This window comes from Poeciliopsis prolifica, unplaced genomic scaffold, assembly GCF_027474105.1.
Source record: "Poeciliopsis prolifica strain line A6 unplaced genomic scaffold, Auburn_PproV2 SCAFFOLD008, whole genome shotgun sequence".
Lineage (NCBI taxonomy): Eukaryota > Metazoa > Chordata > Actinopteri > Cyprinodontiformes > Poeciliidae > Poeciliopsis > Poeciliopsis prolifica.
In genome coordinates this window covers 13,529,774-13,585,878 of record NW_026562383.1, presented here as the reverse complement: position 1 = coordinate 13,585,878, position 56,105 = coordinate 13,529,774, and the positions used below count along the sequence as shown (strand labels likewise).

General features: G+C 37.3%; 2 protein-coding genes across 3 annotated transcripts; one reads left to right on the top strand and one right to left on the bottom strand.

The window, feature by feature from the left end:
• Positions 1-1,920: 1,920 nt before the first annotated feature.
• On the bottom strand, positions 1,921-44,896 carry LOC129362167 (phosphatase and actin regulator 1-like). 2 transcript variants are annotated; one of them, XM_055033557.1, is made up of 12 exons: positions 44,661-44,896; positions 24,724-24,888; positions 18,045-18,125; positions 16,963-17,166; positions 16,236-16,575; positions 14,125-14,324; positions 13,677-13,833; positions 9,617-9,672; positions 8,619-8,680; positions 6,670-6,814; positions 4,988-5,060; positions 1,921-3,875 (listed from the first exon to the last, which is right to left on the bottom strand). In XM_055033557.1, exons 1-12 carry the CDS (start codon positions 44,887-44,889, stop codon positions 3,860-3,862), a joined length of 1,728 nt encoding a protein of 575 aa, XP_054889532.1. In that variant the 5' UTR covers positions 44,890-44,896; the 3' UTR covers positions 1,921-3,859. The 2 variants fall into 2 exon arrangements, with proteins under 2 accessions (XP_054889532.1, XP_054889531.1); XM_055033556.1 differs by lacking the exon at positions 44,661-44,896 and adding an exon at positions 27,838-28,425.
• A 651-nt stretch (positions 44,897-45,547) lies between these two features.
• On the top strand, positions 45,548-52,350 carry LOC129362293 (NAD-dependent protein deacylase sirtuin-5, mitochondrial-like). The gene is made up of 9 exons (XM_055033745.1): positions 45,548-45,653; positions 47,059-47,160; positions 47,340-47,473; positions 47,567-47,792; positions 49,017-49,104; positions 49,202-49,255; positions 50,407-50,530; positions 50,698-50,813; positions 50,981-52,350. The coding sequence occupies exons 2-9, from the start codon at positions 47,064-47,066 to the stop codon at positions 51,051-51,053; spliced, it is 912 nt and encodes a 303-aa protein (XP_054889720.1). The 5' UTR covers positions 45,548-45,653; positions 47,059-47,063; the 3' UTR covers positions 51,054-52,350.
• Positions 52,351-56,105: the final 3,755 nt, after the last annotated feature.

Here is a 56,105-nt window from a genome sequence, read left to right as displayed (position 1 = left end):
GCCTGTTTATTTAATTGTATTGCAAATAATTAACATTCGAATCCGTGGCTAAAATAAACTTGGTAGTGTTGTCGAGTTACTTGCGACTAGTGGTGGCGAGTGAAAGTACTTCGGCACCATCTCATCAGGACGCCATTTCACAAGGCCGCGGTTCAGATACTCTCATCTTGTTGTATCTGTTGCCATCTAGTGGGAAATATTTTGATTTTTTCCTCTAAATTCAGAAAAAAGCTATTAAGGCCTGAAGTACAATTTCAAAGATTGTTTTTTTTTGTTTTGTTTTTTGGTGAGTGTTGGTTGTATTGGTGCTTTTGTTTAACTTAAGAAACATAATTAAAACACCACTTTTAATACCGTTTTTTGTGCCACCATATAAGATTAAAAAGTTCAGAGTAGATAAAATCTGCTCTCACATTTTTAAATCCGCTTTTAAAAATATCCAGAGATTATTACATTTGTGTACTTTTATTGTCTCTTTGTACAATTTAACTATTGAATTTATTGTATGAGTTAAAATTTTCAGGCTGGGGAAATGAAACGATCTTCCATTTGGAACACATAATTTTGACCTGTTGTAATTTGCTAGGATTAAAGATTTATAGTTCACATCATACTTTACTATCCCGCAGAGTGTACGAGACCATTAACTTGGCAAACTAGATCTTGCATTTGCAACTTTTAAAGTAATACAGCATAAAAAAAGAATTAAAAAAATAAGCAAAAAGAATAAGTGCTGAAATACTGGCTTAGGGATCAGTTTATAATATAAATTAACTATGCACTATTTTCACATAAAATCTAAATGCTGTGCTTTGACGTTTTAGCTCAGTGGTTGCAACAAGCAAAACATGGAACACGTGGTAAAAATAATTTTGCAAGTCATTATGTACAGCAAATAATTTAACCCTCCCATTTATATCAGTGAACTAGGGGTTAAGACTACAAGAAAAATATATTAAAGCCTTGTTTCAAATCATTGACACCTGAATTGTCCCTGACCACATCTTCAGAATGCCTCAGGTATAAATCGGTAATTCTTTGAAATGCAAGCAGTGCCTAATGCCAGTGCTAATACCCTCCTTAGATGGTAATATTTAATCAATGTTTATTGATAATAAATATCCCATGTTATCTTTTCAATGTTATTTTAGTCAAAGCCCATTCTACTCTATGCTGCTGTGTCAAGTGCTCACATTTGTCAAAATCAGACATGCCATAACAAAGACACCCTTCAGATTTGAAAGATTCCTCACTTAATTTTTCAAGTTGAATCGGTAAGCATCTTTACTCCTTTACTGATGCAAATATCAGCTCTAGGTCATTAGATGTATGCCACTCATCAATTTTAGCATTAATGGAGGATGCAATTAGTTTGCAAGTTGCTTTTTGGAAATTAGCAATAGTATGCATAGAATGTATTACACAATTCAAAAGCACTTCATTAGTCCCAAAGGGAAAATAATGATAAAAAAGTACATTCAATCCCTGAAAGTAAGGCTTTTAAATATCTTAAAATGACAAGTCAAACTATTTAAATGCATTCAGAAATAGAATTTTATTGGCATGAAGTGTTCCTTACATGGTATTCTGCATTTCAGGAATTAAAAAACAAAACAAACAAACAAACAAAAAAAAGACTACTTTAAGTCACACCGCCAACTTGTTAAAGGAAACCGATTATTGCTGATATCATGTTCCTTGATTCCAGCAAAATGCCAAATCTCATGCTTGATCCACTGGCTCGGGTCAGGATATAACTTCAAAATAGTTGATGTTCATTTCTATAATGTTCAATTTTTCTGAACCTGCAAATATATATATATATATATATATATATATATATATATATATATATATATATATATATATATATATATATATATATATATATATATATATATATATTAAAAAAAAAGGGGACCTACTACAGTTCTGCAGAAAGTGAATTTAACATAAAACATCGCATGTGTGTGTAAGAACAGATGGCCTAATCAAATCAGAATTATTTTCCACTAAGTGGTATTGATAAGAGTGATGACTGGAACAACAATCCCTTTTCTGGCATACAAAACACATGCAGAACAAAGAAATGAAATGTTTTTTCATCCCCAGATATCATCAGTTCACCTAACACTGCGTAGGTTTTTAAAATAATACAGAACCCATGTTCCTTTACAGAGATGAGCCACAATAGGAACAGAGTCTAATCTAAGCTGCTGCTGAAAATTTCATTTGCAACTTTTAAAGTAATACAGCATAAAAAAGAATAATAAAAAAATAAGCAAAAAGAATAAGTGTTGAAATACTGGCTTAGGGATCAGTTTTAATAAAAACAAACAAAAAAAAAAGCTTACAAATCTGAAAACAATAACATAAAATAAGCTGAACTCTTAACAGTACAAAGTACATAAGCAGTAAAAGGTCTTCAAAATGGTCACTCAGAACAGGATTAAAGTTAGAGCCCGTTAAATACAGTGTGCATCGCAAGCCATAACACTTTCATTGCACCTTGTCCGAACGTGTTGGTAAAGCTATCCAGGCAGATTTTGCGTGGTCCTTTAAGGAAAAATTGCTCTGCAAAAACTCTGAAAGAAACATCCATATAAAACTAATCGTTAGACCCTGAAGACAGAAACGTGTCTGCACAGAAAAACGAAAAAGAAAAAAAAACATACAAATGTTGGGGGGAGAATTCATCTGAACCTCCTCTCTACAAAGGGTATTGCTTTGTTAAAAGCTTCAGGGACATGAGTACAAAATTAAAGTGTATATTACAGTGCACATTTTGAGCCAAGAGTAAACATACATAATCAAACAATACACATAAAAATAATAATAAAAAAAGAAAAATGTGGCAAGCAGTCACTTAATACTCTCTCCAAAGCGGTGGAATGCCTACAGCAATTTAAAGTAGGTGTTCATGGTTGAAGTGGTTCTATCTAAAACATAAAAATAAAAAAAAAACAAGATTGTTGTACACTAAAAATCAGAAAATTTCTGTGAGCTGCAAATTTAACTGTAAAATGCATAAGACATTGATAGAAGTTGTCTAAACAGGATTTTTTTATTCCTTAAATTTAACCTTCCTTCTCAAGTATCAACAAAATATACATCTGGAGAGAGTCTGGCAATCGTCCAGACTCTCAAATTCACAGTTAGCAATTAGATGTCAGCATTGCTGGTTACAGTTAGAATTGCACATATGGAGGAGCAGAATTAGGACTACATTTGACTCACCCAACTCCAGAGGGCGCTGTAGTCTGGGAAAAGCAGAAAGAAAGAAAAAATTGCACATGATTCTAATGCTGGAGGCTTTTCCTCCTTTATGTTTCTCTCTTAAAATCCCACCAGGAACAGTAAAGATGGAGTCTCTTCTCACTTAATCAGCTTGGAACAATTAACTCTCCATCCTCACTCAAGATTGTCCACAAGAGCTAAAAAGAGTTTGTAGTGACAGCCTAATGGAGAGGAGGGGATTAAAAACATGTCCACTGAGACAAGTCCACTGGTGTTGTTGATGAACCCAAGTAGGTTTGCCGCAAGTATCAATCAACTGCAAACGAGGACTCTTCGGCTGTCCAGTCTCCACACCACTGAGCGCCAGCCTGAGAGCTCAGCAGAGAGGTTTAAGAGACAGTTGAATGAGCCCCTTTTAGGGGCGATGTGCATTATCTAAAGTTGTTTTGTGCTACTATAAGGGACTGAACAGTGGCTGTCAGCATCTCGGTGTGCAGCGCTGACTCAGATGTGTAAATCCTGAAAAGGCATTTCAGAATACATGGCCTTATTGAAGAGACGGGCACCGTTTTACTGTCCAGCACTTAAGGTTCTCCAGATTGCTCGAGACAGTTGTGGTCTACTATGGTCTGTGAAACCTGTAACAACAAATAAAAAAAATGTTTTAGCTATTTTATTAAGACGATGCTTAAATTCATTACCTAAAACTACAAACATCACAAAGTAGAAAAAATTGAATAAAAGATATAACCCCAGTTAAAGTGGACAGAGAGCATCAGTTAACAGTAAGTCTTGACACAGCTTATCGGCTTTAGGACTGGACTTTAACTGGGCCCCTTTGTAACACTTTATCCTTTGATCTAATCCATTCTATTGTCGCTCTAGTCTTTTGTTAGAGGCAGCAAAAGACCACAGCCATATATATTTTCATCCAAGACTGTCCTGCATTTATCTTCAATCATCTCTCAGTCATCTTTGTTTGGCTGTTCTGTCTCAGCTGAAATAATAATAATAATAATAATAAAGCATCTCTGTAGATAGGTTCAGACCCGGTTGGTCAACATTTTTCACATTTGCTGCATCTCCTACATGGATTGTGGTCATTTAATTCCTTCTTACCACTCTTCTAGAAAGGGCAGATGTGTGAATTTCAAACAAATTCTCCCATCTGAGGTGTAGATCTGTAAGAGTAACCCTTAGCTGTTTCTCTGATTAATTAATTAACGTTTTGGCAGACAGCTATATCTTGGTGGGTTTGCAGTAGTGACCCAATCTTTCTCTTTTCAGACAATGGGACAAGCATGGTTGTGTGAAACTTCAAAAGCTTATTAGATGGTTTTGTAACCAAATCCAGCATCAAACAGCTCCTTTCACAAAATACTATGCTGAGATTACATTACACACAAGTGGAGTATTTTCCAACTGGATGACTACAGAAAGAAACTGGGTGCACAAGATCTTGCTTAGGGTTTTCAAGTTCAACCACAAAGGGCTGAAAACAAATGCACACCACAATTTTCTGATTTTCATTTGTGAAGAACTTTGACTGTTGTAAAAACTTTTCCTTGCACTTCACAATCAAGCACTACTTTGTGTTGATCCCACACTTTAAAATGTAAAGTTTATGGCTTAAATGTAACAAAGTGTGAAAAGATTGAAGGAAACAATGACTTCTGAAAGATACTGTAACAGGGATGAGGAGTACAATAATGTAAGGAAAGTCAGATGCAAACTCAATTCCACTAATTACCTGGTTAAATGACGACTTGACTCATGGACTTCCATCTCGTTGCTCTTAAAATCATTGAGTTCTTTCCTGATTGCTGCCTGTAGACATGAAATAAGATTCAGAAAAGTAGCAATAGCTTTCCAACCCTACAGTCTGTAAGCCATGTACTCCAACACTTTTTTGTGCACTTCATGCATTATTTATACTTCATTCCAGGCCATGAACAATTCCACTGAGTTCTCTTTCCGTACCATAAGACCACATGTTTTCTCTCTGCAGATAATCATGAGCCCTAATATGATAAACAGTCCTCTTCTGGTCCAATTATGCCTCTGTGAATAAATTTAGGAAATTCAACATCCCTAAAAAACACAAAGAAATGTAGACCGTGGCTAAGATAAATTGGCCTCAGTGTTATATAATAAGTATAGGTTTGTTAAACAGTAAATTATAGATTACTAATTAGAAGTTTAACAGTTTGATCAACTTGTACTTTGTCAATTACATTTATATAATCAGAATTGTTAATGGTGCCAATACATGTGGGTTTTTATAATCAATTACTGTCAAATCTATTTTTTGTTCAATTTCAGGTGCAAAATGATGGTCTGACACAAAAGTAGACATTTATTTAAGGGGTATTGCATGTGGAGATGGAATCATATCCGTAAACTCAATTTATAATTCAGATCACTGTAAACTGTAAATGCCTGTGTGTGCAGGTTTATAAAATACAGTTTACGATTTGATCTTTTTTTGATGACTCCGAGTTCAGCTTTTAAACATAAAATTTATGCTAAGGAATTGTGGTTCTTTGACAATGGCATAAAACATCAAAGCTGGGTTTCAGCAGTAGTAGCTCAGTAGTGGTTTCAGTATGCCTGTTAATTAACAAGTCACATCAACCCTCACCCTCTGCTAATGATCCATCCTCTGAGAAGTTTTGAACCCAGCTCACATACTGAGCACGTATTACTGCGTCAGAAGTCCATGACCGCTGAATTACTGCCTTTATGAGATACGTCTTCAGCAGTGGAAAAGTTCAGGACATAAATCGGTTTGCCAGGGGGACTTTAAATCCAATTTAAAATGTTATGTGTGACGGCAATCCAGCAAGGTGATGTTATTGCTTTACTATTTAGCATGACTCAGGGGGACATCTAGAGCCTCGCGGAGCAAGTTCTGAGGACAGCAGAACAAAAATTCTCTACCCAGTGAAAGAAAAAGGAGAGGAAAACGTCAGCAGAACAGCACCATGGTTAGGGGTCCCGAGGCGTGGTTTATCCAATTATTCTCTTATGTAAAGGACTTAGTTGCGTAATAAAAATGCTGATTCCCTATGATGTTCTCAAGAGTTCCTCAGGTGTGACCTGGGGTGCTCTGAGTCACGAGTCAGCAAACTGAAAGAAGGTAGAAGATGCGCTCAGCACAAGTCTGGCTCTCATTAAAAGTCAGCTGCGTAGATCGGTGGACAGTCAGCAGCCGCACCGCTTCAGGATGTTTACTCGCTTTCAGAAACAAAACAGCTGAAGTGGAACATGACACTACAAGACAGGAGAAACGTTGAATCTAGCTGAGTCATGGTCCGCCTGTGTAAGGGGCTAGCTACACAATGAGGTAGCACAATTTCAATTTGGACAATGAAATTTAGGTAAAAATATTAAAAGATTACATCAGTTTAATTAAAATAGTCAAAGTAATACTTGCCTTATCAGCTGCTGTGAGTCGGGTCCAGGGTTTGTCGGCTCGCCGGTCGTAGTCCTGGGCATCTGAGACCTCTACATAGTCACTGAATCTGATAAGAATTTTGGCTTGTCTCAGCTCTTCTACAGTGGGTCTCTGGCTTAACTGGAACAGGAGGAAAAAAAAAAAAAAAGTTATGAAACAGAAAAACGTAAATCTATTAGAAGCTCCGGGATTAGACGGACCTCAGGACTTTTTATATAATCAAGCTCACAAAAGGAAGACTTGCAAATTATATGCGGACATATAGGAGTACAGCTCTGGATAACATAGTTCTACAAATCATGCTATTCTGGACAAGAGCTTCATATTTTAGATCCTGTGCATCATCTTTAAAAACATCGATTTGAAAAAATTTCTAATCACCTTAAACGAAAGTTCAGAAATATAATTCAGTTAATAAAAGAATAGAATTCAGCTAAAGTAGACTATGCTTCATTATAAACCAACCAATTAGAAAAATTGCATTATAAACATTGCAATATTCTGCAGCATGATAATCAACGTCTTTTACCTGAGAAACAATGACCATTTATGGTCTGTTATTGTACTCAAATGAATGTAAAAATATATCTTGCTATTCAAAAGTCTGCAAATAATAACACAGTTCACTGATATTCATGCTGAGGTTTATCCAAGTCAACTTAAACTTTCAAAATTAGCATCCTAAGAATTCATCCCCAAGACTCCCAGAAGTTTTAATGCAGCAGAACAGCTGAAGGAACCAATGTTTTTAGAAATCAGGTTTCTAGTGTAATGCCCTTCACAATGAGGAATAAATTGTTATTTTCACTTTTTTATTATTATTTGCAGAACTACATGACAACTAAGATAACAAGAAGAGCTATAGCTCAAAGGGAAATTTAAGCCTTAAGTTTGTCAACTAAAGAACCTGTGTACTTTTATGACCGTGACAAATTATCAATAATATTTAGTACCTGAACTCCGACTGGTCCATTCTAACAGATATGTGTAATAATTTGATCTAAACCATTTCAGTTTACTTTTGACTGCTTGTTTTCAGTTGTTGTTCCGCTGGCGGCTGAACACCTGCCCCAGTCTCATGTCCTTTTGCAGTTCTTAAAGCGTTCTCTTTCAAGACTGGCCTGTGTTTACCTCCTACCATGTTCCAATTAGTCTTGACCAGCTTCCCTGTCTCTGCTGGGGAAAAATGTCCCCAAATCCTTAAGGGGAGCCATCATCATGTCTTATTGCAGAGAGAGTTTTTCACCAATGTACTTCTGACTAACATTAGCCAAGAAGACTAATGTTAGTCAACTTCAAAGGACACTATATTTTTTTCACTCTTACTGCTTCACTTTACATTCACTTAATTGGTTCTGAAGGAGCAAAGCATTCACACCACCATTTAGGAGGGTTTTTCTTCCCAACTCCTGTTTGCAACGAAGAATTCAGAGTTATTTGTCACTATATAGTACTAAATTAACCTTAAAAGTAGAATAATGCTCCAGTTTAATATTACATTGAAACCCAAACATTTAGATTATCTTAAAAAATACTAATTGATTAATATTTCTTTAACTTGGTTTTATTTAATTCACACAGCTCAGCTCAGCAACATTAGAGATTCTACTCCAGTGTAGTGTATCTGCTGGTGAGCAGAAAGTGTTATTGCATGAACAACATTGAGGGGAACAACACCTCCCTATGGGGTCAAAATATTTGGAAGCCAACTGAAGGAGCAAGGGCAGCAAGGACATGAGGCTCTCCTGTGAAAAAGCTAAAAAAAGAAAACAACAAAAAAACACACATACACAATGCCAGCCCTGTAAAAGACAAGATTTTTTTCACTGTTCTAGTGTTTATTTACCCTGACCTTTCATATGCTTCCTTCAGTGGTTTGAACAGCAAGTGTGAGTTTGCACCTTCAGAGCTATTTTGGACTCACCTTTCTCGACAGCCTTCGTTTTATTTCCCTCTTTTCCTCCATCTCCTCCTGCTCATTGCGAGCTGCAGAGATTGAGAAGAGTAGCTGGTTTACTTTACAGCAGGCAGATACAAAAAGGAGGCTCTTTGTGGGATTTTAATGAAACTGTTGAAGGGATAAAAACACTATTTACAGAAAGTGGCTCGTTAGAATGACACTTGACTGGAAAGCACTTCTCAATGCTTTAAATAGTTCAGTTATTGACTGTATTTGACTTGGGTTTGGGGAGACAATTATTGCTTTGTTCCTTTCAAGTCCTTGTTGTGTTTTGCAGGGCCCTTGGTTTTAATTTAGCGAGTGGTCCACGTTCTGTGTTGAACTGTGGATTTTCACCACATCACATGCACAAAAACATCAAACTCAGGAGGCAGCCACAGAAAACAACTGTCAACAATAATCCTCCTGGTGCTGTTTGCAAAAGCTCCGCCAGTCAAACATGTACTGCTGCTCAACATGTATGCACTGCTGTCGCTGCTTCTGTATTCTCGATGGCTCCTTACTAAAACAGAGAAAAAAGCTGTTTGTTTAACCTTGGCGTTGGTGTGTGTGCAGAAGCGATGGATTTATCACTCATTTGTGCTTTCCTTCAGTGCTCTGCCTATTATGCAGGAGCCTCTGGGAAAGCAGGAACTGCTGGTAAGCTTGTCTTTGATGTGAGAGCAGCAAAGTCCCAGGCAACAGAGCTGCTTCTCTCTGATACGGTGTACGCCTGAACTAAGACACAGGTCTCTGTAGACATGGTTTCTCAGGGAGTCCTGCTGCATGTCTGCTTCACGAGAAAACGAATGACCAAGGAGGAACAGAGCAGCAAATGTATGTCAATCGCATAACCATGTCAAACTGCTGAACTGTATGAAAAACAGGGTTCGCAGATGGCCAAAGTAAATGTTGATGTCATTTTATTTTTTTTTGTGATACTACAACATTTCTTACAGTTTGGGGAAAATTCGAACACTTACGTTTGAGGATGTTCCTTTGTTCGAGTTCCTCTGCTGTTGGTCTCTGGCTCAAGCGCCTGACAAGAAACACATGCACTGTCAGAACAAAAGCTCAGGCAAAAAAAAAAGAAAAACTGTGCACAAAATGGCAAAAGCTTTCACCCACTTTGCAATGGTGATGTAATGATTATGTTTTGAAAATATTCAGGTGATTTTGGATTTATATATAAAAAAACACTGGTAAAAGCAACCCAATGCCTTTAAAACTGATATTCAACTGTTCTGAAAAAGCTTTTTTCCCCCCACATTTTGTAACCACAAGCTTCAATGGATTTCATAAGGATGTTTTAATATTCCTACAAAAAACATCATATATTTTTGAAGCAGAATAAAATCAGTTTTGAAAATCTGTTAAAATATAAATCTGAAGACTGAGACGTGCATTTGTATTCAGCTCCCGTTCTTTTAATAAATAAAGTCCTGTGCAACCAGTTGTCTAAAGGTGCCACTATGGTAATAGATGTGAGTATTTTCATATCAGCATAACTACAGATGTTCTTCGTAGACTTTGTAGATACTTATGAAGACCAGTGAACACAGTAGACAAAGAGAAAGTTACCATATGGCCCATGGTAACTGAAAGAAAATTGACAACTCAGGTGGGAGAGTCTGTCAGCACACTAACTTTTAGTTGTGCCCATCTACAAATCAGACCCTGAAAGAAGAGGGACAGAAACAAACCTTTTCTTGAAACAAAGCCAGATGTAATATTGTTTCATTTACCACGAGGCATGTAGGAGTCAGAATAGACCCATGGAGATAAAAAGTAAACCTTTAGCATGCATATGTCATGTATGGCTACCACTTAACAACAGTCTGGTGTAAATAAACAGTGGTGGCAGCATTATGCCTTTCTTCAGCAGGGACAGAGAAAATGAAAAGAGCTCATAGGAAAACAAAATGAAATTCTGAAATAAAAGCTTCAGTTTGATGTTACAGTTTAACCTTCTCGCACTATAATAACCCAAATATAAAGTCAGATCAAATTGTATCCATTTGCTAAAATGGCCTAGTCAAAAACCATACTAAAATCCAACTGAGAATCTGTGACAAGACTTTCAAACGTTTGCTTATAGATGCGTTCCATCCTGTCTGACTGAATAAACCACTATGAAAACAGAAGGACATATGTAACTGCATGCACTAGTTTGTTTTACTTGACAATTACTTTGTACTTTGTGTTTGCCCATCACATACAAGAAAATGAGTAAAAAAATTCATACAGTTTTGTGGTTGGAATCTGACAATATGTGAAAGTGCAGTTCAAGATCTTTGTTCTCTTTTGGTCTCAAACAAGCAGCGAATGAAGAAAAAAAATACAGATGACAGACTAGTTTGAAACTGCAAACATTTTGATTTTCAGCCATTCTCAGTGTAAGGCAAAAGCAACAGAATGCAAAACTAAGTTTAGTAGGGGGGGAAAAAGCCTCCCATAAACAGTGACAGAGCAGAACAGCCAGGGCTACTTTCCGCAGACACAATGTCTGCTAATCCTCAGATAACAGATCTTGACAACTGAGCAGTTCAGGTTCTCGAAATGCACATGTCTAGCACATGAGCAGATGAGCTACAACAGTGGAAGAGCACATCCAGTTCCATTGCTGTCAGCTAAGATCATTCAGCCGAGGCTGTACCGCACCCAAGCTCACCAAAACAGTGAAATAAAAAAAGCAGCTGAAGTCTGAAAATATGCACTTTAGTCTGCATATGATAAAGTTTTATTTTTGCTGAGGCTGCAGACGATGTAGTTAAATTTGGTGCCGACAGCACAAATCCATCGACCCCATGGAAGGTGCTGCTCATGGTGAAATGGTACAGGGTGTCTGGGGGGCAGTTTCTTGGCGGATGCCTACCAACCAATTATTGATTTCATGCAAAAAATAAAAATAAAAAATGCTGATCATCATTCTCCTTTGGCAGTTTCTAATGGGTACAGAGTTGTTGCTTAACCAACCACATACCTATTAGTAACAATGAAGCATGGTGTAGGTGACTAATGGGTACATTATTGTTGTTTTCCATTTTTCAGTTGATTTAGGTGACTACTCAAAAGGTAAATGTAATGGAATAACATCCTATTTCAAAGGGAAAACATGATTTCTGCCTGGTTTCATAAACAAATGCATATCTCAGCTGTCATCGGATCGAACTTCAGTTAAACACTGCTGTAATCAGGTGCTAAACCTCAAGCCCAAATCCAACACATTTTAGGTATAATTAAGGCCAAGAAGTGCACTACTTAGTATGAGTACGGCAAGTGCAGCTCAGAAAAACTTGACTCCCTCTTTTCTCTTCCCTGTATTTATTCTCCAGTTTTTTGACAGCAAGTCCCTGGAAAGTTAAGTAGTTGACATTCACAGAGCAAGTTCTTCTACAACTGACAATGAGATTTAGAATGAAACACCTCGACTTGGTCCCAAACTGAATAAAATACAAATAACTTCAGAACCTCTCTTAGTTTTTACTTTTCAAATGCTTTCAACACAGCGGTGGCTCATTCGACACTATTAAAAGATTAAATGCGAAACCTAACAGCAGTTTGACAGGGACATGCCTAAACCTATTGAACTGGTGTCCAACAGAATGTCTGATAATGCAGCAATGCAACGTAGTAATTAAAATCATCAAGAGCCATATCATACGCTTGCTTTGATCCAGCACAGGGCAAATATAAACGCCTTTATTAAAGCTAATAGAAAGGCTATCAGAAATTCAAATATTTGAGGAGAAAAAGTCATGTAAAAAAAGATACAAGGATAATCATGTTCATACATAACTTTCAGAGCAATAAACTCTAGACAACCTCCTTTCGGTACAGCTTGTCTTTGCACCCCATTTTGCCTTAAGAGCTGCCTTATCTGAGGTCTATTCAATACAATATTACAAATATTCCTCAGAGAATTTGGTCCATGTGAAGGAGTTTAAATCCCCAGGCAAGACACTTCACACGCCTTTCCTGCTGATGGTGGTCAGATGGCCCAATGGCACCGGTGCATGGCAGCCCCAGTGGTACAGCGTGGTAGCTCACCACCATCAGGGTGTGAATGTGTGCATGAACGGGTGACTGATTGCAGGAACTGTGAAACGCCATACAAGGCAATAAGGGCCATTTACTATTTGCTGCTGAATTTCTTTGGATTTTGGCATGATGCCTAGCTTTTGAGAATCATCTGGTGTACTTCACTTTGTCAGGCAGGTCCTATTTAAGTGATGTATTGGTTGAGAACAGATGGGGCAGTAATCTTGCCTGGGTGACAAAGGTGTTATAAACCACATTTAAGCTATGTTTTAACAAGGGGTAGAGAGTTTTTTTTTTTTTTTCACAGAAGACCTTATAAATTGTTTCTTCTTTAATGATAAACACCATAATTTAAAAACTGTGCTTTGTGTTTACTTATGTTGTCTTTGACCAATATATAAATTAAACATGCAAAAAAATAGAAAATAATGAAGAGAACAAACACATTTTCACACCATTGTATGAGCTCAGCAAATAAATACTCATTTGTGTGGTTTAAAGAATCAGCTCCAGCATCATGTGAGATTGTAAAATTGCTGGTATGAGAAAAAAAAAAAAAAAAAAGATTTTCATGGCACTGTTGTGAAATACTGGAGTGGAGCTAGTTTGGCACAAGCATCACCGTGGTGATTCAGTGAGCGAGGGAGGAAGTCAGGCAGGAGGAAGAAAGAGGAGAGAGATAGTGAGCACACGCTGGAGAGAAGACAAGAGAAAGAGACAAAAAGGGAGGGAGGATGCATCACTGAAATTAGGTCAGCTCCATTTTCAGAGACTTCTTAACGAGATAAAGCATGTCTCCTTATCAAATGTTTAGAAGACAAGATGAAAAAAACAAAAGGATAAAATAGTTTGAAAAAAAACAGAGAGCGATCCATTTTGGATCCCGCTGCAGTTCTGTCAGCACAGTCTAACCCAAAACACTTGCTTTAGTGGAAATGAGCCATTGCCCATCAGTTGAATTCATATTAAAAGTTATAGCAGGTATAAAGTAATTGTATTCACCTTGTGAGTTTGGTGCCTATTTGCTGCCTTGATTCCAGCCTCTCCTCATCTGTCTGCATGGGCAAGATGTTTTTCTCCTCCAACTCTCTTTTTGATGGACGATTGCTCAGCTTGATGGCCAGAGAATCTTTTCGTAGCACTTTCTTAGCCAGAGTACCTTTAAAAATAAAAAGGCCATATTAACGATTTACACTTCTTGCATTTTGAGCCCGAACGTGAAAGTTTACGGTATACACAGCACATTCAGTAGTAAATGTCTTTCTCCTGAAAGACCCCATAGTAGCTCTTACTTTAGAAGGGAGGGTGCCACAAATTTGAATTTCAAAACATATATAATTATTCTGATTAGAACATCTTACCACCACTGACTCGTTACAACGACCTTAACTGTCCCTTGTAATCGTTCGAGCTTAAAAACTCGATCGATATAAGCTATGGCCTCGCTCACTTGTGAATATGGAGTCGTCGTCTTCGTCATCTTCCTCATCGTCATCTACATCATCCTCTTCATCCTTGTACATACTGGGCAGGTCTTCATAGTCAGACTCGTTGGGCATATTCTCCTTGTCGTCCTCGTACTCGATTATCACTGATGGCACTTCTCTCCTGTCCAAGGGAGCACACTGAACACTGCCCAGTAAAGCAGAGCTAAGGATGAAAAGGGAAATTTTGTTAAGAATTTTATTTTTGTCAGACTTTAACCATCTAGTCTTATTAAAGAAAAGCATTTTTGATATAGTGATAAGTTAAACAAGCAAAAGATGAAATTTCTTTGGTAAACCTTATATTTGATTTTATTGATTCAATTTATTAAACCTATGTGTTGGTAAAAAAAAAAAAGCCTCAGCAAAAGAAAATATAAAAACACATTGAAATACAGCATGCTGCTTGTTAAGCTTTCATCCCATCACTACACGACTATAAATATTCAGCAGACATTTTCTGCAGTGATCAGAAAGGCCGTCCAATCAAACTGAAAGATGTACGGACATTGCGAAGTCAAATAAATGCAGGTAAATTGACGAATGACAATGAAAAAACACTGACCGATGAAAGAAAGGCATAATGGCTCAACAGACAAATTGACAGACTACGAGTAACAAATAGAAGGACAAACAAACAAAACGATGGATCATCAGACAGTTGGAGAGACAAATGACCAAAGCAGAGGACAATGGATCAATGGACGGACAAACAAATGGACAGAGGAACAAACATCACGAGAGGTGAAAGGACAAATAAATGGATTGATGGCCAGAGAGAAGGACAAACAGATAGAAAGATGGCCAGGCACAAACAGGGAAATACAGAAATGGATGGAAGGAAGAACACAAACAGAAAGACAGAAGGATAATGTGAGCTTGAACAGACAGACAAAGAAATAGGCCTATGAATAAAACGACAAATGGACAAAGAAATAGACAGATGGAAAAATTCAACAATAAACAGGAGGCCAAGTGTGGGAATACTAACTCGTTCTATGCTCCGATTCTTTTTCTATACCAATTCAGGTCTGGGAAACACTTTGCTCAAATCCCATACTTTTCCAGACTACGAATACTGAGGTTCATGAGCCTAATCATAACCTAATCAAAAACGTAACACAAAACTATAAAATCCAGTCCAAAGTGATTCTGCCACAATAAGGGGAAAACTTGTCTAAGGTAATTCAAAAGAAATCCTGAAGAATAAACTTCCGTTTCCTGCGGCATCACAGGTTAACCAGCTGCATATTTGATAGAATGATTAATAAACAGTCTGGTTGAAGCTCCTTATGATGAGCCACTGTTATGCAACCACTCCAAGCTTTCAGACTAATTGTGAGCTCTGTCAGGAGCATTACTTCCTTATCCCTGCCCAAACAGCTCTGGTGGAAAAAAAAAAAGAGAGATCCTAATGCAAGAGGTTACATAATGTCCAATCTACTACCGTGTCACTCTTCTCCAAACATGAAGAAGCTCGGCTCTCGTCAAGAGCAGCTGGTCATGTTATGTCAGGCCAAACTGCTGGAGGGACGCCTACTCCATGCGATTGTGCCCACACATACACACATTTCACTGACAAAAAACCAGGGCAGGCTGCCCTGAGAGGCAGTGTGCTGATTTAGACCTGTACAACAGAGCAACAGAGCTGCCAGAATGCGACCTCAATGAAAACAGAAGATACTTTTTAAAATAAGTTAACACTGAACTTGGTGCCAACAAGTGTATAGAAAAATTCTAAACTGGATAACAGTCTTTTTTTCTGTAGTTAATAAATGTTGTGGGGTATATATATATATATATATATATATATATATATATATATATATATATATATATATATATATATATATATATATGCATTTATTTTTTTACAGTTGATTAATGCTAGTTAGAGAACTACAAACTTACTGGCATTTTGTTTTCAATTAACTTTCAGTCAGCACACACGTTCAGCAAAGTTCAGTCCAATCCAACTAAGATACTGCGAATGAGGTTATACAGCAAGCTAGACCAAATTCAACTCCTAATCCATCCTTTCCTCCCCCCAGACAGATTTAACAGGACAGAAGCTGACCTTTCAAACCGCTGCATGGATAGTGCCAGGGTTTTATTGAGCTCCTCTATGATGCGGCTAGGGGCGTGCAGGCCTCCGTATTGGAGCTGGAGCGGGTGGCCGTGGCTCTGGTGGAGCCCGGGCAGCCCGGCGAGCTGGGAGGGCAGAAGCGTGCCGTGGTGAGACGGCAAACCCTGGGGAGGCGCGCACTTTGGTGGAAGCGTGCTGAGGGGGTTTAGGGAAGGTGACGGCGAGGAGTCCAGCCCGCCTGGAGGCACGCAGATCATCACTTTCTTAGGAGGCAAGGGTGGGGAGTGCTTTGCCCCTGGCATGCAGGGCAACTTCATTGGCTGGCACGAATCTTGAGTAAAACAAAAATAATAGGGAGAAAAAGGAAGACATAAAATTTAATATGTGGTTGCATCAAATCTGTTAAAAACTGCCAAAAAAGAGGGATAAACAAAGGTTGTAAATGGTCACACATGGCTACCAACGTCAATGCAGAGGGAGTGGGAATTAGGCCAGAAAAAATGCCTCTTCCTGCACCAACAGATTGGTAATGACAGTGAGAGCCCAGCTGAGTTAAATGCAGGGGACTTTAATGAGACTACTATAATCCTATGAGCATGTGTAGCGCAGGCACAGCATTGGGAACGAGCAGTCACTGGTCATCAAGTGTTTGGCAGGCTCAGATGACGAGGCAAGCTTATAATTAAGGCAGCAAATCCCAAGGAAACATACGACTGACCTGTGCTATGGTTTGGGATCCTAGAGAAAGGCTTTGGAGGCAGGGCAGGAGGCTGCTTGTGGTAAAGTGGGGGCTTGGCTGGGGTCTCCTGATGGTCATTTGGAAAAGATACAGATTTCTTGGTGGGCAGGACCATAGATGTCTTCATGGAGGATTCCTGAGGGCAAATATTGCCATCCATAGAGGATCGGAATTCAACAGTAGCTGAAGGAGGAGAGAAAAACAACAAAACAGAGCATACATTATCATCGAAAACATGCATTACTGCAGTGGTTAACAGTTATTTAACGGTGCTATTAAGTAGCACTATGTGCCTGGAAATTACATAATTCCTCCCCTTTAAGGCAACCTGGGCTTCCTGGAAACCTTTGGAAAGTGGCAGGCCGATTCTGTATCAGGCTGCATAGAAGCAGTAATTCACGCAGTCCTGACCTGGCATTGCGATTGTACACTGGTTAGTATTTGCATACACTTTTCAAAAACTAAATTCTATGTTCTCATGAGCTTTATGCAACTTGCTCGAGCTTAAAGAATTCCTGAAACATTTTAATCGTGCATACAACAGATCATGAAACGTTGGCAGGGTAATAGATAAACTCAAATTGTATTATTATTCTTTAGTCTCCAACTGCAGATTTCAAAGCATTTGTTTCTAAATGTTTGCAATAATCTTTAATAAGTATTTTCAGACATGTTCTCGAGAAAGAATCTGGTTGTACTCTTTTTAGTCTCACTGAGATGACTCTCCGCTGTCTGCAGCATGAAATTTGAATTAATTTCTTACTCTTCTAAAGTACAAAAAAAGAGAAAATTTTCTTATCTTCTCTCCCCACATTTTGGCAAGAGCAAGCGGACTTTTGCAGCCTCGCCAGCTTTTTTTTTTCCCTTTAAAGCCCTAAGGCACAAGACTTTGTTCGACTCAGATACAGAATGTTTTTAATAGAGGCTACTGAAATCCAACAAAATTTCAATAATGTAAGATTATATCCCTGGATGCTCCATGTCAAATGTTTAAAAAGGAAGATCAGAGAGCAAGGACTTATGACACGGTAAATGAAAGGGTAGTTCAGCATTCAACTCACCTTTTTCAAAGATCTCCTTCAGAACTCCTCTCTTGATGAGTTCATCTCTGCTCTGGCGCAGGGACATCTTCCTCTCCAAAGCTAGGCGTGTGAAAGGAGAAGTTTGTTAAATGTTTGTGAATTCATAAACACATCACTATCTCTTGCATATTTATTAATGTGGTTTGGCTTTAGCGCCTTTTAGAAAGCACTTTATAAGACAAGCAGGACCACATCAATCCTACACAGGTTCACTTACACGCCTTTCAATTTGATTATGCTCTCTAAAAAGTTATTTTTTGTATAGAAGGCCTGGTCGACTATGTTCCGTCGTTGACTTTAAGAAATCTATTTACAAAATCAGGGGTTAACTTGCAGTACCATTACATGCACAGAAACAAGATATTTTGCATCCCGTTGTTGAGCAAAGCACGAGTGCTTTCAAAATGTCAAACATCACTGTTTTGGATGTGTGCAGAAAGATGCTAGAGCTGCAGCTCATTGTTAGTGGTCGTCATGGTAACACAGTATGCTTTACTGTGCTTTTAAGGAGCTTAGCAGGCAGCAAAATAGATTTGACCTGTTCAGCAGAGATCAGTGAAATAAAGGTTTATCACATCATCAGGAGAGCAATTCAGTGAAGCTGGTCTGTTGCTAACACTGCTAAAATACTAATTATTATTTAATCGGCCAAATGCTGACGCTGTTTGTTTCTTTTTTTAATATTTTGTATTAAAGGAGGCTAAGAAAACAATAAGACATTTTGACTTTCAAACTTCACAGAAAAGCTTAAAGCTGCAGCAGGTAATCTTAATCAAAATGTATTTTATGCAGTTTGTTAAAACTGTCACTATTTTGTGAACGTATATAAAAGACAATTTGATATTAGTTTCTAAACATAGCTTAAAATATAATCTCCACAATTGTGTTTTTTATATTTTAAAATATATTAGTAGGACACCGTTTTACAGTGACTCGTTTCTCACATGCACGGTGGCATTAATTCTGATAATATAAGTAAATAATGAGCACACTTGGCAGAAGGACTAACTAAATGATAACAGTTATCACTGTTCTTCTTTCTTTCTAAATTATAGATCTGAAAGAGAAAATTGGTACTGGTAGGACAAAGCACAAAAACTAGAGACGAGCCACAAAATTCTGATCTTTGCTTTGCTTCTATTTTTAGGTTTTAGAAAATGCAGCACTTGTCCTCTCAGCTACCTAAAGTGATTATATCCAAATCTATCTCTGCATAGGAACCAGGTAAGAATGAGAAATGAGGATGTGCAACAACACTGCCAATAGAGGACTCCCACCAGGCTTCTGTACTTTGGCTTCTGCTTATGAGAAGGATCACAGCTTCCGCCATCTGTGCTTTTGATTCAAGAGTCCTAACTCTGCCTGATATTTCTTGGCAATGGCATTGTGTTCGACGGTAAGTTGCACTACTGAGCTGATTTATGACAATAACGGCACCCCGGCCATCTCTTTGTTTTTTTGCGCTCAGACCTGAGGGCAAAAGCTCCAGAAGAAATTCAAAAATACAAAAATCTGACAGACAAGGTTGCAAGACGATAATTTGGATAACAATGAGACTGAAATGATCCTTAGTCTAGCATGTTCCAAGTAACCAACATGTTATGCTAGATTTTATGCATAGCTAAAACATGCCAAACATCACCGTGTATGTAGAAGCTTTCAAACGTAAGCCAGTCTGAGATGGGAGCCAATCATAAAATTAGTTATTACATAACCGTCTACTGATCTTTTCCCATTTTTAAAAAGGAGAATGATCAGAATACCCAGGCATGGGGCACAAAATAAAAACCCTGCCACTTCTGGAATCCGGTCACATGGTTCATTGAAGTCTTTGAAATGCAAATAAATTGTGCCTTTTGCAGATGCTATTTTGAGCTTTTCCTGCAAGCATCCACATTAAAAATTGATTATGCCCCACATGAGGGAGCAAATTTAACATTAGGTCATGCATATCAAGGGGATAGTAAACAGAGCTATCAAAGAGTTGACCCAGAATTAATAAAGCACAATTTTTAGACTGATTGTGCAAGCAGTAACTTCACCAGACTGCTTTCCTCAAACACTGCAGGGACTGCAAGGGGAAATTATATTCATGTTTTCATGCTGCACTGTAATACAAATCAACAAATACTGAAAAGTACACTGACCATGTTGGCAACAGGCACAAAATTACAGTTACTTAAATGCTTTGAATATAATTACCAAGCATAGTGTGGTGAAGTACTTATACATTTATTAAGAAGCATAAAAGGAAAACAAGTGACAGTAAAGACGATATCAATTTAAATTAATTTATTTACAATTTATTATTATTTTATTTAGTTGTATTTGTCAGAGTCACTCCACTGTTTGACAAATTTTTCTGATATCCAATCTTACATTGAACTGAGGGATGGAAAATGCAATCTGGCACTGAAATTGCACAAAATGAAATTAGAGTTTAACTTTCCTAATCTGTATGATTGCCATCTAATTATGAAACCTAAATAAACATTGTCAGTAAGTAATCAAACAGGGAGAAACCTGGGGTAAATTGTCACTTTGAAAAAGGCAGTCTAATCATCCATTCAAGGATTATTCTTCTTTTCCCATCCTAAATGAAAAACAATTATCCAAGGTTTTATGACATAACTGTGATGGGCAAGGGATGTGCACACTTATGCAATGCCATTAACTCAAAAGCTTGAGTGAGACTATTAGGTCCTCAGATCTGAAAGACCAATCAGGAAATAAAAGAGACAATTGGTCAAATTGAAGCGGACATGTCTAACACCACCTGAGTTAGACAAAACTATTTTTTTCTTATTCCCTTAAAACGGTTTAAGTTATATGCATTCATTATTAGATGGTTAGATGGTAAAAGGTAGATTTTCATTTCAATATCATCAGGATGGTCTAGTAGAGAGCATTCTGCTCAAATCAGCCATACCAATCTGTCTTTTCTTGAGCAAGCCTGGTTTTTGATTTTTCTTGATTGCAGATTTTTTTTTCTTTTTTTAGGAACAGACTCCCTAACAGAAATACAATTCTCTTCCTCCTTCTCTGACTAAAAACATAAATTAATAACATTATCGTCATGCTGTATATGTCGATGAACACATTTGAAATTATATTTGAAATACCTCACAGGAGACCTTTTTTTTCATTACTGACATTTTTGATTTGCTGAATGGCATTAATATGAAGAATACTTTTTTTGTTGTTCTTTTTCCCCTTCTCATTGTCCTTCAAATCCACATGGTTTTCAGATATTTTTTGTAGTATTTGGTAAATTCATCTTTTAAAGACAAATGACTTGGGTAATTATCTTGGGCATTCTTTAGCATATATAAACACTTGACCCATTCAATCAACAGTGAGTTTCCATTCCCCCACCCCCAAAAAAGTAACCTGCATTTAAGCTGTAAATAATTTCAATGTTAGATGGATACCGTGTCTCTAAAAGATGTCTAGGTCAAAAGAAGCCTAGCCTATTTAATCTGTGCTAAGGACAAAGGAATAGACACTTACTTACTCTGTTTAGAGCATAATGAATGTGGCCATAATATCCAACCTCCTCCTCTATTGATTTCAGTGCTGCACTTGAATTTTTAGAAGGAAAAAAGGCAAGGATATTCAACTGTGAAGTGACCCAGATAGTCAGAACATATTCTACCAACCCTGAGGCTCAGTAGCTCAAAGTGAGTGTTACAAAAACGGCATTAAAACTTTTATGGGAGAATTTTATCCACAGGGAGCCAAAAGCGCTAATCTTGAAAAGTTTTGTCAAAACAAGATCTCTGCACCTACATAAGTCCTGCAAAGCTTTTGTTATGTATGATGCATAATCAGCTTTTACATACAAAATATGCATTTTATATTGAAATTTACTACTTAATCCAGTGAAACGTGGCCCTCGGAGACATGCTGTTTATCTGCTAATGAGATTTAAAAAAAAACGACACAAAGATAACATCAGAGAAACCAGATCCCTGTTCTGATGAGTCCTTAGATCTATTGCTGATACAAGCTTACTGTGAAAACTGTGCAAAGTGCTACGAGTTAAAATGATAATACGTGCAACAGTCCACCCATCCGCCACCTTTCCTGAGGTGAAGACTGCAGTCACTCTCTGCTGGAATTCATCTACTTAATATCACGCCACATCTATAATCCTCCATAGAGATCAGCATCCAATTATCCATAACAAAATCTGCATAGGCGGCGGCTGGCTTGCTCCACGCTGAAGCAGGAATTGTTATTGTTTTGAGGGAAAATGTGAAGACAAAAAATACCACTGACATCCGAAACATGAAAAATTACACATTGTTAATGTAAAAAGCAAACAGACCAAAAAGTTACCATCAGTACAAAGTAAGAGAATTAAGGTCTTAATCGGCCCAAGAAAAGTAAAACAAAACGGAAAGTTTAGTCAAATTTCTGGAACAGCACAGAACAAAACAACATTATATTTCCCACACATCACTCACAGATAATTTAGGTTGTGGTTTCAGAAATTCTACTATCTTTAGGCATTCCATTAGCAAAGCAGAAAGTATATTTAATAAGGTCCCAGAGCAAGTGATTGGATGATCAGAGCTTCAGAGTAATACCTTGCCCAGAAAACATTGCCATGTAACCCGAGGAAGTAGGATGGGAACCCTCAACTTCTGGATCACAACACAACTACCTTTTCCATTGAGGAACAGTTTTGATCAGAAAACAACAATCGGAAAATGCCATTGGTTACTATAAGGGATATTAATTCCATAATATACTATTGAAATTACATGTTTTGGGTTTTTCTTTTTTTTACTCAAAGCCATCATACTGTGAATTTCTCAGCAGCATTCTAGCCGAAAGTTAGACGTATTTCAATGTTCAATGAAAATCAAGGTCACCACTGCTACAGTTGCCAGTATTTGGGCTTTTTTTTTTTTTTTTTTAACCAGTCCTTTTGTTTTGGTCCCTCATATTTTTCTATGATCATCTTTTGTCTCACCTCTCCCCATTTTCTTTTTCTCTTTCCTCTCTATTATAATGGAGTGTCATACACTTGTTTTGTTTGGCATCAGCTGTCACCAAATAATTTTGGTGCCTCTATTGTTCACACTGAATTCTCTTTCAAAGCCATGTCTAAATGCACTGCCTCAAAGTAAAGTTTCCATGATGTTTTCAGTGATAAAGCACTCCATAAGCAAGTAGCTCCCCAAGCTCAGGCAGCTGCTTCAGCATTGCTCAATCCTCCATTATTTTATGCATAAAGCTGACCTTTAAGGTGACCTATATTGCCAAACGTTCAAAACTAGTTAGTTCTGAGAAAGCAGCCGCTTTGCTCAGAAACTGTAATTTCTGGGAAAGTCTCAGGACAATACCCAGAAAGTTCCAGGAATATATACGGAAAATCTGTTTCGTGCAATTTCTAGCATTTCTTTTCCTATAGATGCAAGAGCCAGCTTTGGTCCCTGCTTTTTGCAAGAGGCAAAAAAGTCACATTCCTTTTATTTGGGGTTATAAGAGTTTAGTTTCATGCTTCGGCCTAAAACGGATGTGACAGGGAATTGTCTCTCCAGAAACACAAGCAGACTGCAGCAGCTGCCTGAGCTTTGGAAGCTACTTGGGAGACCACTTATCACTGAAAACATTATGGAAATTTTCACTTTGAGGCAGTCCAGTTAGACATGGCAGATTATCACTAACTTTGATAGAGGATTCAGTGTGAACAATAGAGGCATCCAAATTATTTGGCAACAGCACCATTATGCAAACAAAACAAGTGGATGACAAAAGAATGAAAAAAGCCATTTCTCTCAGCTCCACTGTGCATTAACACCATGAATAAAAAAGCATCTTTTGTTTCTTGGTTCTTGATTATTATCCCTCACCACAAAAGGGAGATGCTGTTATCACAGGGCAAGCATAAATGCACCAATCAGGATTTACAGCAACTCCATCATTGTTCTATCAAACAGGCTCTCTGGTGTAATACAGCAAAACCTCAAAACAGTCAAGCATCTAAAGTGGCAGAATGGTTTTGATCAGCTTTTTTGCACAGAGCTGAATGCCCGACAATTCAGAAAAAGAGAAGTTGGTCAATGCATTGAGGTATCCAGGGGTTAAGATAAGCTAGAGCCAAATCTTTACTGACAAAAAAAAAAAAAAGAGTGAACCAAAAAGTTAAATCTGGGTCATCTTTGCTGGAAAGCGATGAAACCAAATTAAAGCTGTTATCACAGAGAACAGGATCAAATTAGATTGAGGCTGAATCATTCAGCAAACTCACTCTGGGGAACCCTAAATTTCATATCCAGAATCTGAACAGCTTGTCCTGTTCAGCCTGGAATTAGAGTAATTGCTTAGAATGTGCAAAGGGGAGAATTTTGTGTCCAGTCTTGGAAGTACAGCCTGACAAACTGCTTCACAAGGTTCAAGCACACTGACAGAAGATTTCAGGATACGTCTGGTCATAGAAATAAACACAGCCACAAATGAGGCCACCGTGTCCTTCAATTGCACTGCTTGGCTGTCACCGAGTTGCAAATATCTAAGGACATTTTAAAGAGCACCTTTAAATAAAATAAAACAATGTCGTTATATCCATGCTTTGTTTTGTGTTTTTATTGTCTCTGTGCAATAAAAAACACATCGGATGGAATGAAGAAAAATACTAATATTTTACCTGCAGATGTCTGCTTGAACTTTTCACTCTTCTTCTTTCTCCACTTCCAGGGCTTGAGGAGTCTGCCAAGAGTCGCAAACTTGCTCCGGTGACGGATGGGCGGAGTGTGTGTGCCAGAAACCAGGGACTCGGAGCGCATAGCAGACAGCCGCTCTACTTCCTCAGCTGTAAATAAATGATTAAACAAATAAATAAATAAGCAACAAGCTTATCTTCTGGTAAACCGCTGTGCACACTGAACCAGGAATTGGAAGAAGCAGACTCTTTCAGTTTTTTTAAAAGGTCCTGGCGGTGGGAAACGTGTGCCGAGTGGCTTCCTGAAATCCGTAGTAACTTAATGAGACTGAACCAAGAGCATAAACAAACCTGCACGTCAGATATCATTATGCAGAATGCAAACAGTTTGAGGCTGCGCTCCATTCCGAGCAATTGATCCATCACTCCAAAAAAAAGAAGAAAAAAAAAAACACTAAACAGACTGACAAGCAGCTCATTATGAAGGGAATTTTTCAGCTCTTCATGAAATATTCACGAAGCCCAGCCTTCTGACTTTAAAGTACTGTCTGACATCAAAAGCAAAGAATGTACAGCATTTTGTCCCAGCGCAAACTGTTACACAGAAATGTGATGCAACTGCAAAGAGCATCAAACCACCAGACTAATGAGACAAACAATTTGGCCAGACCCAAAATTCTGAAAAAATGTGAGGGGTACATGATAACACACAGCACCATGCAAAATCTTTTCAAATTTTGTCACATTGCAACCTTGTAATTCACGGTTTTTAATTTTTCTTACAAATAAATGCCTCAAAATTCTGTTGGGCATTTGTTTCTGATAGAGAGCTACAAGTCTTTTGGAGCAGCTGAAGACTGAAATGTTTGTCTGGACTTGGACTGGGTTGTCCATAGAAAAATATCTTTAGATATAAATATTCAGGCTTATTGTCTTGCTATTTTCATCCTGGTCTCAAGTCTTTTGAAGCCTCTAATATGTTTTCTAACAAGATTACCCAGCAGTTAAAAATATCACCTCTGACCAGCATTACTATCCCATCTGGAGAAAAGCAACCCTGCAGAAAAAGACTGCCAACATGCAACACAGCTTCATTTTTGTCAAATCTGAAGAACATGTTCTTCCATGTCTGGCATGTACATAATAAAGATTGGAGCAAACTTTAAACAAGACTTCTTCTGGATTTCTTAAAATAAATTCAATTTAAAAAATCCATATGCTGCTCACCATTTTCCCAAAACATCTGTTTGAACTCAAAATGAGCTTTTAATGTGTGAACAGTTTCTCCCACCTGAAGAGCAAACTTTATTCAAATCATAAATATTTATTTCACTAAATCCAAAAAGTATATGTGGCCGTCATTGGGCATTTTCTCTTGTGTGGTACTTTAAATCAGCTCAAACTCAAAAGACTAATGCAGATTAATATATTGGTATTTTTCCTTTTTTTTCCACAAATTTTTGTGTGAGCTGAAATATTTGAATCGATCATTAGTGGGACGGTGTTTCAAGTGTGCTAATTTATAAAAGTAATATATGAAAAGCAAATAACATTCAAAAAGATTTTCATTCCTTAATGTTAGGTCAAGGAACCTAACATTAACACACATAACTTTTCAAAAGCTGAACAGCTCATCTGAAAATTGCAAAAAAATAGGAAAGCACTTAAAAATGGACATTTTGAATGGATCTTTCAATTCAATATGAATTGAAAGTTCAAGCCACACAGTATTGCATTTACCTCAAAGTTATACAGTCATTAATTTATTTTATACTGGAAAATAATTGTGTTGTTGAATAGATTGATGAACAAAAATGGATTTATTTTTATGCATGACTTTTTGATGTATTCATAACAAAATATCAATGTCCTAAAAGATTGGAGCAATAAAAAGGTTAAGAGTCAATCCTCTGTTTATAAAAGATGACCTCCAGCTGGATCGGATTTCATCCATGACACTCTTTCAGTTAATCCTGACATAAAAGAATATGTTTCATTCATACTATTTGCTAACAAAGACATACATAAGGCAGCCTTATCCCTCAGGAAAAGGGATGGCTGGACAAATAATCTGACAGTGATGCAGGGCACACATATCTCCAACAGATTGGTACTTGAGTGCAATCTCACTTGTTTGCTGATCTATAAATAACTTCACAATGAGTGCTGATTTTTAAATTTTCCTCATTAGAGGCCTAGAGACGGAAAACAACTTGAAGTAGAGTGGCTTTAAATACCCACATGATGGTGTGCCATTTTTTGTTCTTTTTTCTTTTTTTTTAGAAACTTTACTAATGTCCAAGTGATGGCTTGGTACATCAAACACCTTCAAAGGTTTCATCACTGTAATATGCATGACACTTTGGGTCCAGCAGTAGGTTTGAAATGAGTTCAAAGCGATTAAGATTAAATATATTCTCCACCCAAGAGGCCTTCAAATAAACAAACTGGAGCATTTTCAAGCAGGGAACACGTGAGCACACGTTGAGCAGTCACTGTGATGGTGCAACGTTCTACAATCTGTTCAAGATCTTGGCAGATGAGAGACTAAATCTGCAGAATGAAAGGAGACTGAGAAAAAAATGTATGATTTATCTCTTAGTAATGTGGTTAAGTGCTGAGGTTCCTCTGACCCCCAGCATTTTCTCCCACTTTGTCTTCATTGCGATCCAAACTACACTCTTCCCCTGTTGTAGTCCTACAGCTTGTCTACTTTTAATTAAAAACACTTGTTTGCCAACCAAGATGGCTGAGTGATGATGTAATGACTTTGAATTAGGAAATGCTTGAAGCAAACAGGCTGTAAAAGCTGCATGGCCTCTATGGAGTGAAACAGGGCAGGGGAAACTATTGAAATATTTCAAATGACTTCATCTGAATGTCTTTATTTTTGGTGGAGAGGAAAGCAGTCATGAAGTTGTCCTCTACTCGGGCAGATTCTCTTCACTTTCATGACATTATTAGAGACTGAGCCACTCTAAATAAAACAATTAACCGTTTGAGAGACCCCTGTCTGCCCATCAGACGCCCCTGTAGAGCCTTGAGGTGCAGTCACACCGCACGGCGTGCTATGGGCGAAGCCCCGCAAGCCTTACTCACCGTCCTGCGTGTTATTCCCACGGCTGCAGTTGCTGCAAATGTGCTTGATTTCCTTCCCGATCTGACAGTGGATGGTGAAAGGCATGTTGTTATTGTGGTGGTGGTGGTGGTGGTTCTGCTGCTGGTGCGGATTCTGGCCGCGGTCCTTCTTGTTACTCAGAGACATGATTTTAACCAGGCTGAACGCCTTTTTCTTAGGTTTCTCCACCGCCACGGGCGTGTTTTCTCGGTAGCCCGTGGGAAGCCAGGCGCCGTGCATGATGGTAAACGCGGGATCCACGACCGCGTAATTTGCCGTCTTAAACATACGGTCGAGGGGAGGAAAGATAAAAAATAAAAAAAATCGGAACGATGTTACTGCGACGCGGGGATTCAATTTAAAGGGCCATCTTTCGAGTCCAACTTGACCTCCTCCGTGGATCCCGAGTCGATCGCTCCTACGTAATTCCACACCTTTTTTCTTTTTTACCTGAGATCCGTGTTGTTCTCTGGGGTAGATTCTGTTGCGCAAAGTCGCAGCTGCTGGCAGATCCAAGAGAGCTAATAACACGAGAGTCTGAGTAGTGAATGGCAGTGACTGTCTCTCCCTCCTTGTGCTGTGGACTGCAGTAGGTTGTGGCTAATCCACGATTAACGGAGCCGAGCACTGGCTGCAGCTGATTGGCTGCGCAGTGCGCTCCTTCAACAAACCCCGTGTGAACGGAGCAAAAGTTGGTGGTTCTCCATCTACTGTGCAGGTCGCCGAGCTGCACTGCCCCGCATATTGTGATCATTTCCTGTTATGTTCAATCAGCACTGAGATCATTCTTAACAAAACTCCAGCACAACAAACTACAGCGATCACCAGGAGACCACATGAACAAACCTAATCCTGACACTCACCGATTTACATAAATGAGAACAGAAAAAATATACATCTTTCTTTTCTGCTTAATTGCCTGTTATCTCTCACTTTATTTTTATTTGTAATCATTTATTTGTTTTGTAATAATTTATTTGTTTCCTGCACAATAAATATGAAGCATTGTAACAGTTCAAAGGTCATCTCACCCTTTCTCATCCATCTCCTTCTGTAACCACACGTTTTCCCTCAACCGCCTTCCATTTTACTCTCATGCAAAATCCGTGTGTGCTAGGTACTCAACCACTTTCGTATAGTTTTGTATTTCTGAGTGGTATGGATGCACAGTACAGGATTATAATATCAGCATGTGGAAATTGTGTTATTTGATATGGTGATATTCCTTATGATTAACCCACATCTCGTTCTCTTCCTTCTTTTATTTCCAACAATACATTATCTCCACCACTGTTCCCGAGCTTTCCGATCTTGGTCAAGAAGATCTTGATCAGATTTAAGAATCAATGCGATGAAATGGTTATTTTATTTGAACTACTTTTATTTACACACCCATGCTTGTTTGACATCTGCTGCATGATGTTCCATGATCTGAGTATCTAAAACATATATGCAGAGCCATTCCAAAGGCAAAATGTATAAAAGAAATAATTAAAGGCTCATAAGAAACAATAGAACTAATATTTCTAATGGGAAATTACAAATCTTAAAATTATAGCCCCCTCACTAAAAAGACTTTGAATAATATCATTCTTCAAAAATTTCAAATACCCACTAATTTGATTCCAAAAGCGTTTTGTGTAAATTCTTGTGATCATTGCAAATATTAGCGATCCATTAATGACCCGTTAATAATGTAAAAGACAGGGGACCCCCAGGGCATGTCCCAGCACATTTCCTGTAGAGCAGTGACTGATAATGGACTGAGGGGTGAGATGGGATTGTTGTGGGGGAGGAGGGAGAGTCTTTGATGTTCCCACAATGAGGCCCAGCTTATTCCAGTGGCATCAAAGCTCTCTCTGAAATGAGGTGGAGGCACACACATCTACTCCCATCACATTGCAATGCAGTGCTTGCATTGCTTTGCCATCAGTTGCCTACTTTATGACAAAAAAAAGGTCTTATGTTGTGTCTTATTACACCTTTAAACTCAGAAATTTGTGAAAAATGAGCTTCTTCTAAGCCAGAGCTAATTTCTAAACTATTTGAGAAGGTTACAAAATTGATTTAATGTGAATTCTTTTGACCAGAACGACAAAAATGCTTTTCCAAATATTCCTTGTTTATATCTGCTTGGTTGCTGTTGCCAGTGATCACTCGGCAAGGAAGCAGGGCACACTCTGGACAGGTTTCCAGTCTATCACAACATAGGGACACAGGTCAAACAAACAGGCTAATGTAACATAGTGGTCAGTTTAGAATAAGAGCAATTTAAAGAATTCAATTAACTCAAAGTTTTATTTTGGGAATCTGACAGGAAGCTGGAATAGCCAGAAAGAATCCACACATTTACACGAGGACATGCAAACTCCAAGGCGTCATGCAGACTGTTGTAGTTCAATCATTTTCATCTCTGCACACCACCCAGGTCTGTTTGCCAGTTTCAGGTCCCTACCAGAACCCCTCAGTGTTATTACCTTGAGAAATAATGAGATTTGGTTAAGAGATTTGCCAAAAAATGGTCAAATGTTTCAAGCTGTACAAGTCATACAAATGCAACAGATATAGAGTGGCATTCAACATCCAGTGCTGGGCGTTACTAAGCACACCTTAGGGGTAACACTTTTATTCTTCTATGTAATCTGTACCCTCCCTAGAGAGTAGTCCAATCACTTTCAGTATGTTGGTGTAAGACTGGCGACAGTCACAAACAAACATGGTTGTGTTAGCTGTAGCAATGTGTGTGTGAGCAGATAAAAGAGACAGAGAAAAACACAGAATCCACAACACGACTAATATTCAAACTCAAGAACGTCTTCCTGCAAATGCTTGGTTCAAGAACATAGTCACATGATGTATTTACCGTATATTTTTTTATCTTGTTTCTACTTCTTATTATACTTATTAAAATTTCTTACTTGTTTAAGTTGAAGCAATTTGAAATTGACCCCATTTATGGTGATATAAAAGTATGTGCACATTACTTCTGCAAGGCTTACTGACTTTTACGTATTATTAAGCATTATGCATAATCTTTGCATAGTGTAGCTGGTGTTTAGGATTTCTTGCTTCATCAAATAAATCTTACAAAACCAGATAAAATGGGGCCATCTGTTAGCTGTAAACCGTAATGATAGCATGCAGCACTATCCTTATGTCAGCATTGTGTCAGCCAGCCCTAACCACTTCTCGGTCAGATTTAATCAGCCTTTCTCACCTGATGTCCAGAAGGATATGTCTGCTTTACTGTTTGTGTGTGTGTGCATGTGTGTCTAAAAGACCAAAAGATACAGGAGGGAAAATCTCTTAAAATATACTATTGCTTTTTAAAGATTGTGTTATTTCTCGTTGCCTGGTTCTTTCAAACTCATATGATTTTAGGAGCGTGGCTTTCCCCAAATGTTCAAAGAAAACATCCTAACAACTTGAACTGTCCATTTAGTGAACCACAGTAAATAAGGTGATTGCAACAGAATGTCGGCCAACTTCCTGTCCAACACTTTGGATGACTTCATAACAGCTTGAAAATCAAACACTGCTGCCCGAGCAGCAACACATAGGGCTCATTTTGTGTTTCAGCTCTCATAAACTGTGGCAAATAGCGACAAAGAAATAAGATGGGACTATGTTCAACTTCTCAGTCACCTATTTCAATCATTGTGAATAGATAGAAGATAAATACAATCTAGTTGTCATTAAAAAGTCCAGAAGTATTAATGTGATCAAACCCTATACTATGTCAGGTTAGCCTCTGTTACTGATATTGACATTTTTCTGACAGGTAGTGTTTTATATATATATATATATATATATATATATATATATATATATATATATATATATATATATATATATATATATTTATACATCACAAAATAAGTGGTGATCTAGATCTAGGTCTAAGCCTGCTGATAATACTTTTTGCCAGAGTTCCTTGGATAAAAAAAAAAGTCCCTGAGGTGAACCGGTTACATAGATTGCTTGTTCTTCAAAATGGCCTTTATGTACTTTAGGTTAGTGGAAAAATTGACACTACCTTATTCCAAAAAGTCTTATGAAATGACTGGAAGCTTACCATATCACTGGACTCTCTTTGTTAACACATCACTGATCAGATACATAAAGGTCAAATACTGAACTTTAAGTGTACTTTTAGTTTTCTAGGAAGCCTGTGAGAAGTTGCAGCCAATCCTATTTGACCTACATAACGATTTTCAGTGTTGTTATACAGGGTATTTTTACTTGAAGGACAGATTCTAGATTTAACTGGTTTCCATGGCTGTGGTGCAGGTTTTGGGTGAAACAATCTTACAACTTCCGACAGAGCAGCCTGTCACTACAAATCTGCTGTACCCATTCGCCATGTTATCTCTTTGTCTCTTCCCATCTGTCATTTGCTCTCTGCGTTATTCTCGGCCTGACTCAAAGGAAGAATATAGCACAATTCTATGACAAAGTCTAAATGACATAAGATAAAAAAAGATATTGAACATAGATTTATCTTCAGAATATGACTACTTTCACAGCTTTTTAATGATGGTTTTGTCTCCACCTTCTGCGATGTCAGCTTCAGTTTGTCAGACAGTAGATTTATATTATGTGAAGCAGATGGAAATGCTTGGAAAAATCTGGATGTTTTTATTCAGACCAGAAGCTAAACAGAACAAGTTGAGCAGAAATGACAAATAACTGGGAGATAAAATGTATCTGCTTTTTTATCTGCACAACAACATCGTTCTCTCTTGACATTATTAGTCACCGTGAATATTATTCAGCTCAACCACTGACACCAACAAAAAAATTACAAAAATACTGTTGCTAACTGTTAGGGACTGTGCTTAGCTGTTTGACTATTACTTCCCAATGGAATAAAGTTTTAGTCTTTCTGTTTTAGTTTAGCTAAATATGAATCTGACTTTCTAATTTTTTATATAAACGCAAGCAACTTTTCCTTTTTGTGTATAAGTCCACTGAAATAGTACAGAGTTCAGTGATCGACTTTTAAGTGGCTGTGAGGAATGAAAAAATAAAACATATTTATTAATAATAAAGTTGATTAAATAATAAATATCTCATTAATATTCTATGCTACAGTTATTCTGCAACAAACACTTAAAAGCACGGAAAATGTGAAATGATGCTCACTGCAGTGCTGCTCAGCATTATGGATCTGACTGTTAAGATGTCGCCCTCTAGAGGCAATACATGATAATGTTGCAGAAAATACAGTTGACGCCAATTTGGAAGTTTAAAAAAATATATTAGAAATCCTAATTTGGGAACATTCCGTGCTTTACAAAATATAAAAACAAAACAAAAAAAAAAAAAGCAAAAACTGCTGAGAACATTTTAATTAGTCTTGCGGGTTCAAATTGTTGTTGTGACACTCATACCCTATGTTTTGTGCACAATTGTTCTGAAATAAGCATGGTTTTAACAAATCCCCGTATAAGTTAGTCACTCAACTTAGTCCTGAATGTGGTTTTTGTACCCACATAAGTTCTTCTTTAGAAGAATAGAAAACTGCAAAGAAAACTCAAAAAAAGAAAAATCTGAGAAAATGAAATTGAAAATCTGTTCTATTTTAAATTACATAGACATTTCAGAAGACAAATTTACACTCAGAAAAATAAATTGAACATTAAAATGAACATTTCTGACCATAAATAAATAAATGACTAAATAAATTGATTTAGTTATTGCTTGGAAAAATCTGGATGTTTTTATTCAGACCAGATAAATAAATTGATTTAGTCATTCATTCAAAAGAAGGAACAAACTCAAAGTTTTTCTTTCAGTCAACTCTGAATGATAAAACGAATGAATTAATTCTGAATAATTTCAAAATGTTTACTGAGTGGTAAGCTAACAGAAAAAAAAATTACTATTAGAAATATCTTGGCAGGTATCTAAGTAAACAGCTTCTGTCCATCACAGCTTTAGGTTCATATGTGTTTAACAATCTCAGAAACATTATTTATGGAATTTAGCATTATATAAGTTCAAATTAATATCCCTAGGTAAACTTTCTAGAGACTTCTTAGAGTTCATATGACTACAATACCCTACACTAAAATAGAGAAAGTTTGGATATGATAATAAAAATAACCCTTCTTAAAAAGAAGGAAGAATAACATTGACCTCTATCCTACAGTAATAATCTGCACTAGAATAAGCAAAAAGAAAAAGAAAGTGAAATTGTGTTTTACTATCAAAACAACAACATCCAGTTTTCCCTAAAATAATCAGGTTTTTGTTTGTGGAAAGGCTTTTTCTTACCTACTCAAGAAATTGTACAGTCAATGCTAACGTGGGCCACAACAAGGCCCACGTTGGTACTACCAGCTTGACTGATACCTCATAAAAAGAGTGTTGAAAAGCTAAAACCAGCTTTGCAGGGACTAAAGTCTTTTGTGTGGTTTAGAAGGAACGGCAGTGCATGCTCCTCTTACAGGGAATGTATTTTACTAACTCTGATGTCTTGAAAAACACAGAAGAGAAACCAAACTAAGAACCGTCCTCAAATGTAATGCTATTCCAGGGGAGACTTTGATACTTTCAAAAGTACATGCATCACCACAAAGGTAAATGCCAAGTTTCAAACCAACATCTGCAGGCAAAGAATATATTCTCAGGGGAGCTTCATACAACACAAAAAAAAGCATAACACAGAATGCATTTGTTTCAGGTCATACATCTTGTGAAAAGAACATGACATAGTGCCTTCCAGAAGCAATTCAGGATGCCTTAAACCAAAAGCTTCAGTCTCTTTTATTGAGGTTTTATGTGAAAGCAAAACACATAGGTGTGCATAGTTGTGATATGAAAGGAAAATTATACATGGCTCAGAAAACTTCCTAAAACAAAATCTAAAATGTGTAGTTTATACTTGGATTCAGCCCCCTGTGGTCTGATAGAAGCCATGGTAACCCCGGAGGAGCTGCAATAAATAAATACATAAATACATAAATAAATAAAAATAACCTCAGCTTGAAGAATCTATGATCTGAATGATGATTATTCATCCACTTCACAATTCTGGCCTTCAGAAAAAAACAAGTCATTTCTTTGCAAGTTATATGGTCTGGAGAGAACAAATGTAACCTATATGGCCTGCCTGCAGAGGCAGAGAGAGGGGTACAAGCAGGAGAAAACAAACACTGCATCTCACCCTGAACAAGTCGTCATCAAGACTAAGCATAGTAGTGACGGCATCATGCTGTGGGAGTTCATTTAAGAGAGCACAAAAAAGCTGGTCAAAAGTAAGAGAAAGACCAAAAGAGATAAAGACACTGCAATTCTGAAGAAATGTGGAAAAGTATTACTGTAAGGAAATACACACCACACTTCATATTGTTTCTGTAAGGAAATACATGCCACCTTTTAGAGTGTTATTTTGTAAAGAATAAAATTAAATACAGGTGAGTTCTTCCATCCATCTCACAACAAAATAACAAGTGTCTAATGTTTCAAAAATGAGAAAAAAGTATATCAGGTATGAATACGTTTGTAAGGCCATGAATCTGGCCAAGGTTTAGCAAGTGTGTTAAAAACCGGAAAATTTGTGAAGGAAAAAAAAAAAAAACAACTGAACACATACCTTTTTGTAATAAATGTGTGCAATGTCCAGATTGTTTAAAAAAAAGGCAGTCAGGGTCCTGCAGAGCGAAGTTCTGCAGCAAGCAGAAAGTGAAACTGCAACTCTGACACTTTACAGATGGCAGAATGAATAAATCTCAACATGTGAAAGAAGGATTAGATTAATTAAAAAAATCTGGTGAAATGATTATGCAAGTCATGAGAGATGCAGAAGCTGTTTGAGATAAAAAAAATTTATTGTTATCTATTGACAATGGATAATGAAGTTTAGGAAAATTGCAAAAAAAGAAAAGAGAAGTTAAAATTAAGAATAATTTCCTACTGCCATATATATATATTTTTTAATTTCATTTAGATATTTTAGTAGTATTAAGAAATAAGTTATTTTTATCTGATTATTGAGGAGCTGGTCGGCTATGTCGGTTTGTCTGTATATATTTGGTCTTTTCTAGGAGGAAGTGATATTAAAAAAACTCCACTAGAGAGCAGTGTTTCCCCAAGGCTTGCATAAACTTCACAATCTAGATTCACAAGTTTATCTATCATGCATATCATCCATTTTCTAAGTTATTTTCGATTTTGCAGGTTACCATTACTGAAATTCAAACCAGTAACCAATCTACCAAGTTTGCTTGTACGGCAGCTTTATGAAACAATTTCATATTGAAAACTATTAGGGATTGAAAAAAAAACAACAACTTTAAAGACATAAGTCTCAGGCTGTTCAATTTTTGATTTGAGCTATAAATTAAAAGTCTTTCTCCCATATTGTTGGTCTCCAATGTAAGGATACTTACAGCAGAATATTTGTCATTTTAAATTCTAAGCCCATTAGGTTAAATTGGTGTAATTAAGACAGAGCGTTTCAGGCGAGGTGATTAAGAATCACAGGCACCAGCTTGCCTCACAAAGGAGGAAATTAACATCTCTGTTAGGAAAGCACAGTCCGTGCTGGTGTCGTATAATGAAAGGTGCAGTGAAGTCGAAAGTGAACAATGCTTGCCTTCCTATTTCTCTGCAGTCTTCTGAACAGGTTGCATCCAGGCAACCAAATCTCGATGCAATCACACCACTTGACAGCAGGCAAGTGAAAATCAAAAGCCAAGAAATTGCAAAAAATGAAAGCAACCTCCTGCAAGCTCGGCCACATAGTTATACTGACAGGCAGAACTGCACCATTCCTCTGAGAGGGTCTCTGTCTGCACAGATGCTTCTGTTTCTTTGACAGAAATTGGAGGGGTTTTTTCTGCTCAATAAGCACCACACTGTTGGGAGGAACAAAATCTCAGAGAAGTTCAGGTTTCCCTTGACCTCATTTTGTTCTGCTGACGTTAAAGTTAATATTGCCCTTTGTTTGAGGCACAGGTAACATTATATAATCTTTTTCTTCCTTCTATTTGAAATGGCCTGTAGCTCCTACAATATATCTTCATAATTCTGGTTATTACAACATCATAATTTACACTGCAATCCTTTCCCCCATATCCATTAAAAAGATGCTTCCAACCTGATCTCCAAGTTCTAAAATTAGAAATATTTTAGAGCCTGAAGGAAATAACTGAAATATATGTATTTGTTTGCTATGCTATTATTGCTATTTTATTTTTTAATAAATGAGACAAACAGTAGTTCTTTAACTACTTTAAGCAATGAAATATTGCGTAAAGTAAGATTTTTAACTACAGTTGTTTAAAATGGTATTTCTTCCTTAAAGATTTCTTTCTTTTTTTAGGGTTATACTCAGTTGTTTCAGGCCATTAAATATATTTGGATAGATAACCTTAGTAAACATAAAAGGAAGCTTTCAAATAATTCCATGCATTATGAAAACTTTCCAAACCCATCAGGCCCTGTTTGAAAAGGTAATTTTGCAGGTTACCATTACCTAAACCTTATCACTTGTTGTACTGCCCTTACCAACAACAACAGCTAGCAATGAGAGTTTGTAGCGATGAGTCTTTAACATTATTGCTATGAAATTTTGGCCCACACATCTTTGCAGATGTGTTTTTATTCAGCCTTGCCAAAGGCTTTACAAGTATGAACAGCGTGGTAAAGGTCATATTAAAGTACCTGAATTTAATTTATTTTCAGACTTTGTCTAAATTAGATATTTTCAATTCACTAGCGGACTAACTTCTTGATCTTCCATTCATACATGTTTCACTCATGTTGTGAGGTTTACCTGCTTTAACTATTATGCCTATCACCACATGACATGAATCTTCAGATGGATTGTCAATTCTAATTTCTAAAGTATGAGCTACTTTTTTCTGTGACCACCATTAATTTATCCTCCTGTAATAAAACTCCAGAGGCTTGGCAAACAACACTGTGCCAATATAGCCAGAGATTGCTACAAAAGGTTTAGTCAAAGTGTGACTTTCTAGGGTATTTTTTTCTATAAAAATTACCAGGGTTGAATGTAAATATCTGAGTCTGTATACATGGCACAATCCTTTGTGTAGATTTGAGAAAATTTACATTAAATCAAAAGTAGTTCACCCAAATTTTAGTTTTAAAAATTATAGAATTTTTATTTAGTATATCATCCCACTTTCCCCAAAAAAATCTATTAATCATTAATAGCTAACTTAATGATGCATTAATGCCATCAAGCATGAATGCACCTTTCTACTAGTGTATGACCACACATCAAAACTTGTTTGATTTTTATTTTACTTGACGAGAAAAGAAGATGCAGAAGAGATTTTTAATAATTTTTTTGAGTACCATCCTATGCTTTAGGTACTGTCAAGTGCTTTATGTCCAAATGCTTTAGTTCCAAAATGAATCCTGGGATTTATGGTACAGTTTGGAGGGAGTGCTGAATGCTGCAGTGCAGCTTCGATTGAACTCGTCTCAGGTTTGCAGCTGCATTGAGGGGAGTCTGACTCTGAGAAGGCACTTAGTCAGCAGAATGGTCCTAAAGAGCTGCTGCGCCATGGGGACTGCACTGGTGACACCTGCAACTAATGCCTGTGTTTAAACATTCATCATCTGCCTGATGCATGAAATTCTTGTCCAAACATATACATTTTGCTTTCACTGAAAACATCTAACATCACTCCCAGTCATTGAACATTTAAATGTTTTTTTTTTTCACAAGAGTAAATAAAATGCATGTTGTCTTAAAGCACCTAAAAGCAGCATCAGAGAGTAAAATATGATGCTCCCCCTGCAGCATTTCAGCCTTCTTTTCTTCTTTCTGCTCAGCATGCATTCATAGTTTCTATAAATATGAGCCATAAGTACGCCATCATGCTGCTTTCAGAGGCATTCAGAAACAACCATTTACATATCTTCCTCCACATAGAAAGCACATCACAGCCAAACATCTTCCCTCAACATGTACTAAACAGCCTCGCAGCTTAAACCATCATGCTACAGGGGTAGGTAGATGTCCTGGCCAGGTGGCACAGACGGTTGATTGAAATCGTGAGCAGCAAAGGTCCTTGATGTAGTGCTGCTATTTTTTACTCTGATTTTCCCACTCATGTTTTATTCAAACTCAGGATGCTTCAGTACAAGAAGGTCTATTTGATGCCAAGTACGGATGCTGGGCACTTGGCTTCTGTGCTTCTGTCCGTCCCATTTTTTTTAGTGCCGGTCAGGTGCTTTGTGAAAAGGAGGAGCAATTTGAAACAGAAACTGACAACTGGTATACATGTCTTGCTTCTAATTATTGCCACTTTGTTCACCAGATTTGCAAGTAGCATCCAGCATCGCAACAAACAGCTAAAAACATTGCAAATTCAACTGGCTCCAGCTCAGCTGCGTAATCAGAAATTCCCTTTCCGTTTGAGAAAGAAAAAAAAACCTTTTACAGCTTGGATTGATGACTAGAGTCTGTTTGTACCCTACACACTTGTAACTGTAATTTGTATTTCTAAACCAGATATTTGATCTGACTGGATATATGCAAAAAACAAGATTAGTTTGTGCATCAGCTAATTCTGTATGCAGTATTGTAGTGCTGGGTAACACAGAGTGCTATGAAACAATGACCTAACGGGCATCTGGTGTGTATCGATTGTTTTCTTTTAGGCAGCCAAGCTCACTCTATGATGGAACTGCAACAGAAGTAGTGAAGGAGTGGAGGTGGGTGGTGAATGAGAGGAGTTTAGCTTCCCCCCCCCTGCTTGCTTATGGCTGCATTACAATAAGTATACATGTAACACATTCCAGGTTTATATATTTCGTTGCATTTGTTTCATATCAACAATTGCTCTGATCAGAAATTAGAATACAAGATATGCATGTCGTATAGATGCATGCAAATGCACATTCCTGTAATACACCGTACTATTTTATCTCTACAACATCCCCAAAGCAGCCAAGTCTGGGTTGGGACTTTGCCTCATTGTATGCAGCTCAGCATCAGCATATTATAAATAAGGGAGCTCCAGCTTCTGACACATACCCCGTCATGTTCCAGATGTTTAGAACAGCTGGCACACAAACAAACAGACACCAAATATGGTCCCTTTAATAATTCAGATGAGAATAGAAAGTTAGGAACAGAAGCTAAGTCTTGTTCTCATGGACACTATTTGATAAGTTTTGCTCTGTGATTCATTTTCAAAGGTAATTTATGAAATATTGTTGTTTTTTTCCCCCCATCTACAGTGTAATGCCATCGCAATGCTGTTCAATTTTCTGGGAGAGTGTTTTGCATCTGTTATTGTCTGTGTTTTCTAAATGTTATTTTGCTAAATGTGTGAGCCATCATGTTTAGTAACATTTGTGCTTGTTATAAAATGTCATGGTCCAGTAAGCGCAAATTATGTTGTATTATATAGCAGAATATTCTACAAGTCATTCATTGAACCTTTTCTTTTTTCTTCATTTACTCATTTTATCTGTACACTGAAATAAGATAGAGCTCTTGCCCAAACAATTCAAAATGAGGTGACTGAAATTTAAAAGATAATTTTATTTTGTTTCATTTGACTTAATTATTCACTGTTTTCAAATGTTGTACAATATAGTTTTAACACAGTTTAAACCGGTGTTCTAAACTATGCGTTTATGAAAAAGACACAAGGGTTTTTTTACTGTCTGGGAATAAGGTAGGCTAAATCTTTATTGTAAAATTACCTAAATTAATTGTATTTAGTATTCTTAAACAATTTTATATGCTCTTTTTCAGTTTCTGAATTTTATACTAAGACCTTGTGGAAATGCTGACTGAAGCTGCTAATAGGGTTTTCTTATCCACAGTGAAATAAGTCTTTTACCAGCTTGACCCCAAAGGCGACTCAACAAGGAAGTAGCAATTGCTCAAAAAGCAACATAAAAAAAAACCTATTACAGTTTAGAAATGCAGCCAGAAATGCATCCAGGAACACAGCACTCCATTTTTGGTAATATTTCTGTGGTCTGTTTAAATTAAAATGTAACTGTTTGGCCATAATGACATAACACCCTGGTTTGAGACTGCGAGCATACCTAAAAATAATTTTGTGTGAGCAACTTTGTAAACAAAACCGACTCTGTATCATCAGTTCGATCCGGAAGAATAAATCAGAATTCCAGCAAATGATTGGGAAAAGCTTGTAGAATGATATATGATCAATGTCAAATAAAATGTTATAAAATGTCATGGTTATTAAAAGACAAATATATTAATATATATTATTTATTTATATATTTTTGAAAATCCTAACAGAAAAAATTACTCTGATCGACTGTCAGCCATTGGGAAAAAACGGTATTTACTTTAACACAAGATAAATTTCATTGGGTCCTGAACTAATCCTCACAGTTTGCAGTTCCTTAAATGTTTTAGGGTTTCATTCAGAGTATGTAAACCTCTGATTCAATTTTATATAAAAACCTAAACATAGATGTTTCAAAACTTATAAATGTTGAGTCCTTTTGTCAGAGCCCTTTGTTAAATTTATTGCGTAAAACATGAGACTGCAGACAGAAATCTCATTGCTGCTGAGATGAGCTTTTGACAAATGGACAAATAAGAGCACTCAGACAACCTCGCAGTAAAAATAAGTGCTGCATCAGCATGCATCCCATAACACACCAACAGGAAATTTACATTTAAGCACATTTATTTTGTGCTCAGCAAAGTGCATATTGATTTTATTTCAATTGCCACTCTCTTCATTTCAGCTACCACCCCCCAAATAAAAAAAAACTACTATTCCTGGCAAGCTCCACAAAGAGTGTAGGCTCTCAGCTGCTATGCTCCTGTTTGTTTGTGTGTGAGATATCTACTGACATAAAGCTTTGCGATTGAAGTCAAACAACGTTAACGTGGTCACCCATCCATCCTCACCTCTGGCCTTTTGTGTTTTACGGCAGATCACACCATCGTTGAAAGCTGCGCACTGAATGATTCCATTAGGGTGGATTATGTCTTCATGTCTGTGTGCAGAGCTGGTTAACTGTTGAACAAATTAGTTTAGTGGTGACTCTAAGCAGGCTACTCCAATAAATCCATGGCCTTTTATTTCATTAGGAAGCCACAGGATATCTGTCATTTGTGCTATGGCCTTGGAAGATAGTGTTGTCACAAGGACCGGGCTCCTACAGAGTTGATTGATTAACATAAGGGCTGACTATAAATCATGTAAGCAGTAGCAAATTACTCAAAGCATGTCATAAATCGACTGGTGTGGTATTAAATGTACATGGTCTACTCTTTATGAAGATGTTATTATGCAAAAAACCATTGATTTAATAACAAAATATTTAACTGGACTGTAGGAAATGGGATTCATCAGGTAGACACACTAATTTATGAGCATCATTAAAGAAAAACATCAAGACGAATCAAAACAATTGCCCTGCTTTGAGAAGTAATTGCTTAGTTCTTGTTTTGCATCCCCAGCAGCCTAGGTTATTTATTATTGTTAAGCACTTCAGCACACAACCACTTGACTTTTGGTTTCCTTGGCAATAAGCAAGCTAAATCCTGCTCCACTTCTTCAGGTGGAAGTGAGTCAACCGAGCTGTTGTACAAATCGCCCCCGTACCATCCTCACGCTTTCGCATGAGCTAGTTGTGGAGCATAGAGAAAACTGGAACAAAAACAGGAGCACAGAGACAAATGACAGTCTGTTGTAATCGACAGCAGCGTTTCTCCACAGGCAAAACATTCCCTGGCACCAGCACGCTAAGCCTCGAAGCATCCTTTCATTCATTGATCAAGAATTCACAAATCTTTTCCGCTGATGCCTAAGCTCATGAAGCAGTCAGAGGACTTTTAAAACAGCTGACAAATTGTTGGCAAATGAAAAGCTGCACAGGAGCCATAGATTTTCATTCTTATTTACGATCATATAAATTCATCTTATTGTCCTCCCAGTAGGGCAAGAGAATAAACCTGACACAAAATCAGTAGTTAATTATTCAGTTCCATTATGCAGCATTTCAAATGAAGCACTAAAATCGTCTATCTTGGAACCTGTATAATTTTTTGAACATAATTACCATTTCAACTTTTGGGAATGTTGGGAATCATGCTCTACTTAGTACATGCAGTGCCTTATAAAAGTATTCAGAGGCCCTTTTTCGCATTTTGCTGCAGCACAACCACAAACTACTGGAATTTTATGAAATGGAGCACCATAAAGTTGCACATACACCAGGCAGCAACGGATCAGACAGGTCAGAGATAAAGCTGTGGAGAGTTTCAAAGCAGGATTAGGTTATAACAAAAATATTTTAAGGACTATTTGATCTACTGTCTGAAAACATATAGAACTCTGTATAACTGCAAACATGCCAAAATATTCCAATATGTCCACCTACAGTGACAGAAAATCTGCCAAAAGGCCCAAAATAAAGCTGGAGGACCCTTTAGAGAACCATCGTTCAGGTGAGAGAAACTTTAGACAACATTATCCTGAGCTATGCCCCCCAGAAACACTCTCTTTTATGGAAGAGCACAATGGAATGACTTGGATCAGAGCACATGTATGTGATAATGGCTTGGAAAAGTGCCCTCAATATGCAAAGATAAGAAGCTAATAATTGGCATCCTTTCCAATATGATTATCCTGTCTAAGAGTGATTCTGAAAAACTACCATGCATTTGTAACTTTAAGGCCAGACTACTGCAATTCTTTATCAAAAAGATGTCCACATAATGTAATTACTGTAGAAGCTCCAAAATGCTGCAATGCCATTGTTTTAAATGAAAATTTTAAACAATTTTTCCTATTTTAGCTTCCCTTCCTTGGCTAAAATAGTTTTGTGTTCATCAAACACATACAATTCCAGGATATAGTGCAAGGAACAAAGTCGGTAGCTCTCTAATGCGACAAATGTGGAAAAAGTTATTTTGTGTGTTGCTGCATATAGACACAGCACCCCTTGCACGATTATTAAGAACATTTTTAAAGAAGGATCATATTTATAATGTTATTCTTATTTCTTAGATGCAGTAAGTAAGCATATAAAAACAATGTGTCAATAAAAAAATAATTAATCTAAATTTTGGTCGATTTGAGTAAATCACAGGAAGGACGTCCATGAGACCTAAAACAGACTGCTGGATGCAGCATGTGTCCCGATTTCACTGGAGTGCAAAAGATCTGAATCCTGTTGACTCAGTCAGCATAAAATGCTACGTCACCATGGTAACAGCGTATGCAACACACATGGATGATGGACACAGAGAGAGCTATTGTCGTACCTTTGTTACAGGTTGAAAACTGAAATTAAAATGTGGGGGATGTTGACAGCTATGACTAATAACTGTAAATAAAAACATAAAAAGAACTCGTTTGTCCATTCTGGATTTGTGCATCACAAGGCTGAGGCGCTGCAGGCCACGTTGGAGCGCTTCTTCGTATTATGTAATTACGTTCAACAGTGACGGTAACAGCAAAATCCACACAAAAACCGTTGTTCAAGCCATTAGAAAGAAATGTCCACTTGTTATTAATTGTGCGCTAAGGAAGCAAATTGCCCTTAGTGTCGGTCCATAAAGTTGCATAACATTTCAGTCACTACCCCTCTGATTACCAACAAGCGTCGCTGCCCATTGATAATTTCTGGAGGAATAAACCTCACCGCACAACTGTACCACGGGTCCACGAGGGGGAAATTAAGATGCGGTCGTTTTCCTCGCTTTAGACAGGGGCGCATTGAACCATAACAACTCCCCCAGTGGACACCGCGACATCTGGCGCGCGTCTAACACCGAGGATCAGAGCGCAGGGCGGGCATGTGCTCCTACCTGTCCGCAGATTGAAAGATCTCCTGGCTTCCACCAGATACGGGATGTCGCTCGTGGAGCGGAGCCTCCTGAGCGGTCTTCGGTCTGAATTGCTGGCCGGTGTGGTCGCCATCAATTTGAGCCAGTGTCCAGAGATGACTGCTGGCCGACTGGGACAGAAGCAGAGCCGCACGGCCACTCGCGCGCGCTGGGAGGCAGCGATCGATGGAGAGGAGGAGGGAGTACACATGCACGAGAGAATGAGAGAAAGAGAGAGAGAAAGAAGAGAGAGAGAGAGAGAGAGAGAGAGAGAGAGAGAGAGAGAGAGAGAGAGAGAGAGAGAGGAAGGAGAGGCGTTGGTGTGAAATGATACCAATTTAAAACACGAAGTAAATAAACGAATATTGTGGTTGGGAATCAGCTACTTTAAAAAGAGTGATGATGTTGATGATGATGATGATGATGATAATAATAATAATAATAATAATAATAATAATAATAATAATAATAATAGCCTAATAATAATAAAAGTAGTACTGCTATGGATAAAAACAAACATATTCCAAACTTTTTTATTTTTTTCACCTGTGAACTTTATATTCTTTCATTTTCTACGTGAAAATACAAATAAACTTTATGGATAAATAAATAAATGCAAATAAATGTAGTTGTTTCAAAATGTTTACATTTAAGTTGTTTATAATTTAATCTAAAAACTAAACTAAATTACACTTCACTTAATAAAACTAATTTAACACATACAGTTAATTATTATTATTATTCATGTAAATTGAGGCAAAATTATTTTGGGGAATGAAAAATTATACCTGCCTGAGCGACAGTTAATGATATCCACCACTAGAGGGCGAACTCGAATTACACATAATCTTGGCTTTACGACACTCTTGTTCCTTTGCGGCCCCTCCTGATAATTGAGGACAGATAGGTAAACAAGCCCAGCGTGTCTTTCTCGACAAACCAAAAAAAAACCCTCCTGTCGAAGTCGATGCACATGTAAGTTCCTTCTAAAAAAGTGCTTTTGTTCACGTTGTTTTTGCTCGATGCAAGTTAAGGTTACAAGGTTTTCTTTGCTCTAACGACATCTTTCGGAGGTCGTCACGTACTTCACGACTGTTGGGCAACACAATACGTCTGCATTTTGTAAACAATGAATATAATGGCATTAGGCTGCTTCTAACGCCGAGGAGCATAAAAACAATGCTTGATATACTTTGTTTGCGAGTTTTCAAGTAAAAAAAGGAGGCGACATCAGAAAGAGCGCTGCGTGATGTCAGAATACCGACAGAGACCAAAGGGTGTATTAACCCTGTTTTGAATGGAAGGTCTGACATTCAGTTCAACCTGCTTCCATTTGTTTGACTTTGTTTGTGTTGATGGGTGTGTGAGTTCGACTATTTATTTTCTCCCGTTTCCCAACTGTTAGGAATTGAGTTCAACAAACACATTCTTCAGCTTTCCTCTGTGTGTACATTACTTGCCTTATCAGTGTAAAGATCCCCAGACTCTGTCGGGCCTGTTGCAGCTTCTTGCTGCAATAAAAACGCATCTCGGACTGCACAGCATTTTTGCACCTTACTTTATAGTCATTTAGACGATATGTTGACACGAGAAGCTACAAAAAGCATCGAGAGCAAAATCATCCATTTGTTTCATTGCCCAAAAGCAAAATGCTGCAAGCTCTCTTTGGTGGTTTTTAAATTGTGTAACTTTATCATCTGAACTGTATTTGATGGTGACTGATTTGTCAAGGAATGCAGTGGAAAGGACTTTGAAATGCCTTGCTGTTCAAATGTGCTATACAAATAAAATTTGATTGATTGATTGATTGATTGATTGATTGGAAACGGGCTTTGATAGAATACATTTACCGGGGAATGCATACAAAATATTCAAATGTGTCATGTGCTCTGTTCGCTAACAATATATTTGGCCAGATGTATGGGTTTTCAGTGTCATAGTCTACAGCTTTGGCTGGGAGCAAAGCAACAAGTGTAGGTTTTATTGCAGCCAAAATTTCCACCAATATCACGGTGATATGTTTAACTTATATCAGGCAGCTCTGCAACAAGACAAAAAACTGTTTTTGATGGTAAAGTATTGGTGATTTAGGTCTTGCTTTCTAAAATGTCTTTTGGTAACATTTTTAGGTTGGTGTTTTCTTTCTATTTTTACATTTGGAACATTTGTAAACCAAAACTAATTGTATATTCTTAATTCAAAAATATTCATATAAAAGCTATATTCAGGAACAAAAAAAAGTGTCTTTTTTTAGCATAAGGGATGATATTTAATCTCATAAGAAATATTACAAACCTCAAAGAAGTCTGAAGCTGTGTGAAAAGTAAAATGACATGCAATTAGAAAAGCTGGCATTTTTTTGTTTCTTCTGATCTTTCAGTGACAATGCTTCTCAAAAGCCGAGTTGTCTTATCACTTGGTGTTCGCATGTGCTCTACACATGTAACAGGTCCAGTGATTGAATCAGGAAGACCCAGTTCAGGTAAAGCAAGAGCTTTTTAGAACCACATATACCCATTCTTTCTACCAGGCTGCATCTAGTAGAAAATTGTTTATCTATCCATCCATTTTAAAACATTGTAAAAAATGTACCTCCTTTTGTTTAATTAAGATCTAAACTTAAATTTGTTGGATATTGATAAGTTCTTGTTTGACTCTCAGACATGTCTGAATTCCGAAAGGCCTTCGCCAAAGCCAAGAACATAGCAATCATCACCGGAGCAGGTGTGAGTGCAGAGAGTGGCGTACCGACTTTCAGGGGAGAACATGAGAAGTGGAGGAAGTGGCATTCCCAGGTACATTTTAACAAAGAAGCTATGTCTGATTACAACATTCTTCCCTCAGAGCTCCATTCTTTAAACTTGTCCATGTGGATCTACCCCCCACAGGACCTTGCTTCTCCAGAGGCCTTCTCTCGCAACCCATCTCGGGTTTGGGAGTTTTATCACTACAGGAGAGAGCTTGTGTTGGACAAGAAGCCCAGCGCCGTCCATTTGGCCATAGCAGAGTGTGAAGCTCGCTTGAAGAAGCAGGGGCGCTCAGTGGTAGTCATCACCCAGTGCCAAGATGATTTGCACCAACAGGCTGGGTCAAAACATGTCCTCAAGATTCACGGTGAGTATTAGTGGGAAATTCTGTAGTGATGAAATTTGCAAGAACATGACGAGCAATTGTCAAGATTTTTTCTGCACATTTTAATTGACCATATTAAAATGTAATTTAAATTTTTCCGTTGGAAGTTGATCCTTTCACTTCAAACATAAAGTAAAATCAATTTATTTGAGGAAAAGTATAATGAAGGTTCCTCATGGCAAATGAAGTGACAAGTATTAAGGGTCTTAGGCACTTGAGCATATGAAATGGACAGATTCACTGCAATAACACATTATGTCAGCCATTTGGTCAATATGTCCTCATGTCATAAAGTGCAAACAAAGAAACATGGTTGTGTTTGAGTTTTGGATTTTTTGTGACCTTAGACATTCATAGAACTCTTCACAATTAAGAGAAATAAATATTATTGCACACTATTTCTAAAAGTATTTACTTGGCTGCCTTTCCTTTCATATGAGTTTAAGAGACATTTCATGTTTATTTCGCATTCTGTAATGTCAGTCCAACCTTTGCAATTATAACAGTTTAAACTCTTCTGGATTTGCTTTCTGTGAAGCAAAGGAGTTGTTGTAATTTATGACTGTTCTTCCTTGTCTGTATTTGTGTGGCCAGACAGTGATGTAATCTCATCCGAAAAGATTTTCTGTCAGGTTAAGATTAGGGCTCTTTCCAGATCAGCCTCGTTCTTTCACACCAAATCTCCTCATCCTTGTCTTTCTGGCTCTTGCTTTGTGCTTTTGTGCAGAATCTTGTTGAAAAATAAGGGCTCATTCCCAAACTACTTCCACAGAGTCAGGCACGTAAAATTAGCCAAAAAGTGTCTTTATATGGTGAAGCCTTACGAGTTCATTTGACTGGAACTAAAGGGATGAGTTCAGCTCCTGGAAAAACAACCCCACACTGTAATCCTCTTTGTACCAAACTTGATGTGTGACACAATGCAGTCAAGCAAGTGCTGTTCTCCTGGTAAATGCCAAAGACAGACCTGCACATTAGTTTGGCACACAGAGACTCATGATCATGGTCATCACTGCCAAGTACTTGAGATTATGGTATTCCAGTGAAACATTCTTAAGACTCAGCACTGAATGTTTGTAATGTTTTTTTTTTTTCTTCTCAGAATCCCAAGTCACACCACAACTATTAAAAAGATTAAATTATTTTTGTGTTCTTTGCATTTTGTGTACTGTGTGTAAATTTGCATGTGTGTGTACGTAACTGCAGGCAGTCTGCTGGAGACACGCTGTATGAGTTGTGGACAAGTGACCGTGAACAAGCAAAGCCCCATATGTGCTGCTTTAAAGAGCAAAGGGTAGACAGCCCTTGATGATTATACACACACTAATAAACATCCAGAATTTGTGGTCTGATCCCTTCTGTTTGACTTTACACAATTTGCTTGGTTTCAGAGCACCTGGCACAAATGTTCCTGATGAACAGATTCCTGTGGATAAACTACCAAGGTGAGATTATCTACACACTGTATTATTAACACTGACAAATATATTTCTTAAGCTTTTTGGCTCCCCATTTTACTGATTTCAGGGGAGTGTTCCCAATGTCGATGACCTGAAATATTTTGACAGAAGAACCTTTAATCTTCTTGCCTTTAAGCTTGTCAAATATTCATACATAGTAAAAATAAAATATTAAAAATTGTGTTACATTTTATATTTAAAACACTTAAGCAATGGTTTTTATACTCATGGATTTCACTCATTTGCGCTTTAATATGGTACAAAAAGTCCAAGTTTTACATTCTACTTATTTTATATGCTTTCTAGATTTTAATACTATCAAAAACCAAAATAAAAACCGGTTATGTCTCACCCTAAAAGAACCAAGAAACAGCCAACTAAAACATTCAGTTCATTTTTTTTTTTTTAGCTGAATGTCCCTTTATGCTCTTCTGATTAGAGTAAATGGGGGATCTAATGCGTGTGTCGTATATGCACAAACACAGCCTAAAAAGAATGTAGCAGCTTGTTGCTGGTAAAGAAACATCGTTTCCAAACAGCCCTCTGTTCAGATTTCAATTTTTAGCTTTGCTTTTCTTCATTTGTGCCCTCCAGGCAGACAGCATTATTGAAGCATCACTCAGTAGGGATAATTTTTCAATAGAAGATGCAAAAGACGAATGAGAGAAACTATGAAAGGAACTGTCTGCTAACACATTTGCATGAAAGCATTTGTTTAATGGCACATCTTATCAAGCTGTTGCACTTACCTTATTCTCATTTCAACTCTGTTGTGAATCAAATTTGTATAAACCTTAGGCGTTATGCATATTTTACACACAAGGTTTGTCTCCAGGAGATGCAATGCAACTCTACATGCTCTTTAAATTCAGAGGCAACGCAGGAAATTGAACTCGTCCACTAGAGGGCAGTGATGTTCTTCGAGGTCAAATTTTGCCTAAATATGACCAAAGTGTTCTGTATTCATTTCTCAGTGACAGTTAGGTGATTGCCCCCATTTTTATCTTTGACTTTGCCTTTCAAACATGTTTCTCAGCTGACTGAACCCTCATTATTTTGCTGTTTTTAGTTTTTTTTTTTTTTACTCTTCGGTCAGAGCTGGTTTAACCTATACTTCTTGTTGCTGTTCTATAAAGATGTGAGGAGAGAAACTGCCACGGTCTTCTGAGACCCAATGTCGTCTTCTTTGGGGAGACTTTGGACTCTCACATTCTGACTAATGTAGAAAAGGAAATTGAAATCTGTGACCTCTGTCTGGTGGTGAGTTGTCTTTTATGTAGGTATATTGGCACACATTTCACCTGTGAGACAGTTTTATGGAATGCTGTATTTTTCCAGAGTGTTTAGGACTTGACCTGATTTGCAGCATTGTCCGGAGAAATCTGAAGTTGACTCTTGGGTTATTGCTCCCTGTTGTTTACTTGCAGGTGGGGACGTCATCCATTGTTTACCCAGCAGCCATGTTTGGTCCCCGGGTTGCATCCAGAGGTGTTCCAGTTGCAGAATTTAATATGAATACAACACCAAAAACTGAATATTTTATGTAAGTCAGTAAGAACACTAAACTTCTATTTTAAAAACATATGTGATCGTCTGCATTTATAATGTTAGCTTCAAAAGTAACCAAAAGAATCAATAGCAGATGTAACACCACTACTTCTCAGCATTCTAACATTTGTGTTATCTTTTACTCTGTTTGATGGGACACAGGTACCATTTCCAGGGTCCATGTGGAACCACGCTGCCACCGGCTCTGGCACCACATGAGTCCGAGGAATTGTAAAAATCATTAGGCTGTTTTCTTTAGATGAAAGTTGGTGGTTTCTTCTACATTCTAATGCAGTCCAAAGCTGCTGCATTTCATCATAGTTTATCAAATATCAAACTGCCTGGAAAAACAGTTTTTAAAATATAATGAATTTCTTAATACTTGAAAATCTTGCTTATAAACTGGAGTCAGATCAGATAACTTTTTTGACAAATATTCTCTTCTTACATTAGAATTAAGGTGGGAAAATGTAACTTCATTGTGAAAGGTAATGCACTCCATATTTACTTACTTTCATAGAAAATGATATTCCTTCTTCAGATTAAATGTTTAGGGGAGATCCTTCTTTGTAGAAACAATAATGCTTTAGAAAGATCTAAAATTCTTTCTTGTGCCAATGGATAGGATTCCTCTGTTCCTTTACTATCCAATGAACAGGTATGCAGACATGCTCTTGTGCCTTTTCAAGCTGTTGATTCAACTTTGACCAAATGCTTGCTTATAAACCTCAAATGCAAATCAACCAATGTTACAGAGATTTAGTCAAGTGTTTAGTTTACTAAAAATAGCAATGGGTAAAGCAGAATAATATACTTCTCATTGTGTTTGACAATGTTTGATATGATGTCTGAAGTCATCTGGTTACATGTATGAAGTATTCAGGAGACATTGTTTTCTCAATCAAATATGGTTAGAACAAAAAGCAATAACATGATTTTTTTTTCTTTTTTACATTTTCATTGTCAACGAACTATATGCACAGCTACTTTTTAAAGTATTAATACTGCATTTACACAAAGCATTATCATTAAAATTCTTCAGCGATGCATACTGACTTTTGTGACTTTTTCTTCTGATTCACAGTAAAAGAATACAACCCTGCATGTGCTTAATGTGAACACTAGAGGCCATGGTTTAGCTTTCTTTAAGTTCTTTTATTTTCTTCTGGGGAGGGGAGATGGAAACAATTTTGCAGTTTGTTCATTTGTTATTTCTGACTGTTTGTTCAGTTGTTATTCCTGACTGTTCTATCATAAGGCTGTTGAAAGAAAAGTAGTCAACATAAAATATTTGCATTCAATACCTTTCACAGTTAAAATGGGTTGTAATAGAGAAACATTTGTGTTAGAGCTGCACTGTTTATAACAGGAGTTCCCAAATTGTTCTGTTCCTGACCGATGAAAGAACAGTGGAAGACTCTTGTGACCCCAGCTGTCAACCGAGTATGCAAAAGAAATTGAAATTGAGATGGTGTTTTGTGACCACAAAAAAAAAAAAAAACAATGTCAACATTCAACATTGTGTAACATAATTATAAGAATTGATTCTTTTCATGTTTTAACATTTACAGCATAGCTGCTTCTCTACCATCATTTCTGAGAATCACAATGTTTTAAATGGGTTAATTTGAGACCCATTGTGGGGTCCCAACTTTGGACCCCACTTTGGGAACCATTGGTTTATTAAATTGAAATATAATTAGCATGATGTCACTATTGCAATAAACTGCTTGGATGCAATACCTAGCAGGCTATTGCATCCAATATAAAATGCTGTGTTTTGAAAAAAGTATTTGCTGCCCTACAGCTTTCTTCTGTTTTTGCTTTTATTGACAATTTGAAGATTTCAATTTTACTTCATCAAACAATTTTTAAAAGTTATTAATCTCAGCCTGCCCTTACATAAAAGGGCAGGGAGTAAATTACTGAGGCTTCAGTAATTGTCCCACTAAGCCCATTAACAATTGTAACTGGCAATATGTATTTTACCTTTATGTGGAGGAATTTTGGCCAACTCTGTTTTTTTGTTTGTTTTTTTTTTTAATCAATAAACTGCCTCTTCACGGTTGTACCACAATATCTATATCAAATTTAAGTTTCCGTTTAGGTAAGGCCACTCCAATACCCATCTTCAGGTATTGTGTTTGCCATTCAAGGGTATACCTATTCTGGATATTTTTGATGTGGCCTAATCCAAGTCTGCTTGAGTTTGAGGTCACAAAATGATGTTTGGACATCATCCACCTGTCTGTGAGTCAATCAATCAATCAGTCAATTATTTTACACGCTGATCCCTGATGGGGGTGCCGGTGCCCATCTCCAGTGGTCACAGCTGAGAGGCGGGGTTTAGATCCCACCTTCTCAAATCACTTGACCTATCCTATCATCCTTCCATAAAAGGATAAGAAAAATATTCACTTTTGCTAAAACATCAATAATTGTATTTACCTGTAATGACATATTAAGAAAGCATTTGATGCATACACAATTTTTTAAAGTCATTTCATACCCCTCTTAATCACATTGAATCTCTAAACGTCAACAAATCAAACTCTTACTCTCACCAGCCTACAGCCCATAAAATACCTGCATATGCGCCAAGTCTCCTCTTTACCTTTATTATAATATGGGTGCCACACAAGACCCATTTGGATGTTGATGTTTGCATGAGTGACTTAAATATAGCATCCAAATGTTTTACTAGTACTCTAATGCGCAATGAGTACGAGCACTCATTTTAGAACACTTAAGAACTACCATAAAGTGGTTTGGGAAGAGCACTCAGTTTTCAGTAAAACGCTATAATTTGTTGCTTATTTTAGTTTTTTAAGATTGGTTTATTGTCTTTACTTAACGAGTATGTCCTCTTTGCTTTGTTGTTTAAAATCTCTCCTTACCTCATGTTTAAAAATGCTTGTCATAGTCTGCACTTGAGGTTAGGAAGCACTGATCTTCTCATGGCAGTGTACGTCTAAAATGCTCCTGCATGACTAAGTTTAACAGGGTTTTTTGTAAGCGTAATTGTGATACATGGTTAAAAATAACTTAATTTGACCATAGAAGGTTATGCTCAATAGACGGTCATAAAGAGACTCTTTCAAAAGAGCCATTTATGCCTGTGGCCAAAAGGGAGAATGGTGTGCCAGTATAAGTGTGATCTCACTGGAGCCTCTTCTTGTAGGTTCGTTTCATGGCCACTATAGTTTTAGCTCTCTCATAATAAATTTTTTAGTTCACAAAGCAGAGCGGCACTACATCACCTGATCTCGGGCCACTTTGGCAAGAAGCGTTATTTGCGGCTTCTTTTTTTATTATTTATTTCTCAAACATGGCATCTAAAGTCACATGGTTTTGTCTTCAATAAAGTATCTCTGTTATTGCATCCCATCATCATTATTTTAATTAGATTTTCCACATCTGCTTTTCTATTACTGGTGCCATCCTGGAGGCAGAAATAAGCCCAACTTCTATTTGTCACTAAGAGGAAAAAAAACAGAGAGAGGCATTTAGTGGGAATCTCAACTGTCATCTTTGGAGCAGGTTTAACCCAAGAGCTCAACCTCCACCTCCTTTGTCTTCTTCCTTGTGGATATGAAGTGGAAAACAGTTTTGAGACATAAATCGTTTAGGGTAATAGATTTGTCATCAGTGGGAGCTTAACAAATACTTATTTTTATTTGAATACATTTTATTGACACGCATCTCTGCAATATTAGTGTTTAACTTATGTTAAATACATTGCAGAAATGCAAAATTCCTGGTAAGATACAACCAATCAGAACCAGGTCTTAGCACTGTCAATCAAGCTTGTGTATGTTGTGCTATCGCCCTACCTCTTGCTACTACAACTCCTCACAGCAGAGCCTCTCAAGAATGCACAGACTAGTTAGGGTGGCCACTGATGACCGTTATAGTAAATCAGCAATCTTGAGCAGCACTTACATGAGCTTGATTGATGGTTGCTAAAACCATCCTCCTGGCTCTGATTGATTGTTTCTCATCGGGAGAGCTGTAATTCTGCCCTCATGCTTCTAATCAAATCAGAGTTCTCCTGTAAGGAGTATATGAACGTATCTGAACATATATAAATGTATCCACATTTATTCTGAGCCCAGCTATCATTTCATAGGAGTTGGCTCTTACAAATTCACCAGAAAAAATTAACTCTTAAGAGTTGATGTTTTTGAGCACGACCTATCAATAGTGTATGCGCATCAGGAGAAAAATATGCAGTGTGTATTCATCCTGCGTGTGTGTAAAACTTTTCTTTTTATGGACAGACTGACAGAAATGTCAGAAAAATGCAGGGAAGGCTGGCTGAACTTTCATAAATTTTACACAGTTCCATACGGAAGCCATCCAGTTACACAGCACATGTCCACATCTGTTTAGAAAGACACAGTTCACTCTGCCATGTTAGCAATGCAGGTTGTCTTATTTGACAGGCTGTGCTTTTATATGGCTAGTAGTTCTGCCTTAACTGGATCATGTTGTGGTGTTCTTTTCCATAACCATTGAAAAAGAAAGTAATTTTGTAATCATTCATTACAACAGTCTTCTATTGATTGAGGTATTTTAATATTGCCACACTTAAAGTTTCTTTGGTCATTTTAAGTTTTCTAACAGCTCTATAACAGCTAAAAAAAAAGCAACACTTGAAGTTCCACAAATCCAAAATGACATGAGCTGAACAAAGCTAAACTAAATACCTTCAAAAACAAACCACGACAAATTTAGAGCAGAGTTGAGCAAACTTGAGCAGTGGAGAACAGATGAACCAATTAAAAAAAATAAATTAAAACCAGAGAGCTTAAATGCTTAGGGGTGAGATATAAAATGCAAGTGTGATAATCAGATGATTATTAACGGCTGCGGAACCGACAGAAGAGAGATGAATAATAACACAAAAGAAGCTTGAACTACTAAACACTACAAACAATAGGTGAAAATACTTGATATAATCTGAGAGTCATAAATGTAATTTCCCAATGAACGGAACACAAGAATAACAAACACCAAACAAACAAATGAACTATGGGAAAATCTTAATGATAATAAGATTATTGTCATTTTTATTCTAACAATAACGCCTGAAACAATTAAAGAGCATCACAAAATAAAATCAGTTCTCTTTGACATATTCTCCAATGGCCATTGTCTTAGCCTGTTGGTCTGTCTCTCTGTGTATTTCCTTGCCAGGCATTGCATGCAGCAAACTGTAGGTGCTTGGATTCAGTGTGGCACGTGATCCTTCGAAAGACAACCTTACGTACGATGGAGGACACTT

Coding starts and splice junctions, on each gene's coding strand:
- LOC129362167 (XM_055033556.1), bottom strand. CDS start 28,144: ATGTTTAAGACGGCAAATTACGCGGTCGTGGATCCCGCGTTTACCATC. Junction 24,889..27,837: donor TGGGAATAACACGCAGGACG/GTGAGTAAGGCT, acceptor ATTTATTTACAG/CTGAGGAAGTAGAGCGGCTG. Junction 6,815..8,618: donor AACGAAGGCTGTCGAGAAAG/GTGAGTCCAAAA, acceptor CTCCTGTTCCAG/TTAAGCCAGAGACCCACTGT.
- LOC129362293 (XM_055033745.1), top strand. CDS start 47,064: ATGCTTCTCAAAAGCCGAGTTGTCTTATCACTTGGTGTTCGCATGTGC. Junction 49,105..49,201: donor GCTGCTTTAAAGAGCAAAGG/GTAGACAGCCCT, acceptor GCTTGGTTTCAG/AGCACCTGGCACAAATGTTC. Junction 49,256..50,406: donor CCTGTGGATAAACTACCAAG/GTGAGATTATCT, acceptor TGTTCTATAAAG/ATGTGAGGAGAGAAACTGCC.